Source organism: Bidens hawaiensis, unplaced genomic scaffold (genome assembly GCF_021521415.1).
Source record: "Bidens hawaiensis isolate Kalapana, Puna unplaced genomic scaffold, B.hawaiensis_p1.1 tig00026279_1, whole genome shotgun sequence".
Classification (NCBI taxonomy): Eukaryota; Viridiplantae; Streptophyta; class Magnoliopsida; order Asterales; family Asteraceae; genus Bidens; species Bidens hawaiensis.
Window position 1 is genome coordinate 92645 of NW_027505067.1, and position 71873 is coordinate 164517.

General features: G+C 39.5%; 5 protein-coding genes and 2 pseudogenes across 7 annotated transcripts; 3 read left to right on the forward strand and 4 right to left on the reverse strand.

Annotated features, from left to right (window-relative positions):
- Positions 1 to 2691: 2691 nt before the first annotated feature.
- LOC143610422 (putative pectinesterase/pectinesterase inhibitor 41) lies at positions 2692 to 5704 on the reverse strand. The gene is made up of 2 exons (XM_077084907.1): positions 4589 to 5704; positions 2692 to 3454 (listed from the first exon to the last, which is right to left on the reverse strand). The coding sequence occupies exons 1-2, from the start codon at positions 5502 to 5504 to the stop codon at positions 2760 to 2762; spliced, it is 1611 nt and encodes a 536-aa protein (XP_076941022.1). The 5' UTR covers positions 5505 to 5704; the 3' UTR covers positions 2692 to 2759.
- A 29673-nt stretch (positions 5705 to 35377) lies between these two features.
- On the forward strand, positions 35378 to 37867 carry LOC143610427 (putative WRKY transcription factor 26). Its single transcript, XM_077084912.1, has 4 exons — positions 35378 to 35795; positions 35882 to 35962; positions 36155 to 36705; positions 36941 to 37867. Exons 1-4 carry the CDS (start codon positions 35544 to 35546, stop codon positions 37512 to 37514), a joined length of 1458 nt encoding a protein of 485 aa, XP_076941027.1. The 5' UTR covers positions 35378 to 35543; the 3' UTR covers positions 37515 to 37867.
- Positions 37868 to 38709: 842 nt separating this feature from the next.
- Positions 38710 to 39953, forward strand: LOC143610431 (protein WHAT'S THIS FACTOR 1 homolog, chloroplastic-like). Its single transcript, XM_077084915.1, has one exon. It carries the CDS (start codon positions 38785 to 38787, stop codon positions 39607 to 39609), a length of 825 nt encoding a protein of 274 aa, XP_076941030.1. The 5' UTR covers positions 38710 to 38784; the 3' UTR covers positions 39610 to 39953.
- Positions 39954 to 40915: 962 nt separating this feature from the next.
- On the reverse strand, positions 40916 to 44588 carry LOC143610428 (aldose reductase-like; annotated as a pseudogene). Its single transcript, XR_013149585.1, has 5 exons — positions 44379 to 44588; positions 43356 to 43521; positions 41520 to 41726; positions 41360 to 41431; positions 40916 to 41277 (listed from the first exon to the last, which is right to left on the reverse strand). The product of XR_013149585.1 is annotated as an aldose reductase-like (transcript).
- Positions 44589 to 54408: 9820 nt separating this feature from the next.
- Positions 54409 to 58093, forward strand: LOC143610425 (patellin-6-like). The gene is made up of 5 exons (XM_077084909.1): positions 54409 to 54770; positions 55387 to 55675; positions 57202 to 57326; positions 57501 to 57642; positions 57723 to 58093. Exons 1-5 carry the CDS (start codon positions 54409 to 54411, stop codon positions 57984 to 57986), a joined length of 1182 nt encoding a protein of 393 aa, XP_076941024.1. The 3' UTR covers positions 57987 to 58093.
- Positions 58094 to 61425: 3332 nt separating this feature from the next.
- On the reverse strand, positions 61426 to 65865 carry LOC143610430 (protein trichome birefringence-like 34). The gene is made up of 5 exons (XM_077084914.1): positions 65525 to 65865; positions 62606 to 62780; positions 62317 to 62513; positions 62077 to 62235; positions 61426 to 61976 (listed from the first exon to the last, which is right to left on the reverse strand). Exons 1-5 carry the CDS (start codon positions 65863 to 65865, stop codon positions 61625 to 61627), a joined length of 1224 nt encoding a protein of 407 aa, XP_076941029.1. The 3' UTR covers positions 61426 to 61624.
- A 3379-nt stretch (positions 65866 to 69244) lies between these two features.
- On the reverse strand, positions 69245 to 71141 carry LOC143610433 (protein trichome birefringence-like 34; annotated as a pseudogene). The gene is made up of 6 exons (XR_013149586.1): positions 70975 to 71141; positions 70654 to 70936; positions 70386 to 70558; positions 69992 to 70190; positions 69694 to 69861; positions 69245 to 69611 (listed from the first exon to the last, which is right to left on the reverse strand). The product of XR_013149586.1 is annotated as a protein trichome birefringence-like 34 (transcript).
- Between the last annotated feature and the right edge of the window lie 732 nt (positions 71142 to 71873).

Genomic DNA, 71873 nt, shown 5'->3' on the forward strand with positions numbered 1-71873 from the left:
TGCCAAAAATCCAGAAGTGAAAGATGGATTATAAACTTATAAAATGGTGATTTTTAGTAAAGACAAATGCAGATGTGATTTGTGGTAAGGCGGCTAAAACTATTAGGGGGTGTTTGGTAGAGGGATTTGATTGGGGAGAAATGAAATTAGAAATATTTCTTTTGTTTGTTTTCCACTTTTCATTTCTATTTCTCTAAAACTAGAGAATTCCATTTCTCTTTAAAACAAAGAGAAATCCATTTCTCAGCAGCCTCCTCATAGCATGTCACCACCTCGTCTCCGGCCACCACCTCGTCTCCGACCACCACCTCGTCTCCAAGTCTGCAACCGCCACCTCGTCTCCAAGTCTGCAACCACCACCCCGTCTCCGCCGTTCGCAGTGGTGAACACAGAGATGGTAACCGGTTGTACGTTGCAGGTGGTACGGGTGAACGGAGATTAGGGTTTCAAGTGGTGGTTCGTGGTAGGTTAGGGTTTTCAGATGGTCGGGTGATTGTGGTCGCAGGTGGGTGACAGTGGTGGTGGAAATTGGCGGTGGTTGCAGGTGGCTTCTGATTATCATCATCATCATCGCCACCACAACCACCACAACAAAATCTCCAAAGAGGCAGTGATGACAGATCTGAGCCTCCTTTTTCTATATCTTATGTTCCAAAAATTTGAATCTTTTTAATTTCTTGTGTACTGTGGTTGAAGAAGGGGGTTTGGTGGCGGCAGCCGGTGGTGGTGGGCTGTGGTTGAAGAAAGGGCTGTGGTGGTGGTGCTGGTGGTGTGGGGCTGTGGTGGTGGTGGGGCTGTGGTGGTGGTGCTGGTGGTGGTGGGGCTGCGGTGGTGAGTGGTGTCAGGTTGGGTGGAGGTGGGGTTGGGTATGGTAGAGTTCTCTGTTTATTTTCTCGTGTACCAAACAAGAGAATGATTCTCATTTTCTATACCAATTCTCTTTCTCTACAATTCCATTTCCATTTATATTTTCTCTCCATTTCCATTCTCTGTACCAAACACCCCCTTAGGTTAAACCACACCTAATCTGATGCGGCCCGGCCCACAGTATAAGCCCAACGTTGGCTAGTATTACTATTTATTTATATTTTCATTTTTCTATAATTTTTATTTTGGTGAATGATTCTCGTTATTTACTAGGCTAATGATCCGTGTACGACACAGGTAAAATATTGAAATCGTCTAACAAGCACATGTAATTTGAAAGGACAACATCACTTGTAATATGATTTTTGGGATGACAACAAGATATTCAGTTGTAAAAAATATTGGTACCAAAACAAATGATTTTCAAAACATAGAGTTTGTAACATCTCGGATTTTTCGTACTTGAATTCGTGTTCGTTTACCTGACTCGGGAATGTAATTCGAATCTTTCTTATTTATAAAATCTTGAATTTATTAGCATTTAGCTTGGTTAAACTTAATTTATATTCTCTTAACTTTCAAACTTGTCAACAACTCTTAAAAACCCTTGAATTGTTTAAAACGGCTAAAATTCGTATTTATAAAAGTATAGGGACAAAAATCAAAGTTGGGAAACCCCCTCATCATGACGCGTCACGCGTGGAGAGAGTCAGATGTAGGAGTCAACATTGTTTAACTTGTGATGTAAAATGCGGTTTATATTTGTTAAAGTTGGTATATAGTGATGTAAAGAGCGGTTTATTTTTGTTAAAGTTGGTATACATAAAAATTTTGCAACGAATTTGAATTGTATAACTGATTTGAGTAAATTCAGGAAAGATAAGAGTCAACGTTGTTTAATTTTAGGAATAATATGCACAAATCAAGGAGAAAACGTATTATAATTTTAATTTTTTTTTTGTATCTTCAGTTATCTTAAATTCATTTATTTAATTTATATTAGTCAAATATGATTATACGTAAACAAATTTAATATATGGAATTATTTTGATTGTGTCACATACAAATGAAATTAACGTGCTAATTGTGAGAATCAAAATAAAGTAATTATGTAACTACATCGTAGAGTAATTACATAATCACTCTACAATGTAATTACATAATTACTCTACTTATGTATATAATTATTTTACTTAATTCTCACAATTAAGACGTTAATTTTATTTAAACGTTAAGCTTCCCCTAGTTTTGAATTATGTTAATACCAAGAATTATTTATTCATTCGTTTATATACATTTTTAGTTATTTCGGAGTTCGTCTTTTATTTTGCTATTTATAATAGGATGACTAGTTTTTTTTTTTTTTTTTGGTTTTAAAAGGACCACTATCATAGTACAAAGATGATTAAAACTAGGGATGAGTTCGGTATCGTACCGGTACCGAAAATCCCGATCCCGAAAATCGTAAAATTTTGGTACCGGTACCGGTACCGAAATATACGGTTCGGTACCAGTACCGGGACGCTATCAGTATTTAAGGTAAATTTTGAGAAATATCGGTATCGTATTGTACCGGTCCCGAAAACTCAAGACTTTGATACCGAACGGTACCAAATCAGTACCGGTACCAATCGGTACCGGTACCAATACTGATTTTGCCCCTCCCTAATTAAAACAACTAACAATCCAAAACATTATATTAAATTATTAATCAAAATATAAATAATCATTTATTGATCGAAAGTACATGTTAAGTCGTCTAAAGCCACTATTTTTTGCAACAATTAAACATAGTAACAAAAAAAAAAGAACATCTGAGGATACAAATAACGTATAAATTTCAAACAATCGAATGAAATATTTTGACATAATACATTTTTTATAAACGTTACTCAGTTTAATAGCCCGGCGTCATAAGTCACGCCCGTCTGAGGCAACCACGCGTCCCCAACTAAAAAAGCGGACACTGTAAAATTAACCGCGTCAGTCTCATTAATAATATGAAACCCAAGCCACGTGACTCTCTGGCTCGTGTTTGACCCGGGGCCCGAGTTATTAAACTCAGCATAATACGAAGTATTCAACGCAAAATCACCAGACCACATGGACCACCCCACGGGGGTAATCAACGAGTCCATAAAAGATTGCATATAAACCGTCCGAGAATATTCCTTCCACGGGCGACCTAAATAAGTTACGGTCGTGCCATTACTTCCCGCCAAATCGTCAGCCGCCCGAATATTACACTTTTGGATTGAGGTACCCGTGTTCTGCCCAGGATCAGTTCTACCTTGTGCGGTAATAGCGTTGAATTGACCGGACATCGGTAACCGAGGGTATAGATTGCAGTTTTGGAGGACTGCGGCCGCGTTACCAAATATGAAGTCTACGGTGCCATAAATGTCGCATTCGCGGTAGAATTGACGTAGGGAGTGCGCGTATAACGTGTCTTGGTAACCCTCAAAGCTGCATTTGTAGAATGTGGATAGATCTGCACCGTTTCGGAGCGCCACGGCTTGGTGCTTGATCGCACCCGCGGTGTTGCGGATAGTGAAGTTCATGCCAACGAAGTTAGGTGATGTCACAACTGCAAAGATTGGGTGAAAGAGAGTGTTAAGGTTAGATGTTGCTTTATTTGAATCAAACATGAATAAGTTAAATACTTAAATCAGGTAATTGAAATTAGTTGTTTTGGGATGTGAATAAAACTGAAAAACATCAGTTTTGAAACTGAAAAAATTAAAAAATCAAAAAAGAAAAAACAAAAAATCGAATTGAAACAAACACCGATGGTAAAACATAAAAACCCAAACTTATAGTTCAGTTTTGGTATTGGTTTTAATGTGATAAAAACCGAAAAAACAAAAAGAAAGAGAAGCGAACCAAATTTATATATTTAATTTTTTAGTTTAAATAATTTATAAAAATTTAATAAATATATAATTAAAATGTTTTAACCCAAATATATATCAAATCAATTAGTTTTTAATTAATAAAATAATCCAAATGAATGCATTATTTTAGGCCATTTTTTTTCACCCCACAATTTTCAAACTTCAATGGCAAATCCGAACTTAAACCAAAATAAAACGTTTTTCAAAAACTCAAAAGCTTAACTTTGGTTTTTGGTTAAGTCTTAGCCTAAAATCAACCCAAATCAAACCGTGCATACCCTTGATTTGTTTAACTTCCGCTTTTTTTCTTCTTTTTCTTTTTTGGATTCAAACATATATCAATTAATATATCTTATTAGACTCTTGGCGAAATGAAAGTTTCCGGTCAAAAAGAAAATCAACACGTTAATTTAATAATATTAATTTACAAATAAAAACAACGGCAGGTGACACGTTATTTGTGAAAATTTCAAATAACTTTTTCAACATACAATATTAAAATGAAAAAAAAAAAAACAAAAGAATGTTCTAAATGTCGGTTGGCTTATTTCAAATGTTTGTACTCATGTCACCATAATTCAACCATAAAAATTTGTTAAAGTTACCTTATATAGTTTCTTAATTTCTAGTTTGACTTTTATTTTATTATTTCATTTATAAATTTGACACTAATTCACTATAAAAATTTAGACTTAAAACCATTAAACCCGTATGTTTTTAAAAGTTTTATGTTTGACAATAAGCTGCCAACCCCATTGATAACATTAATTCATTTTAATTTGATTATTTTAACACCCATAAAATACAATCTAAATCAAAATACTTACTAAATGTAGCAGAATTGAACGTGGTCCAGCCATCAACAACGCTGCGATTTCCGGTGATCACCGTCTGATTAATACCTTCTCCGATTATCATCAAATACTTTTTATTTTTCGGAATATTAACATACTCCTCATAAACACCTGCCGCCACACGAATGGTAAAATATCCAGCCGAACCATCCGAATTATTCGGGGCAAAGTTAATCGCATCGGTGATGGTAGTAAAGTTACCCGAACCATCCTGACTTACCAGTATCTGTGTTCCGCTGCCACTAGCCTGTAAAAGCTTTCTTAGGCCAAGTGGACCACTTTTCACACCTTTATGTTTACCAGAAACCCCAAACTTGTTACTTTTTTTGCGGCCCCACCCTCTGTTAACCAGAGCTAGGGAAACGCTGTAAAGTTTGTTATCGTTTTTAATGGGGCCCACAACACCGTTTTTGGAGGTCCAAGAAGCGGCATTGGCTTGTAAACCGTCTATGCATGTTTCGGTATTGGTTAATATCGCGCTAACGATGGTTTGGATGTCTTCGGATTTGGAGTCGGATACGGTTTGGGTGGTGTTGATGGTTTGAAAAGCGGTTGAAAGGAACTCAAGATTTGTTTGGGCGAGGTAATGACAATCTTGGAGGGCACGGATGGCTCCCGTGGTTAAAATGGCGGAGGTGGAAAGGTATTTATCGATTAAGTTAGCGAATTTGGTGGCGGTGGAGATGGATTTGCGGATGGAGAGGCGGCCGTAGTCGTATATGGTGGCGGATGAGTTGGAGATGGGGAGGGAGGCTTGGCATACGGATGGGTAAGGGGTGTTTTGGCAAATGGTGGCCGAGGAGGGCGGTGGTTGGGCGGTGGCGGCGTATGTGAGGAAAACGAGGACGAAAACGAGAACAGGCGAGAAAAAGGTAGTAGTTGTAGCCATAGGTGTGGATGGTTGAGATGGTGGTGAAGTAAATGAGAAAGTTAAGGGTTTATATACACATAATATAAGGTGGAAGTCAACGTGTGCATGGGAGGTGTTTGGTCAGGATGAGAAGAGACAAAGTTGTCACCATGTTGGTGTTTTTATATTGTTACCTTAATTTTTATGTAGGAGTTAATGAATGATCCTAAAGTTGATGGTCTTAACCTTAATTGCTATTTTTGATTTCCTTGAAAGTATACACTATTACAAATTCACAACACTAAAAATAAAAGCTAGATGGGAAATAGAAGGTTTAGACCCGCCAAATCCAAGAGCAGCAACAATAATAATAGATCGTCACATAAGCTTTACATTATATGCCAAATTTAAAAAGACTCATGTACTTCTATAACAACAAAACTTTACAAACTATATTAAAAATTACTAATTTGTATATTTTAGTATATAAGTGTGAATGTGAGAGAGGGGATCCACCTCTCTCGTCCCCCACTTCCCACGCCCTCCATGTTTGCAGATCGGACACCCACCCACACCTACATAGTCTTGTCTGCCTTGTCTGCCTCGTCTGCCTCCTATCCATCTCGTCTAGACTCCATAGCGGACAATTTTCTGAACTAACTCAAAACATACAGTTATGTACATTTCAAGTGGATAGTCATGTTCATGTAGTTCAAATTGAAAAAAACTAGGCTCTCAAGATTTTTATAGGTACAAAAACTGCAGTCGTGTGATAAATTTATAAATTTTCCAAACTAAAGAACGCAATTACATGCATGATTTCTTCAGTTCTTCACACAATGTTACATTGTTAAATTTATATAAAAATAAACACATGTGATATGGAATCCTATTCACTAATTATTTAAGACAAGTTTGAAAATTTGTCATTCTTTGTTCTTTCTTCTTTTTTTTAGATTTATAGAGAAAAACTAAAGAAATGTATAAAAACAAGGTTTGAATTCAATGCACTAAAAAGTTTAATGTAATTCTTCTTATATATTCTATACACGTATTCTGCTAACTTTCTTCCACTAATGTTGATATATAAATATAGATACTTGAAGAGGTATGTACCCGCCTCAACACCAATCAAGGCGGGTCAACCCACAAGATAAAGACATTATCAAGGCACAAAGCCAAAACCTAGGCGCATGGCGCATACAAAACATGCTCAGGCATCATATGCTCGCGCATCACATATGCGCGCGGCGCATCAACGCGCGGCGCATATCACATGCTCTTGCACATCACATATGCTCGCGCGTCGCATATGCGCGCGGCGCACAATCGCGCGGCGCATATCACACGCTCGTGCATATCACACCTGCGCATGAAATATCTGCGCGTGAGAATAAAAAGAAGACTTCGCGCATCCTCAGGATGGGCGCATATCACACGTGCACATAATCAACCTCGTCCTTATTCAAGTCAGGATTAGGGCGACCTTGATTGTGCACGTCAGACAATCTTCTAGAAGGCATCTTTTTAAGGAGTAAGAATATGCTGATATTGACAGCTGCCAAATGAAAGGTCGACAACTCAGCATGACACATGTGCTACCACATAATTACAACCAACGAGAAAGCGCCAGGTGTCCCAGAGGACACATGGCGCAGTGCGGTTGGAGGAGGCCAACGAGGCTGAGCCCAACCAGTGGAAACCCTAGCACTATAAATACAGCATCAACTCCACTTTGATGGGACATTCATTCACACTCAATCATTGACAGTTACAAGCAGTGATATCACATTCAATCACATTGAATTATATTCACTCACAGTCAGTTACAGAGAAAACACACAGTCACACAAATCAAGAGTATTCAGCGATCAGCAATACTCTTGAGATTCACTTACATACAACATTATTATCTTCTCAAAAAGATACTGATTCTCACGCCGGAGGGTTACCCCAAAGAGGACCCCTCTGTCCCTTTCTGAGGGGTAAGTAACGGCGCTGTTCATTTTGTAGGTGGAAGAACTCGGATCCAGAAGAACCATCGGTGAAATAGTTTAATCACATCCGAGGAAAGTAGATCTGCTACCAGTGAGTAGATCCACGTTTCTTCATTGGCGCCATCCACTGTTACAAACGGCAATCAGATCTCATCCAGATCTAAAAAATTCAATCACCATGGTTTCTGGAGTTCGTAACGTTGATCAAGCTCTGGAGGATATTGAACGTGAGGGTGTTAACGACGGACAGCAGGTTCTGAGGGTTCCGCGTGATTCTACGCGTACCACCAGCAACCGTCCCTTCGTCACAACCCCTCACGGCCAGACTGAAACTCCTCCAGACGATCACACGTTACAAAATATGGCCGGCGCGAAGTTGAAAGGACCAATGGGTCCAGAAGATGAAGCAGACGATCCGAATGAATGGCTCATAAATGAGCAGCGGCGTCTGATGGATAAATACACTGAAATGATCAAACAGAAGAAGCTAGCCGACCAAACACAAAGGCAAGCGATGGAGAAGCAGCCCACAAAAAGGCCGCGCGCGCCGGAAGAAGGGCATTCTGTTCACACTGCACACACAGAGTTCAGTGATGAAGAGGTGCATAGCATGAGAAAGACAAGGGATACTCATGCAGGAGGCTCGCAGCTCCGCGCGCCTGTGAACATGGCGCCAGGAGCCAGAGCAGATCCGGATCTGCACATGCCATACAGCCCACCGGTCAGAGGGCAAGTGGACGTAACCACCCCCTACAGACCAGCCATCCTGGTAAAACACTCAAAGTTTACTGCGCGCATCGCGCAGGCTCCCATCCAGCACAAGACCAAGATGCCAAGTGGTCTGGGGAAATATGATGGCACGACAGATCCAGATGACTTTTTGCAAGGTTTCTATAACACGGGAAACCTAGAGAGCTGGACGATGCCAACATGGTGTCATATGTTTGCCCGCTGCCTCACGGGCGCAGCGCGAGTATGGTTCGAGAGCTTGCCGACAGGGCAAATTGATGGGTTCGAGGAACTGTTAGAAAAGTTCCAGGCCCACTTCGTACAGCAGCGCAGGCACACGCGCGATCCTGATGACATCATGCACTGCATCCGCAGGAATGATGAAACGATTGAAGATTACATCACTCGTTTCAATCAGGAGTCCCTGGCAATCGGGGGCATAACTGAGCAGCTCCTGCGCGTGGCCTTTATACAAGGCGCGCGCAGTGATCAGTTACGACGAGCTCTCGTAAGCAAGGATGGTATGCCCACCACGTGGGCCAAGTTAATGGAGGCATCGCGAGTTTTCGCGAGAAATGAGAAACAGATTGCCCAAGATAGGGCAAGAGAAAGAGCGCATCAGGCTGAATCACCGCGCAGCAAAGAGAAGAGGGCCAAACAGAACTCTGTATGGTCCAGGTTGCAGCCAACAAGTTTTTCTTCCGCGGAAAAACAAGCGCAACCAAGCTCACCCCAGCCCCAAAAGGATGCTCGTAAACACGGGGAGAGTGACAAGAGGGAGGGCGGCAGAGATCCTAGCAGACCTCTGCCAAGAATATGGACTCCCCTCACTAAAACACCTTCACAGGTGTTAAGTACTGAGAATGTCCAATTCAAGCCTCCCAAGCAACTACACTACAAGGGGCCGCAAAACAGTGGTAAATATTGTGAATTTCACAGGTCCCCGGGCCACAACACCGACGCATGCCATCATTTAAAGGATGCGATCGAGAAGGATGTAAAGTCTGGCAGGCTGGCTCACTTGGTAAAAAACCAAAGAATAGAAGATGAGCAACCGGAGGGAGCCTCTGCCAGCAAGAAGTACAAAAGAATCTGTGTGGCTGAGGGGGGACGACAAGGGCAGACGTCAAGAAAGAGAAGCGCGCAAATTCACGGAGATTGGCTGCGAGCAGCAAGTCATCTTCCCAAGAATCAGGGGAGGCCCTTCAATAAGCAGTCCTCTCGTTATTACCACACACATTGCTCATTACGAAGTGTCAAAGGTCCTGGTGGACACTGGAAGCGAATCTGACATTATGTATGAGCAGTGTTTCAGAAAGTTAGACCCGGCAGACCAAGCTCGGCTCGAAATTGTGAACGCACCAATCTGTGGTGTCTCAAATGAAATCATACATCCCCTAGGCCAGATTCAGTTTGAATTAACTATGGGGGATGATGAGCACAAGCGAGCCGAAGTGGTCAACTTCTTGGTCTTGCCCACCACGTCATGCCACAATATGATCCTGGGTAGGGGAACGATTGCCCAATTTAATGCTGTACCATCGCCAGCGCACGGCGCATTGGGGATCCCTACACCAACAGGCGTAGCATTTGTTTACCGCGATCATTTGTGCGCAGTGACAACCACGCCGCGGGAAGGGAGAATGAAACTTCCAACGGCGGACAATGCGCCAGAGAAGTGGATTTTAAACCCAAAATTCCCCGACCAAACGGTCACAATTGGCGCTACCATTTCAGACGACACGAGATTGAGAGTGAAAAGGTTGCTCACAAAATACATGTCGGTCTTCGCGTGGCAACACTCCGATATGACTGGGGTCCCGCGAGACTTGGCGCAACACTCTCTTAACACGTTCAAGTCGGTGGAGCCAATTGCTCAGAAGAAGAGAATCATGGGGGATGAAAAGGCGAAGGCCATGAATGAGCAAGTTGAGGACTTGTTGCGCGCAAACATTATCCGCCCGATCCGATACCAGACGTGGGTAGCCAATCCTGTGATGGTAAAGAAAAGCAACGGGTCATGGAGGATGTGTATTGACTTCAAGGACCTCAACAAAGCATGTCCGAAAGACTGTTACCCACTACCAAACATCGACGCAAAGGTGGACTCCGTGGCGCCATTCAAGCTCAAATGTTTCTTGGATGCCTACAAAGGCTATCACCAGATTCAAATGGCACCACAGGATGAAGACAAGACGGCCTTCAGAACCGACAAGGGTGTTTTTTGTTACACAAAAATGCCCTTTGGTTTAAAGAACGCGGGCGCCACCTATCAGAGACTTATGGATTCTGTTTTCAATGAACAAATCGGAAGGAATCTAGAAGTCTACGTTGATGATTTAGTGATCAAGAGCAGGGAGGAGAGACAAATGCTCAACGACATCGAGGAAACTCTTCAGCGCCTAACGGAAGTTAACATGAAGCTCAACCCGAGCAAATGTACTTTCGGCGCGGAAGAGGGGAAATTTCTTGGTGTAATGGTCACTAAGGATGGTTTCAAGGTGAATCCTGAGAAGGTGGAAGCCATCCTTGACATGCCTTCACCAGCCACCATGAAAGAGGTTCAGAAGCTGAATGGTAGATTGGTGTCAATCAACAGGTTCCTAGCTAACCACGCCAGCAAATCTACTCCATTCGTTAACACCTTGAGGAACTGTTTGAAGAAGAGCCAATTCAAGTGGACGCCTGAGGCTGAGCAAGCTTTCAATGAGATAAAAGAATGTCTCATAAAGCTGCCCGCGCTCACAGCTCCACTTCCTGGCGAAACCCTTACATTGTACTTGTCAGCTGGAGATCGCGCCATTGGCGCAGTATTATTGGTGGATCGCAAGGGGATCCAAACGCCAATATACTATGTGAGTCGAGTGCTCACAGACCCTGAGACGCGCTATTCCATCATGGAAAAGTTAGTTTTGTCGCTAACACACGCGTCGCGCAAACTCCATAGATACTTCAATGGTCATCCTATTGAAGTACTGACTGGTTACAACATCCAGCAAGTCTTGCGACGTCCCGCGCTCTCCGGAAGGCTGACAAAGTGGGCGCTGGAATTAGGTGAACACACGATCACTTATAAGCCCCGTCCAGCAATAAAGGGTCAAGTTTTGGCGGATTTCATCACGGAAATCCCAGAGGGAAAGATTGAAGAAGCTCAGCGCGAGGTAGACCCTCCGCGAGCAAATGATGAAGAAGATGTTTGGAGGCTATTCACTGATGGAGCCTCCAACAGCGAAGGGTCTGGCGCAGGTCTCAAACTGGTAGACCCTGATAATCATGAATATACTTATGCTATCAGGTTGGACTTCAAGAGTACCAACAATGAGGCTGAGTATGAAGCCCTGCTGGCTGGTCTGCGCATCGCGCGCAAGTTTGGGGTTAAAAGACTAGAGGCGCATGTTGATTCTTACTTGGTAGCTGCTCAGGTCAACGGCCTATATGACGCCAAGGAGAACACAATGCCTCTGTATCTAGAGCAGGCAAAAAAGCTCGTTGAGCAGTTTGACTTCTTCAGAATCATACACATCTCGCGAAGCGAAAACAAGTCCGCAGACGCGTTGAGTAAAATGGCATCAACTAATTTTGATCACTTTGGCAAAGATGTCAGGGTGGAAATAATGAGCAGCCCGTCAGTGCAAACGCAATCGGTCCTGGTAATTCATACAACTCCTTCATCCTGGATAACTCCAATAATGGAATTCCTGAAAGAGGGGAAGTTACCGGATGATCGCGCACAGGCGAGAAAGATAAGACACAAGGCGCAGAACTATGAACTACTTGATGGTACAGTGTATCGGCGCTCTTATCTTGGACCGCTCATGAAATGCCTGGATGCGGAAGAAGCAAGCTATGTGATTAGGGAGATTCATGAAGGAATCTGTGGAATTCACGCTGGTCCGCGCATGGTGGTTGCCAAGGCGATGAGCTCAGGCTACTATTGGCCAGGCATGTACTTGGATGCGCTAAAAGAAATCCAAAAATGCAAGGCATGTCAGAGCTACGCGCCAAACACCATGCGTCCAAAAAACAACTTGATTCCAGTCACCTCAGCATGGCCTTTCCACAAATGGGCCATTGATATTGTGGGGCCCCTGCCGCAAGCGCAAGGGCGTGTGAAATTTTTGGTAGTGGCGATAGACTATTTCACAAAATGGGTTGAAGCCAAGCCACTAGCAAAAATCACAGCTGAGGCGATGAAGCAATTTATCTGGAGCCACATCATTTGCCGTTTTGGCCTTCCTATGGAAATTGTGAGCGACAATGGCAAACAATTCACTGACAGGAAGATGTCAAGCTGGCTCAAAGAATTGCACATCAACCAAATCTTTACGTCCGTTTACCATCCTCAAGGGAATGGCCAAGTGGAGCGCGCGAATCAAAGTTTACTAAATGGGCTGAAGAAAAGATTGGAGGGAGAATCCCATTCTTGGGTCGAAGAGTTACCTAATGTCTTGTGGGCGCACAGGACATTAAGCAAAACTAGCAATGGCGAATCCCCGTTCAGCCTAACTTATGGGACAGAGGCTATGATCCCAGCGGAAATTGGATGCCCATCCCATAGGGTACTCATGATGAGCAAAACTGATAACGACCGCGAAAGAAGGTTGGACCTTAACTTGCTTGAAGGGCGCAGAGAAGCGGCTATCATTAATGAAGCCAGATACAAGAAAAAGCTGGAAAAATATTATAATCAGCGCGTTAAAGAGTGCCACTTCAAGAAAAATGATTTTGTCCTTCGAAACAATGAAGCTAGTCGCGCAATACCCCCAGGAAAAATGTCCCCCAATTGGGAGGGACCTTATCAAATTTCAGAAGACCTGGGGAAAGGCGCGTATGCTTTAAAAGATTTGAACGGAAAAAAGATACCGCGCGCGTGGAACGCGGCACAGCTTAGAAAATGCTTCATGTAAAAAGTTCAAATTTGTAATCAAGGCTTTTAAGCCATCATTAATGATGATTCGCGCTATCTTTCAATATTTGTCGCGCTATCTTTCAATATTGGTTCTATTACCTTTGCATACATGTTTCACACTTCCTTTATTAAATTGGAACAATATGACAACATTATATTGACTTCAAAACAAAATAAAGCGAAGTAAAACATACATGCGCGAGCCTTAGCTCAAACGCGTTAACGAGTCTTAACTCTAAAACGTCAGGGCCTTAGCCCAAAATTACGAGCCTTAGCTCAAACACGTTAATGAGTCTTAACTCTAAAATCCTCAGGGCCTTAGCCCAAAACAAAGAGCCTTAGCTCAAAACACTCACATACATCCATCTTACACCCCGCGCAGCCTGATCATAAAAATCCTTAAACAAAACTAAGGCAAACTACATGCCATATCATGTTAAGGTCTCAGGTCGAGGCCGCGCGCGGAACCATAGTGGATATCTGAGTAACACAAGCTGACATGTAATGGCTAAACTCATACTTCCATACCGCGTGACACCAACGCGCGAAAAGGAATTAACGAAAAATTAGCGCGCATGTCAGCATGAGCAAGATACTGTGAGAGCCACAAACAAAATAGAACAGAGGTTAAGTGAATAATTTCCTTACAACCTTGTTCTTATTTTAACGTTCAAGCATATCTTATATCTATACAACCAAACATGAAGAGATGAATGGAAATGCGCAACATACGAAAAGGAGAGAACAAGTTTCATTTCATTGGATCGAAATTTACAAGTATCATGAGTTACAAACTACAAGTATAAAAGATAAATATACAAAATTTGATGATGGGCTTCTCAAGTCTCCACGTCGACGTCAGCCGCTTCATCATCCTCATCATCTCGCGCAGCATCTGGCGCGGTCTGCTCTTCATCTCCGAACTGACCATAGTCAAGTTCTTCCTCCTCGTTGGAGTCTTCGATCACAACGGTGTCACGAGCAGATTCTTTCGCCGCGCCAGAGCCGCTGGCAGGGGCAACATCCCCCGCGCCACCATCATCGCCACCAGCCCTCTCGCAATCATCAAGCAACTTCTTTAGTGCGCCGAGGTCGGGCTGGTCAGCAAGCGCAGCTATCTGTAAATCATTAGAAAAGTAATGAGTACAAACACTTAGAAAAGTTAGTAAAGTAAAACTCATTAAGATCAAGGTACCTGCATAAGGATGGGGATGGGAGTATTCATATACTTTTCCCCCACCGCGGCCATGTCCGCGCAGGCCGCATCGAACTTGTAAGGGTACTCGGATGGGTTCTTCCTCAACATGCCATACTCATACCCATCCGTAAACCCTTCAGCTCGGCCCACCAAACGCGCGGCGGCATTGCAGTCCATCACAAGGGCTTGAAACTCGGCGGAATATTTCATCGCCAAAGCGCAGCGAGCCATGCCCTGTGACACCAGCCATTGGCGATCCTGCGCGAGGCCAGCAACAGACGTCTCGAGGGCAGGAACCTGAGAGTTTAATAACTCAACAGTTTCCTTAACCTTTTTTAGTTCCTCCTTGTCAGACGCTGCTGCCGCCAAAATTTTTTCTTTCTCCGCCTGCGCAGCACCAAGTGCTTCCTGGCTGGACGCCGCCGTGGCCAAGGCCTCATCTCTATCGGCCTGCGCGGCCGCCAAATCCCTTTTCAGGCGCGCGACCTCGCTCTCCAACGATGATTTCTCAGTAATACTCTTGATGATAGCTTGGTCACGCGCCTCGGCCTGCTGTTCCAAGACACGCACTCTGCGCGCGTACTTGGCAACTTCGGCCTCCGCCAACTGCTGCTTCTCCCGCACAGCCTGGAGCTCATGCCCGCGCTTGATGTATGCGGTGTTGGCACTTGCTCGGTTTTCACTGAGCTCCGCCTGGAGTTTCTCAGCTCGCGCGCGAGCATCAGACAGGTTCCAGGCGGCCACCTTAGCCTCTCGCTGGGCTTCCACAAGAGCGTCGCGTACTTTAATATAATCACGACGCAGCTCTTGGGAAGCAGCGAAAAAAGCCGACCCAGCGAAAACATGTTCGTTCAGCAAGTCCGCGCGAGTGCGCTCCTCTTGATACCTCCTTTCAGTAGGAGGCACGGCATGAGCCCAGAAGTCCTCGCATACGCCCAAGGATTGAAAGGAACTTTCTTCATTAATATTCCATCTCGGGCGGTAAACGTGGTCACCTTCCTGCAAAAATGTAAGAAAAATCCTAAGTCATAAAACATACTTATAGGGAGATACGCGCAGCGGACCAACAAATCAATACATACCTGCGGGGATGAAGCAGGAATGTCTGCGCCAGCCCCACCAGAGGTCTGCGCTGCAAACACTTGCGGCATCGCAGGGCTGGCGCGATCTCCTAAGGAGTCTTCACCTTGAACCCCCTCGTCCTCCTCGTCTTCTTCAACAGGCCTCTTCTGCTGCGACCTGGAAGGCTCCAAACCAGCCTCGCGGGGAGGGCTACGTGCAGGAGGAGGCGAAGGAGGTCTAGACGCCGCCAGTTCGGCGCGCAACACCGTCTCCTGCTCCTTGGTAATCCCAATAAGGGGAGACTCAGCACTAGCAGGAGCAGGACCAGAACCAGCGGCGCCGGCAGCTGCGCCAGGAGTATCATCAGCAACTGTTGTACCAGCTACAACTCCTATGAACAAATAAACAAGGAATGGTTTATGACTAACTCCAAAAGGGAAAATTCAGAAGACAAATGTGCAACACTTACCTTGGCGCAACTCTGTTCGCGCGTCGAACATCGCCATAAAGTTCATTCTACCCTTTTCAGAGGGTAGAACAGGGGACTTCGATGGAGTCCCCGGCGCAGCCGTAGCACCTTGTGGCGCCTGCGGCTGATCTGTTACCGACGCCGGCTCTGCAAACATTCAAATAACCAACGGTTTAATAATAACTCAATCAGATGAAGATAGGCAAAGTATACCTGTTGCAGGCGCGGCGCGGCTTATCTCTTCAGCAGCGCGAACGGAGGAGGCGACGGCACCATACCTCAAGTGGACAGGAGGTCTGCCCACTCTCACAGGCAGAGAACTTAAAGAAACCTTTGTGGTTTCCTTAGGTCTCTTCGTTTGAGCATGGGGATGAGCGACAGGGGTGTCCTCTTTCTTCTGTTTCTTACTGGCCCCTGCGCCAGATTTCCCCTTAGCTTTGCGCTTTAGTAGAGGCGCCTCCTCTTCCTCCTCCTCCTCCTCTTCCGCGAGCTCTAGCTCGTAGTTTTCAAGCGCATCTACAAAAACAAGCGACAGAAGTGTCAATAAGCTTGGGTCTTCTAAAGGAATGAGCAAGAGTGCGAAGGCTTACCAGGCGCGTCACCGTCAAAGTCAAAATCCAGATCCACTGGGATGAACATGTCATCGAAGCGATCCGGGAAACCAACCTCCCCAATGCCAAGTTCGACGGAGCCGCCCTCCACATGTTCATCATAAGCGGCAAGGATGTAATCCTTGGTGACTGCGCAAAGACGAGTTAAATGATATCAGCAAAAGAAGGATGTTAGCGCAAAAAAAAAAAAAAAAAAAAAAAAAAAAAAAAAAAAAAAAAAAAAAAAAAAAAAAAAAAAAAAAAAAAAAAAAAAACTTACACAACCCGTCGACTTGGATAACGGGCTCAAGCGCGCTGTCGGCCCAGAGCCTGCTCATGCCGACCCCAACCAGCGCCTCCTCGCAAATCTTCTTCGCGGGGGATGGTTCGGCGGTCAGTTTCTTAACCCATGCGCCAGTTGGGTTCTTGAGGACATCCTCATCCGCAGGCGCAGAAGTGATAGAGCGCATGGTCATACGGATGGGGATCACACCGGCCTTAATGTAAAAAAACCTCTCTGACCAGTCATGAAGGCTCTTGAATGAAACAGTGGAGCACTTCACCTTCTGACTGCGAGGAATAAAAGATATCCAATTGTCTTGGATCTTGGCCTTATAAAAATATTGAAAGCGCCGAGGAGTGGGTTCCTCGCGCTGGGATTTGCACATGAACTCAAAGTGAGTCACGCGCACGAGTCCAAACGGATGGATTTGGGATATGTGAATCCCATAGAACTTCAACAGTGCACCCACAAACCTTGTCATCGGGAGACGAAGGTTGCAGTGGCTGAAAAAGTGGCTATATAGGGATATATAGCCGGCAGGCGGGTTCGCCGCCGTTTGCCCGGACCTAGGCAACATGCAGCCAAACAGGGTGGGAAACCCCTGAGAGGTGATGAGGTTGTCGAGATCCGCCTGCTTCAATTTGCAGGGGATTTCATTCCACCTTTTGGTCGCCTTGGTCCTCCCTACTTCCTCCGATGTGGTTTCAACAACCTTCTTCCCCTTTCCTTTTTGCTTCAATGTCGACATCACCACAGACTTCACACGGCGTCTTCGAGAGGCAACGGAGGTGATTGAAGGGCTAGACGAGTATGAACTATCAGACATACAACTGTAATAGCCGATAATCGAGGATTCGAATCGATGTAAACACTCAAATCAGAATGTGAAAGCAGGAATTCGAATTTGAATAACAATAAAGATGAGGATAAAAATTACCTAAGGGCCTGCTTTTATAGGACCAGGAGAGAGAAAAGTGGCAGCTGATCGGATTCCACGCGCCCCCACTCGCAGGGGCAACCCAACGAAGGCGCGACACGTGTCCCTAACAGCTGTGTGAGGTGACAAACCGACCTGCCACGGAACAGACACGCGCCCCCACTCGCAGGTACTAACCAATGCGAGCGCGACACGTGTTCAAGACAGCTGTGAGAGGACGTGAAAGGCAACTGTAGCACCTCGAGCACACGAAACGTCTGACACGTTTACGGCGCACGTCACAACCAACCAACCACGTGTTTGGACCTTTGGTTTTCAACAAAGTGGATAGAACTTCGCGCGATGATGGAAACAACCAGGAAAACGACAAAACCCCCTATAATAGGACAATTCAGTGAGTCTAATATCTATCTTACCACGCTCGCGCGAGATAAGACACACATTAGACTGGGGGGGCTTGAAGAGGTATGTACCCGCCTCAACACCAATCAAGGCGGGTCAACCCACAAGATAAAGACATTATCAAGGCACAAAGCCAAAACCTAGGCGCATGGCGCATACAAAACATGCTCAGGCATCATATGCTCGCGCATCACATATGCGCGCGGCGCATCAACGCGCGGCGCATATCACATGCTCTTGCACATCACATATGCTCGCGCGTCGCATATGCGCGCGGCGCACAATCGCGCGGCGCATATCACACGCTCGTGCATATCACACCTGCGCATGAAATATCTGCGCGTGAGAATAAAAAGAAGACTTCGCGCATCCTCAGGATGGGCGCATATCACACGTGCACATAACCAACCTCGTCCTTATTCAAGTCAGGATTAGGGCGACCTTGATTGTGCACGTCAGACAATCTTCTAGAAGGCATCTTTTTAAGGAGTAAGAATATGCTGATATTGACAGCTGCCAAATGAAAGGTCGACAACTCAGCATGACACATGTGCTACCACATAATTACAACCAACGAGAAAGCGCCAGGTGTCCCAGAGGACACATGGCGCAGTGCGGTTGGAGGAGGCCAACGAGGCTGAGCCCAACCAGTGGAAACCCTAGCACTATAAATACAGCATCAACTCCACTTTGATGACACATTCATTCACACTCAATCATTGACAGTTACAAGCAGTGATATCACATTCAATCATATTGAATTATATTCACTCACAGTCAGTTACAGAGAAAACACACAGTCACACAAATCAAGAGTATTCAGCGATCAGCAATACTCTTGAGATTCACTTACATACAACATTATTATCTTCTCAAAAAGATACTGATTCTCACGCCGGAGGGTTACCCCAAAGAGGACCCCTCTGTCCCTTTCTGAGGGGTAAGTAACGGCGCTGTTCTTTTTTGTAGGTGGAAGAACTCGGATCCAGAAGAACCATCGGTGAAATAGTTTAATCACACCCGAGGAAAGTAGATCTGCTACCAGTGAGTAGATCCACGTTTCTTCAGGGTAATTAATCAATAGGGTCGAGATACTGTACAATAATGCCTTAACGTATAATAGGTACGCGAGACGCTCAAAGGCAAAACCTAAAAACGCTCAACCAAAAACCTAAAACGCTCAGCGAAAACCTAAAACGCTCAAAAACGATTTTCGTGAAAAAAAGTAAAAAAATGATCGATTAACGATCCAAAACTGTTTTTTTCGGTGAACCAATGATTGATTGGATATGTATTGACGATTCCGAGATGTTAGGATGTGATTTCATGGATCGATTTCGTGAAAAAAAGGGGATTCGTGTACCTATTGTACGATAAGCTATTACGTGACATGTTGCTTTTGATTCATTTACTTCAGCATGTTCATAAACAGTTTTATTACTTTTATCCTGAATCATGAACATAAACTCTAAGCAGTCTAAACACTACTCCTTAAGTGAATATTTAATTTTCTTAAGATTTGATCAAAACTACTAAATAAAAAGCAAGTAAAACTAATAGACTGACCAAATACGGTATTAGCAGGGTTCATGGCCACTTGGTTCTTGGCACCATCGCCAATGAGACGTTCAGCATCAAGGAAAGCAACAATAGACGGTGTGGTTCTGTAGCCTTGCTCATTCGGTATGATTTCGATTCGACCACGGTTCGAAACCGCAACACAAGAGTACGTTGTTCCAAGGTCGATGCCGATCGCTGGCGCTTCGTTTACTTTGCTCTCCATTGTATGATTAATTCTAGCTTCCTTGGCTCGCCTTTTATCTCAACATAAAACGTAAACTACCTGCTATTAATTCCTATAAATGCTCAACAAAATATATCCTTATTATTTTGTTTTAAATTTTATGTTTTGATCTTTAGATTTGCGTAATCTTTACTGGTCATTAAATTTTTTTTTTTAAATCCTTAAAAGTTTGTTGATTTAGTTACTAGATAAACTTTGTGACTGTGTTCAGTTTTTTCTTTTTTTTTTTTTTTTTTTTTTGTATTAACAATATTATGTGACCTGAAATGAAATTTAATGATATTATTTATATTTATAATGTTTTTATGTTTGACTCTTTTATGTTTAGTTTAAGTTGAGGTTGAGTGTTGTATAGTTTTTGGTTTTTGAGTTTTGATTATTGTAAAGAACAAATTATGCTTTTATGTTTAATCACCAAGTTATTGAATCATTAATTTGATAGCGCTTCCGTAACTGCATAATATCATATTAGAGCTATTAGGTTTTTGAAATGACCGTAGACACGCCTATGTATGCGTTTCTTCCTTGTATAAAGTATCGAGATCGGGAAGAATATATGGTGGCTATTGGTGATGATATGATGGTAGATGGTGGTGCTACAGTTCCTACAATGGCCACAGGTTACCGGTGGCGATGGAATGGCTACCTAATGGCTAATGGTGGTGATGAATTGATTGGAGGTGCTGACTTGGCTTCGGAAGTTCCAATCATACCTCTCCGCTGGAAACCGGTTAATAATAAATACGAGACCCAAGAACCGACCCTAATGTTAATAATTAATCAGTTCGGGTCCTAGACGGGTTTCTCAGGTCCTAGAACTGATTGTTAGTATTGGACCATTGTTTGATATGAGATCATTTTTATTAGGAAACTACTAAGCTTGCATTACAATTTGTAGAAAACAACACAAACATAACTAACAAAATAAGGTTTATAACCCTTGTTAATTACTATCAATCAACATATATTATGTGCAAATCAAAGATTTTTTCATCATAGGTATACAATGGTATGTCACACATGATAATTTCTTATAAAACAAAAAAACAATTTAAACTACTAAAATAAATCAGTTCATAAAGAAAATAACAAAATCAAACAATAAATCAACTAGGTTGTATAATTAATTGAAATACAAAGCGGTTCGCACGTCTGCCTTCAATCCCGGGATCCGATTAACTCCATATTCTATATGCGGTGAACCGGCTCTGTTGAACTATAAACAAGTTTTGCGTGTTCAGGTGTGATGAGTCTCATGGGTCTTACCTGGTTAATGTTCACCCCTGGTGATGCACAAAGTATGCATGTGATCAATTATGCATTTGAAAATTTCTAAATATAGAGAATTAAAATTGGGGTGTTGATACTTGCCAATGATATTGGTAAATATTAGAGAATATTGTAGAATAATGAAAATCCCGTAACATGTAACAATGAGATATGTACAAGGAAACATAATCAAATACAATCTTCTAATTATGATAACACTATAATATGGAACTCTGATAACATATTCGATAATATTCTCTAATAGTAAACCTTCCCGTAGTACTAATATTAACCCATGTGGCGAGTCATCAAGTTCGTTATTAAGTGGGATTGATCCAATAGGGGAAACCCCTGTCAAATCTACACGCGTGTGTTTTCCTCTTATCGTCATGAGATCATTGTTATTATTGATATTATAATATGTGATAAAGAAAGTAAGAAACTTCCATGAAATTTGCAGGTAACTTCTACACGTCGAAGGTTGAATTAGTCAATTCTTCTAACTGATCTATAAGTTAAATAAGCAATATATGTACCTGTCTATCTTATCCCTTTTGAATCAACAAAAGAACAAAAAAGACTATTTAAATATGGTTACGTATTTGCATCATAAAGAAAGTTCAAAAAATAGAAATTAGTAAAAATCAATTGAAAACACTTATTAGTTGTATAGTTTTAGTCAAATTGGCTCATGTTAGCTAAATGAATATATAGACTCCCAGCTAGGGTCAATACTCAATATTCTTGACACTAGAGGTCTTGACTTAAATCATTAGATGCCCTATATATGATAATGAATTAACTAGAAATTGGAGTGTCGTCTATTGTATATATCATGTCGAGTGCAAAGGCTATCTAGAAATATATCTGAGAAAACAGCTTCATATGCTTATGTTTGCTATTTGCACAGGTAAACAACTAAGCAAAGTTAATGTTGATAATTCCGATTATCGTAAAGAGTTTATAGATAAATAGGTTTCACTTGTAAGAATATGCACCAAGAAGATTGAAGAAACGTGGATCTACTCACTGGTAGCAGATCTACTTTCCTCGGGTATGATTAAACTGTTTCACCGATGGTTCCTCTGAATCCGTGTTCTTCCACCTACAAAATGAACAACGCCGTTACTTACCCCTCAGAAAGGGACAGAGGGGTCCTCCTTGGGGTAACCCTCCGGCGTGAGAATCAGTATCTTTGTGGAGAAGATAATAATGTGTGAGTCAGTGAATCTCAAGAGTATTGCTGAATCGCTGAATACTCTTGATTGTGTGACTGTGTGTTTTCTGTAACTGACTGTGAGTGAATATAATTCAATATGATTGAATGTGATATCACTGCTTGTAACTGTCAATGATTGAGTGTGAATGTGTCATCAAAGTGGAGTTGATGCTGTATTTATAGTGCTAGGGTTACCACCGGTTGGGCTCAACCTCGTTGGCTTCCTCCAATCGCACTGCGCCACGTGTCCTCTGGGACACCTGGCGCTTTCTCGTTGGTTGTAATCACGTGGTAACACATGTGTCATGCTGAGTTGTCGACCTTTCATTCGGCAGCTATCAACATCAGCATATTTTTTCTCCTTAAAAAGATACCTTCTGGAAGGTTGTCTGATGTGCACAATCAAGGTTGCCCTAATCCTGATTTGGATAAGGACGAGGTTGATTATGTGCACGTATGATATGCGCTCACCCTGAGGATGCGCGGGGTCTTCTCTTTATTCTCACGCGCAGATATTTCATGCGCAGATGTGATATGCACGAGCATGTGATATGCGCCGCGCGCTGATGCGCTGCGCGCATATGTGATGCGCGAGCATATGTGTGCTTGGGCATATGATGCCTGAGCATGTTTTGTATGCGCCATGCGCATAGGTTTTGGCTTTGTGCCTTCATAATGTCTTTATCTTGTGGGTTGACCCGCCTTGCTTGGTGTTGAGGCGGGTACATACCTCTTCAAGCCCCCCCAGTCTAATGTGTGTCTTATCTCGCGCGAGCGCGGTAAGATGGATATTAGACTTACTGATTTTTGTCTTTTAATGGGGTTTTGTCGTTTTCCTGGTTGCTTCCATCGTTGCGCGAAGTTCTATCCATTTGGTTGAAAACGAAGGGTCCAAACACGTGGTTAGTTGGTGGTGACGTGCGCCGTAAACATGTCAGACGTTTCGTGTGCTCGAGGTGCTACAGTTGCCTTTCACGTCCCCTCACACAGCTGTCTTGAACACGTGTCGCGCTCGCATTGGTTAGCACCTGCGAGTGGGGGCGCGTCTCTGCTCCGTGGCAGGTCGGTTACAATTTTATGTCCCCTCAACAGTGTTAGGGACACGTGTCGCGCCCTCGTTGGCTTGGACCCGCGAGTGGGGGCGCGTGAAATCCGATCAGCTGCCACATTTCTCTCTCCTGGGCCTATAAAAGGAGGCCCTTAGGAAATTTTTATCTTCATCTTCATTGTTGATAATTTTCTTGTTTCTGCCTTTCATATTCTGAATTGAGTGTTTTCATCTTTTCGATTTCTTGATTATCTGCTGCTGCAGTTGTATGTCTGATAGTTCAGACTCGTCTAGCCCCTCAATCACCTCTGTTGCCTCTCGAAGACGCCTTGTGAAATCTGTGGTGATGTCGACATTGAAGCAAAAGGGGAAGGGGAAGAAGGTTGTTGAGACCACATCGGAGGAAGTAGGGAGGACCAAGGCCACCAAAAGGTGGAATGAAATCCCCTGCAAATTGAAGCAGGCAGATCTCGACAACCTCATCACCTCTCAGGCCTTTCCCACCCTGTTTGGCTGCATGTTGCCTAGGTCCGGGCAAACGGCGGCGGACCCGCCTGCCGGCTATATATCCCTATATAGCCACTTTTTCACCCACTGCAACCTTCGTCTCCCGATGACAAGGTTTGTGGGTGCACTGCTGAAGTTCTATGGGATTCATATATCCCAAGTCCATCCGTTTGGACTCGTGCGCGTGACTCACTTTGAGTTCATGTGCAAATCCCAGCGCGAGGAACCCACTCCTCGGCGCTTTCAGTATTTTTATAAGGCCAAGATCCAAGACAATTGGATCTCTTTTATTCCTCGCAGTCAGAAGGTGAAGTGCTCCACTGTTTCATTCAAGAGCCTTCATGACTGGTCTGAGAGGTTTTTTTACATTAGGGCCGGTGTGATCCCCATCCGTATGACCATGCGCTCTATCACTTCTGCGCCTGCGGATGAGGGTGTCCTCAAGAACCCAACTGGCGCCTGGGTTAAGAAACTGACCGCCGAACCATCCCCCGCGAAGAAAATTTGCGAGGAGGCGCTGGTTGGGGTCGGCATGAGTAAGCTTTGGGCCGATAGCGCGCTTGAGCCCGTTATCCAAGTCGACGGGTTGTGTAAGTTAATTTCATTGGTTTATTTATTTTTTCTGCGCGAACATAATTCTTTTGCTGATATCACTTGATTTGTTTTTGCGCAGTCACCAAGGATTATGTCCTTGCCGCTTATGATGAACAAGTGGAGGGTGGCTCCGTCGCGCTTGGCGCTGGGGAAGTTGGTTTCCCAGATCGCTTCGATAACATGTTCATCCCAGTGGATCTGGAATTTGACTTTGACAGTGACGCGCCTGGTAAGCCTTCGCACTTATGCTCATTCCTATAGAATATCCAAGTTTATTAACAGTTCTGTTGGTTGTTTTTGTAGATGCGCTTGAAAACTACGAGCTAGAGCTCGCGGAAGAGGAGGAGGAGGAAGAGGAGGCGCCCCTACTAAAGCGCAAAGCTAAGGGGAAATCTGGCGCAGGGGCCAGTAAGAAACAGAAGAAAGATGACACCCCTGTCGCTCATCCCCATGCTCAAACGAAGGGACCTAAGGAAACCCAGGTGTTTACCACAAAGGTTTCTTTAGCTTCTCTGCCTGTGAGAGTGGGCAGACCTCCTGTCCACTTGAGGTATGGTGGCGTCGCCTCCTCCTTTCGCGCGGCTGAAGAGAGAAGCAGTGCCGCGCCTGCAACAGGTATACTTTATTTATCTTCATCTGGCTGAATTGTTATTAAACCTTTGCTCCTTTAAATGTTTGCAGAGGCAGCGACGGTAACAGATCAGCCGCAGGCGCCACAAGGTGCCACGGCTGCGCCGGGGACTCCATCGAAGTCCCCTGTTCTACCCTCTGAAAAGGGTAGAATGGATTTTATGGCGATGTTCGATGCGCGAACAGAATTGCGCCAAGGTAAGTTTTGCACATATGTCTTCTGAATTTTTCCCTTTGGAGTCAGTCATAAACCATTTTTCCTTGTTTATTTGTTCATAGGAGTTGTAGCTGGCGCAACAGTTGCTGGTGATACTCCTGGCGCCGCTGCCGGCGCCGCTGGTTCTGGTCCTGCTCCTGCTAGTGCTGAGTCTCCCCTTATTGGGATTACCAAGGAGCAGGAAACCGTATTGCGCGCCGAACTGGCGGCGTCGAGACCTCCCTCGCCTCCTCCTGCACGCAGCCCTCCCCGCGAGGCTGGTTTGGAGCCTTCCAGGTCGCAGGAGAAGAGGCCTGTTGAAGAAGATGAGGAGGACGAGGGGGTTCAAGTTGAAGACTCCTTGGGAGACCGCGCCAGCCCTGCGATGCCGCAAGTGTTCGCAGCGCAGACTTCTGGTGGGGCTGGCGCTGACTTTCCTGCTTCATCCCCGCAGGTATGTATTGATTTGTTGGTCCGCTGCGCGTACCTCCATATAAGTATGTTTTATGACTTAGAACTTTTCTTGTGTTTTGCAGGAAGGTGACCACGTTTACCGCCCGAGATGGAATATTAATGAAGAGAGTTCCTTTCAATCCATGGGCGTATGCGAGGACTTCTGGGCTCATGCCGTGCCTCCTACTGAAAGGAGGTATCAGGAGGAGCGCACCCGCGCGGACTTGCTGAACGACCATGTTTTCGCTGGGTCGGCTTTCTTCGCTGCTTCCCAAGAGCTTCGTCGTGATTATATTAAAGTACGAGACGCTCTTGTGGAAGCCCAGCGAGAGGCTAAGGTGGCCGCCTGGAACCTGTCTGATGCTCGCGCGCGATCTGAGAAACTCCAGGCGGAGCTCAGTGAAAACCGAGCAAGTGCCAACACCGCATACATCAAGCGCGGGCATGAGCTCCAAGCTGCGCGGGAGAAGCAGCAGTTGGCGGAGGCCGAAGTTGCCAAGTACGCGCGCAGAGTGCGTGTCTTGGAACAGCAGGCCGAGGCGCGTGACCAAGCTATCGTCCAGAGTATCACTGAGAAATCATCACTGGAGAGCGAGGTTGCGCGCCTGAAAAGGGATTTGGCGGCCGCGCAGGCCGATAGAGATGAGGCCTTGGCGACGGCGGCGTCTAGCCAGGAAGCACTTGGTGCTGCGCAGGCGGAGAAAGAAAAAATTTTGGCGGCAGCAGCGTCTGATAAGGAGGAACTAAAAAAGACTAAGGAAACTGTTGAGTTATTAAACTCTCAGGTTCCTGCCCTCGAGACGTCTGTTGCTGGCCTCGCGCAGGATCGCCAATGGCTGGTGTCACAGGGCATGGCTCGCTGCGCTTTGGCGATGAAATATTCCGCCGAGTTTCAAGCCCTTGTGATGGACTGCAATGCCGCCGCGCGTTTGGTGGGCCGAGCTGAAGGGTTTACGGATGGGTATGAGTATGGCATGTTGAGGAAGAACCCATCCGAGTACCCTTACAAGAGCGATGCGGCCTGCGCGGACATGGCCGCGGTGGGGGAAAAGTATATGAATACTCCCATCCCCATCCTTATGCAGGTACCTTGTTCTTAATGAGTTTTACTTGACTAACTTTTCTAAGTGTTTTGTACTCATTACTTTTCTAATGATTTACAGATAGCTGCGCTTGCTGACCAGCCCGACCTCGGCGCGCTAAAGAAGTTGCTTGATGATTGCGAGAGGGCTGGTGGCGATGATGGTGGCGCGGGGGATGTTGCCCCTGCCAGCGGCTCTGGCGCGGCGAAAGAATCTGCTCCTGACACCGTTGTGATCGAAGACTCCAATGAGGAGGAAGAACTTGACTATGGTCAGTTCGGGGATGAGGAGCAGACCGCGCCAGATGCTGCGGGAGATGATGAGGGTGATGAAGCGGCTGACGTCGACGTGGAGACTTGAGAAGCCCTTCATCAAATTTTGTATATTTATTTTTTTTTATTTTTTTTGTACTTGTAATTTGTAACTCATCATACTTGTAAATTTCAATGCAATGGAATGAAACTTGTTTTCTCCTTCTTTCATCTTGTGCATTTCCATTCATCTCTTCATGTTTGCTTGTATAGATATAAGATATGGTTGCACGTTAAAATAAGAACAAGGTTGTAAGGAAATTATTCACTTAACCATAGTCCTATTTTGTAAGTGGTTTCGCAGTATCTCGTTTATGCTGACATGCGCGATAACTTTTCACAATTCCTTTTTCGCGCGTCATAGTCGCGCTGTTTTGACATGGAAGTATGAGTTTTAGCCATTACATGTCAGCATGTGTTAGTCAGATATCCACTTTGATTCCTCGCGCGATCTCGACCTGAGACCTTAACAACTATGTTATGGCATGTACTTTGCCTTAGTCGTTTAAGGAGTTTTATGATCAAGCTGCGCGGGATGTAAGATGGATGTTTGTGAGTGTTTTGAGCTAAGGCTCTTTGTTTTGGGCTAAGGCCCTGACGTGTTTAGAGTTAAGACTCATTAACGTGTTTGAGCTAAGGCTCGTAGGTTTGGGCTAAGGCCCTGATGTTTTAGAGTTAAGACTCGTTAACGCGTTTGAGCTAAGGCTCGCGCATGTATGTTTTTCTTCGTTTTATTTTGTTTTGAAGTCAATATAGTGTTGTCATATTGCTCCAAATTAATAAAGGAAGCGTGAAACATGTATGCAAAGGTTTATAGAACAAATATTGAAAGATAGCGCGACAAATATTGAAAGATAGCGCGAATCATCATTCATGATGGCTTAAAAGCCTTGATTACAAATTTGAACTTTTTACATGAAGCATTTTCTAAGTTGTGCCGCGTTCCACGCGCGCGATATCTTTTTTCCATTCAAATCTTTTAAAGTGTACGCGCCTTTCCCCAAATCTTCTGAAATTTGGTAAGGTCCCTCCCAATTGGGGGACATTTTTCCTGGGGGTATTGCGCGACTAGCTTCATTGTTTCGAAGGACAAAATCATTTTTCTTGAAGTGGCACTCTTTAACGCGCTGATTATAATATTTTTCCAGCTTTTTCTTGTATCTGGCTTCATTAATGATAGCCGCTTCTCTGCGCCCTTCAAGCAAGTTAAGGTCCAATCTTCTTTCGCGCTCGTTATCAGTTTTGCTCATCATGAGTACCCTATGGGATGGGCATCCAATTTCTGCTGGGATCATAGCCTCTGTCCCATAGGTTAGGCTGAACGGGGATTCGCCATTGCTAGTTTTGCTTAATGTCCTGTGCGCCCACAGGACATTAGGTAACTCTTCGACCCAAGAATGGGATTCTCCCTCCAACCTTTTCTTCAGCCCATTTAGCAAACTTTGATTCGCGCGCTCCACTTGGCCATTCCCCTGAGGGTGGTAGACGGACGTGAAGATTTGGTTGATGTGCAATTCTTTGAGCCAGCTTGATATCTTCCTGTCAGTGAATTGTTTGCCATTGTCGCTCACAATTTCCATAGGAAGGCCAAAACGGCAAATGATGTGGCTCCAGATAAATTGCTTCATCGCCTCAGCTGTGATTTTTGCTAGTGGCTTGGCCTCAACCCATTTTGTGAAATAGTCTATCGCCACTACCAAAAATTTCACTCGCCCTTGCGCTTGCGGCAGGGGCCCCACAATATCAATGGCCCATTTGTGGAAAGGCCATGCGGAGGTGACTGGAATCAAGTTGTTCTTTGGACGCATGGTGTTTGGCGCGTAGCTCTGACATGCCTTGCATTTTTGGATTTCTTTTAGCGCATCCAAGTACATGCCTGGCCAATAGTAGCCTGAGCTCATCGCCTTGGCAACCACCATGCGCGGACCAGCGTGAATTCCACAGATTCCTTCATGAATCTCCCTAATCACATAGGTTGCTTCTTCAGCATCCAGGCACTTCATGAGCGGTCCAAGATAAGAGCGCCGATATAATGTACCATCAAGTAATTCATAGTTCTGTGCCTTGTGTCTTATCTTTCTCGCCTGTGCGCGATCGTCCGGTAACTTCCCCTCCTTCAGGAATTCCATTATTGGAGTTATCCAGGATGAAGGGGTTGTATGAATTACAAGGACCGATTGCGTTTGCACTGACGGGCTGCTCATTACCTCCACCCTGACATCTTTGCCAAAGTGATCAAAATTAGTTGATGCCATTTTACTCAACGCGTCAGCGGACTTGTTTTCGCTGCGCGAGATGTGTATGATTCTGAAGAAGTCAAACTGCTCAACGAGCTTTTTTGCCTGCTCTAGATACAGAGGCATTGTGTTCTCCTTGGCGTCATATAGGCCGTTGACCTGAGCAGCTACCAAGTAAGAATCAACATGCGCCTCTAGTCTTTTAACCCCAAACTTGCGCGCGATGCGCAGACCAGCCAGCAGGGCTTCATACTCAGCCTCATTGTTGGTACTCTTGAAGTCCAACCTGATAGCATAAGTATATTCATGATTATCAGGGTCCACCAGTTTGAGGCCTGCGCCAGACCCTTCGCTGTTGGAGGCTCCATCAGTGAATAGCCTCCAAACATCTTCTTCATCATTTGCTCGCGGAGGGTCTACCTCGCGCTGAGCTTCTTCAATCTTTCCGTCTGGGATTTCCGTGATGAAATCCGCCAAAACTTGACCCTTTATCGCTGGACGGGGCTTATAAGTGATCGTGTGTTCACCTAATTCCAGCGCCCACTTTGTCAGCCTTCCGGAGAGCGCGGGGCGTCGCAAGACTTGCTGGATGTTGTAACCAGTCAGAACTTCAATAGGATGACCATTGAAGTATCTATGGAGCTTGCGCGACGCGTGTGTTAGTGACAAAACTAACTTTTCCATGATGGAATAGCGCGTCTCAGGGTCTGTGAGCACCCGACTCACATAGTATATTGGCGTTTGTATCCCCTTGCGATCCACCAATAATACTGCGCCGATCGCGCGGTCTCCAGCTGACAGGTACAATGTAAGGGTTTCGCCAGGAAGTGGAGCTGTGAGCGCTGGCAACTTTATGAGACATTCTTTTATCTCAGTGAAAGCTTGCTCAGCCTCAGGCGTCCACTTGAATTGGCTCTTCTTCAAACAGTTCCTCAAGGTGTTAACGAATGGAGTAGATTTGCTGGCGTGGTTCGCTAGGAACCTGTTGATTGACACCAATCTACCATTCAGCTTCTGAACCTCTTTCATGGTGGATGGTGAAGGCATGTCAAGGATGGCTTCCACCTTTTCAGGGTTCACCTTGAAACCATCCTTAGTGACCATTACACCAAGAAATTTCCCCTCTTCTGCGCCGAAAGTACATTTGCTCGGGTTGAGCTTCATGTTAACTTCCGTTAGGCGCTGAAGAGTTTCCTCGATGTCTTTGAGCATTTGTCTCTCCTCCCTGCTCTTGATCACCGAATCATCAACGTAGACTTCTAGATTTCTTCCGATTTGTTCACTGAAAACCGAATCCATAAGTCTCTGATAGGTTGCGCCCGCATTCTTTAAACCAAAGGGCATTTTTGTGTAACAAAAAACACCCTTGTCGGTTCTGAAGGCAGTCTTGTCTTCATCCTGTGGTGCCATTTGAATCTGGTGATAGCCTTTGTAGGCATCCAGGAAACATTTGAGCTTGAATGGAGCCACGGAGTCCACCTTTGCGTCGATGTTTGGGAGGGGGTAACAGTCTTTCGGACATGCTTTGTTGAGGTCCTTGAAGTCAATACACATTCTCCATGACCCGTTGCTTTTCTTTACCATCACAGGATTGGCTACCCATGTCTGGTATCGGATCGGGCGGATGATGTTTGCGCGCAACAGGTCCTCCACTTGCTCATTCATGGCCTTCGCCTTTTCATCCCCCATGATTCTCTTTTTCTGAGCAATTGGCTCCACCGACTTGAACGTGTTAAGAGAATGTTGCGCCAAGTCTCGCGGGACTCCCGTCATATCGGAGTGTTGCCACGCGAAAACCGACGTGTATTTTGTGAGCAACTTTTTCATTCTCAATCTCGTTTCGTCTGAAATGGTAGCGCCAATTGTGACCGTTTGCTCTGGGAATTTTGGGTTTAAAATCCACTTCTCTGGCGCATTGTCAGCCATTGGAAGTTTCATTCTCCCTTCCCGCGGCGTGCTTGTCACTGCGCACAAATGATCGCGGTAAACAAATGTTACGCCTGTTGGTGTAGGGATCCCCAATGCGCCGTGCGCTGGCGACGGTACAGCATTAAATTGGGCAATCGTTCCCCTACCCAGGATCATATTGTGGCATGACGTGGTGGGCAAGACCAAGAAGTTGACAACTTCGGCTCGCTTGTGCTCATCATCCCCCATAGTTAGTTCAAACTGAATCTGGCCTAGGGGATGTATGATTTCATTTGAGACACCACAGATTGGTGCGTTCACAATTTCGAGCCGCGCTTGGTCTGCCGGGTCTAACTTTCTGAAACACTGCTCATACATAATGTCAGATTCGCTTCCAGTGTCCACCAGGACCTTTGACACTTCGTAATGAGCAATGTGTGTGGTGATGACGAGAGGACTGCTTATTGAAGGGCCTCCCCTGATTCTTGGGAAGATGACTTGCTCCTCGCGCCAATCTCCGTGGATTTGCGCGCTTCTTTTTTTTGACGTCTGCCCTTGTCGTCCCCCCTCAGCCACACAGATTCTTTTATATTTCTTGTTGGCAGAGGCTCCTTCCGGTTGCTCATCCTCTATTCTTTGGTTTTTTACCAAGTGAGCCAGCCTGCCTGACTTTACATCATTCTCGATCGCATCCTTTAAATGATGGCATGCATCGGTGTTGTGGCCCGGGGACCTGTGAAATTCACAATATTTGCCACTGTTTTGCGGTCCCTTGTAGTGTAGTTGTTTGGGGGGCTTGAATTGGACATTCTCAGTACTTAACACCTGTGAAGGTGTTTTAGTGAGGGGCGTCCATATTCTTGGCAGAGGTCTGCTAGGATCTCTGCCGCCCTCCCTCTTGTCACCCTCCCCGCGATTACGAACTTCTTTTTGGGGCTGTGGTGAGGTTGGTTGCGCTTGTTTTTCCGCGGAAGAAAAACTTGTTGGCTGCAACCTGGACCATACAGAGTTCTGTTTGGCCCTCTTATCTTTGCTGCGCGGTGATTCTGCCTGATGCGCTCTTTCTCTTGCCCTATCTTGGGCAATCTGTTTCTCATTTCTCGCAAAAACTCGCGATGCCTCCATTAACTTGGCCCACGTGGTGGGCATACCATCTTTGCTTACGAGAGCCCGGCGCAGTTGATCACTGCGCGTGCCTTGTATAAAGGCCACGCGCAGGAGCTGCTCAGTTATACCCCCGATTGCCAGGGATTCCTGATTGAAACGAGTGATGTAATCTTCAATCGTTTCATCATTCCTGCGTATGCAGTGCATGATGTCATCAGGATCGCGCGTGTGCATGCGCTGCTGTACGAAGTGGGCTTGGAACTTTTCTAATAGTTCCTCGAACCCATCAATTTGCCCTGTCGGCAAGCTTTCGAACCATACCCGCGCGGCGCCCGTGAGGCAGCGAGCAAACATATGACACCATGTTGGCATCGTCCAGCTCTCTAGGTTTCCCGTGTTATAGAAACCTTGCAAAAAGTCTTCTGGATCTGTTGTGCCATCATATTTGCCCAGACCACTTGGCATCTTTGTCTTGTGCTGGATGGGAGCCTGCGCGATGCGCGCAGTAAACTTTGAGTGTTTTACCAGGATGGCTGGTCTGTAGGGCGTGGTTACGTCCACTTGCCCTCTGATCGGTGGGCTGTACGGCATGTGCAGATCCAGATCTGCTCTGGCTCCAGGCGCCATGTTCACAGGCGCGCGGAGCTGTGAGCCTCCTGCATGAGTATCCCGTGTCTTCCTCATGCTATGCACTTCTTCATCACTGAACTCAGTGTGTGCAGTGTGAACAGAATGTCCCTCTTCCGGCGCGCGCGGCCTCTTTGTAGTCTGCTTATCAAAAGCTTGCCTTTGTGTTTGGTCGGCTAGCTTCTTCTGCTTGACCATTTCGTTGTACTTTTCAATCAGACGCCGCTGCTCGTTTATGAGCCATTCATTCGGATCATTTGCTTCATCTTCTGGACCCATTGGTCCTTTCAGCTTCGCGCCGGCCATATTTTGTAACGTGTGATCGTCTGGAGGAGTTTCAGTCTGGCCGTGAGGGGTTGTGACGAAGGGACGGTTGCTGGTGGTACGCGTAGAATCACGCGGAACCCTCAGAACCTGCTGTCCGTCGTTAACACCCTCACGTTCAATATCCTCCAGAGCTTGATCAACGTTACGAACTCCAGAAACCATGGTGATTGATTTTTTTGTAGATCTGGATGAGATCTGATTGCCGTTTGTAACAGTGGATGGCGCCAATGAAGAAACGTGGATCTACTCACTGGTAGCAGATCTACTTTCCTCGGGTATGATTAAACTGTTTCACCGATGGTTCCTCTGAATCCGTGTTCTTCCACCTACAAAATGAACAACGCCGTTACTTACCCCTCAGAAAGGGACAGAGGGGTCCTCCTTGGGGTAACCCTCCGGCGTGAGAATCAGTATCTTTGTGGAGAAGATAATAATGTGTGAGTCAGTGAATCTCAAGAGTATTGCTGAATCGCTGAATACTCTTGATTGTGTGACTGTGTGTTTTCTGTAACTGACTGTGAGTGAATATAATTCAATATGATTGAATGTGATATCACTGCTTGTAACTGTCAATGATTGAGTGTGAATGTGTCATCAAAGTGGAGTTGATGCTGTATTTATAGTGCTAGGGTTACCACCGGTTGGGCTCAACCTCGTTGGCTTCCTCCAATCGCACTGCGCCACGTGTCCTCTGGGACACCTGGCGCTTTCTCGTTGGTTGTAATCACGTGGTAACACATGTGTCATGCTGAGTTGTCGACCTTTCATTCGGCAGCTATCAACATCAGCATATTCTTTCTCCTTAAAAAGATACCTTCTGGAAGGTTGTCTGATGTGCACAATCAAGGTTGCCCTAATCCTGATTTGGATAAGGACGAGGTTGATTATGTGCACGTATGATATGCGCTCACCCTGAGGATGCGCGGGGTCTTCTCTTTATTCTCACGCGCAGATATTTCATGCGCAGATGTGATATGCACGAGCATGTGATATGCGCCGCGCGCTGATGCGCTGCGCGCATATGTGATGCGCGAGCATATGTGTGCCTGGGCATATGATGCCTGAGCATGTTTTGTATGCGCCATGCGCATAGGTTTTGGCTTTGTGCCTTCATAATGTCTTTATCTTGTGGGTTGACCCGCCTTGCTTGGTGTTGAGGCGGGTACATACCTCTTCAAAGATAAACTAGAGATAAAATTCATTCATTCATTACTAGAAAACTGGGTATTTACGATCACATTTTGTGGTCACAAAATTGTAGCAAGTGACGTGTTACAACCGTGACACCACCAAAAACTCGGTGAGAAAAAACATAGAAACGGTAACATTGTGATCGTTTTGCAACTGACTCTCTTTGCAAATATATTATGACTTATTTACAACTTGTGACGTTTTTGCAACCGCTTACCTTGTTATAAGTTGCTACCATTTTGCGACCACAATGTATTTTTAATTAGGAGGATTTGTTAAAAATTATTTTAATTAGTTAAGAGTTAGCTTAGTTTTTTTCTAAAATAAATTGTTGCTTCTAAAGCTTAAAAAATGTATAAATGAATTGTTCAGTTTTGAGATTGGTGATCCAATGACAGAAACAAAAGTCTTTTCAAATGAGAAGAAATTTGTCGTATAAAAAAAATAAAAAGATGGTGCAATAATGTTCCATTTATTAGGATGTATAACCGAAAATAAAGTCCTTGAAAAATAATTATGACAGAACATCAAATAATTGCTTACATCATTAATGCTTGCACTTGATGATGGCTTGAAAAGTTCTCTATATATTTCACTCCAACTGTCACTATCTTTAAAACCAAACCAATGATGCACGAACTGGTCCAGATACGAGGGTTCAGTCTTTCTTGAACTCACCCATTCTAGCTAAACACCAAGTCAAAGGTTTTCCTAAAGAAATAGTCAACCGTCAAACTTCTTGTTCTTGTTTCACATAAAGTCAACACAAAATCCAACCTTCCCAGAAGCCAACAAAATAGCTAAATTCAAATCATTTATAAACAACTTCATAGACCTTCAAATCCAAAAACAAACAAGCACACACACACAATCTCAATCTAGAGATCTTTCTTTGTGATCTTTGTCTTTCTAAACTTTTGACTATATATCATTTTTTTCATACAAGAAATATTAGATAAAGAAAGTTAAAACTTGCATTAATACTAAACATCATGGATGCTTCAGGTGCAAGATTGAACACTTCTGCTTCGGTTTCTCGACACGAAATATTGAATTATTATAACTCTTTTAGCAATCTTGTTGCAAATGATAACATGAATGAAGAACCGAATTCTTCGGGTTTGTTTGATTTCAACGATGGAATTGAAAGTTCAAATCAGTTTCTTGCACCCTTTCCTCCTTCTTTCACCCCTACATATACAAATCAGTTCTTTGATTCTCCTTCTTTCCTATTCAATTCCAATGTAAGTTTTTGTGTTCAAAGATTCTAACTTTTTTTATTTTAATAGGGTTTCGATTTTTAATGTGATTGGCTTAATATTTGTTGTAGATTATTTCATCTCCATCAACAGGAAGTTATTTTGGTTATGATCTTGAAGAGGGAAAAACAAATGTTTCAAGACACAACATGGTATGCAATTTCCTTATATTATGAAAACTTTATATAAATTTTTTAGTTGACTTTTCGGTTAATGAAACTTTGAGTATAGTCAAAGAGACAATAACATTGATTCTTGTTTTTCATTTCTAATAATTATAAGTGTGTGATCTAATGGATCTATGTTAGAGATTGAAGATCCTTATCTTTCTTATATTGGTGTAGGAGGAATCAATGAAAAGTCAAGTTCTAGAGTGGGATGACAATAGTCAACCCAAACAATTTGGCATCTCCGTTGAAATCAACAAGATAAAATCAGAACCAGAACCAGAATCGGCACAATCTCCACATAAAGGTGAAAAACTAGACTCAATTCAAGCTAGTAAGAAACATGGCAAATTTGAAGATGGTTATAACTGGAGAAAATACGGACAAAAACAAGTCAAAGGAAGCAAAAAACCGCGTAGTTACTACAAGTGTAGTTATCCTAATTGTCCAACCAAGAAGAAAGTTGAGAAGGATTTAAATGGGTATATCACTGAAATTATTTACAAAGGGAAGCATAATCATCCAATGCCACAAAATATGAAGAAGTCATTGTTAAACTCATTCCAAAACTCATTGCTTGATTACTCGAATGATAAAAATCATTTTGAGTCCACCTCTCAAAATTCATTTGCTTCCTTTGGAGAAGACGAGTACGATCAAGACTCTTCGGTCAGTAAATCAGGCACCGACCTTGAAAATGAGTCCGACCTGCCCAACGCTAAGAGATGGTATAGTTGCATTCTTTTATATACACATCCATTTTTGTTTTGTGGACTTTGTCATAAATGAGACAAAAAAAACTATTTTTGGTCTTGCTAAGTGAATAAATGATGTTTTTGTTTCTATTTGAGACAAAAGTGACAATACATAATTGCTTTGAGACAAAATGAATAATTATTTGAGACAAAATAACCTTAAAAGTGAATACATAATCTAAAGACTTTTTTTACTTCTCTACTACAGGAAAATAGATGAGGATGAGAGTGAAGCGATGTCGCATGTTGGGAGTAAAGCTGTTCAAGAACCGAAGGTTGTTATAGAAACGAAAAGCGAGATTGATATTCTTGATGATGGATACAAATGGAGGAAATATGGACAAAAAGTAGTTAAAGGGAATCCGAATCCAAGAAGCTACTACAAATGTACAAATATAGGTTGCCCAGTGCGAAAGCTTGTGGAACGAGCCTCGCATGATTTACAATCCGTGATCACAACCTATGAATCCAAACACAACCATGGTGTACCTTCACGTGGCGGCAGATGTTACACCACCTACCAACCACCTAAGTCTAACACCACAACAACTAGCAACAACTACATGCCCATGACATCTAAGTCTTTCCAAGTCTACTCGTATAACATTCATGGTATGAGCGGTCTGGCCAATAACAATGGTCAAACATACGTTGGTCGAAAGTTAGAGAAATCAAACAGGTTTGGTTTCATGGAAAATTCGTACCCGACTCAAGATTGGAAGGTTCTATCAAAAGCTAAGGAAGAACCAGAAAATGACTTTATCTACAAGTACTCATTTTAGACAAAACTCATAATGATTCTTGAATTTGTTGTAAAATTATGTACGTAGAAAACAGACATTCATTTTTTAATTTAATGATAAATACAAGTCAAAAGTACCGCTTAACACAATATGCATGAAAATCCCATTTGAGAAAATCGATTAACTTAAGTATTAATTTTGTGCAAATTGTTAGAATAGTGGATTGATTTGAGGATGGTTTTGTGGTTCATTTTGTGAGGGTTCGGTTGATTTTTGTGAGGGTTTCCACTAGACCAATTTTAGAAAACTTAGAGCTTGGACATCATCGATATCACATGACACTAGTGACCAATTTTACTACGTTAAGTGACATTAAATATTTTAAACTATGAGGTATATAATTTGAGAAAACAGCAGTTTTTGTCATTGTGGTTTGATTAAATATGCGGTTTTAGTTCAATAATTTTAAATTTACGGTTTTCGTCTCTAATAGTTTTTTTTTCACTTACATTTAAACCCGACCCAACTAACCCTGTTAACTCTGGTCGTTAAATCCATCGGCATGCCCCTCACGTTTTGTCCTTAATTGGTTCTGTAAACGTTTGGCCCGTTTATCTACCAAATGTGTCATGATCGAAGCCACTAGAGATGAATCGTAATTCTCGTTTGTTCGTATAGGGTTTGTGGAACACGAAGGAAAGAACGACGAAGATGAAAATGGGATTTGAGAATTAGGCATGGGTTTATTTTGAGAGAAAAAAGGACAAAATTGCCCCTCACGCTGATGAATATGATGACGAGAGTTAACGAGCTGGGTCGGGTTTAATTACAATTGATAGTAAAAACAAAACTATTTGATGAAAACCACAAATTTAACACTACTGAACTAAAATCGCAAATTTGATCAAACAGTAAGAACAAAAACCAAAATTCACTATAAATATTTTGACACTTAGGCTTGAATAAACTTCTTTTAATGTTCTACTTATTAAAAATCAAATCTACAAATTAATTTACAATTAATATAAAAATATATATATAAATAGCCCACTAGAATTAATTCAATAATATATAACATAAAAGTCAAAACAGAAAGGGCTTATTTCAATTCAAATTAGGAGCACAAATTGAAACAAAAAAAAGCCCTAAACTAAACTTTTACCAATTGGTTCTTAACCTTGCTGAAATTAGTTCTTTCTGCCAATTGGTATACATCAAAAACATTCTTCAACAATTTTGAGTATTGATTCTATTTGACTGAAGCTACAAATCTTATTTCTGCATCTGTGCACACCAACTGTTCGACGAAATGCTTCAAAGAGTTTTTCCACCAAAAATAAAATCTTTATCACATTGGTACCACAACCCATTTGGGAAATCAAGCTATATGTTACTTCAAATCATGCACAAAACCAGTGTTGGAAGAAGGCCTATGAAGAAAGTATACCATAGAGTACATGAACTAGACAAAGCCATGGACCTCCGAAAGAAACCGACCGCAATCTTGAAACTGAAATCGATTATCCAATCACAAAAGAATCAGTCTTTGTTACTTAGGGACCTTGAGAAAGAAGTTGGCATTATTCAAAAATGGAACTTTATTAATGTTATCAAAAAGAATCCGTCGATTTTTTATGTTAGTAGCGGTTATAAGACGCCGCCTGCGGTCATGCTCACTGCGAAAGCTAAAAAAATTGCTGATGAGGAAGTGTTGGCTAATGAGCTAATGGAGCCTGTTTTGGTTAAGAATTTGAGAAAGTTGTTAATGTTGTCGGTTGAGTGTCGGCTGCCGCTTGAAAGTATTGATTTTGTGCAGCCTGATTTCGGTTTGCCGGTTGATTACAAGGAGTCGTTAATTCCGAAATACCCCGAGTTTTTTTCGGTTAAGGATCTGCACGGGAGACGTTATCTTGAACTGGGAATTTGGGATTCGTCACTAGCGGTTACAGCCCGTGAAGAAAAATTCATGCTTTCAAGAATGTTGGACACTGGGAGCTCGAAACGGGCCCGGATATCAAAAGATGGAAACTTTCCGGGCCCGTTTGCGTTTCGTTTGAATTTCCCGGTTGGGTTTAGACCGAACGCGGGGTATCTTGAACAACTTGAAAAATGGCAGAAAATGGAGTTCCCGTAGCCTTATTTGAATGCGAAAAGGTTTGAAGTGTCGGACCCGAAAGCTAGAAAGAGGGTGGTTGCAGTGCTTCATGAGGTACTTAGTTTGACTATGGAGAAGCGGTTGACTTCGGGTCAGTTCGATGCATTTCATTCGGAGCTGAGGTTACCGGCCCGGTTGTTGCTTTGTTTAATTAAGCATCATGGTATGTTTTACATTACTAATAAGGGTGCAAGAAGTAGTGTTTTTCTTAAAGAAGGTTATGATGGGTCAAAATTGGTTGATAAATGCCCTATTTTGACTTTTAGGGATAAGTTTATGGAACTCACTGGTAGGAGAGATATTGAACCAACTTCATGTACTACATGTCCATGAAATGAATTTAAAACCCTTTTTTTATATTTATTTTTGAATCATATGGTAGTTGGAATCCAAATTCTGTGAATATTGGTACTGTAAATATTGATGTTGATCATCTCCTTTTGAAGTTGCACAACACTAGTCTAGCAGCTCAATCCAAAATTTGCAGCTGCTTTACTTGTTTGAACTCTAGTAATTCCACGCCTTTTAACCCACGCCAATAAACAACACGAACCCTCTTTCCCACAAAAGGTTACTAAACCAAATCATTCTTTTGATAAACGTTCCATCAACAATAACATTAGGGCATTTAGCAACCTGATTTGCAGCATTTATATTAGCCATATCAGCTGTTCCTTGATTTGTTTTGGTTGAAGAGAAAATGTACGCCCCACTACGACGTCTATATGGCCGCTCTCCTAGATTAGGATTACTGAACACAAGGTTATCGCGGTTCTGGTCTTTAACATCTTCATTGTTATTCTTACTTGCTTTGTGGTTGTAATAAATGAACCATGTTGCCAACCCGGTCATTCAAAAGCCGTCTTTGAGACTGTTAACGACAACCGCGCTGCAATTCCCATCTTGCTTTGAGACTGTTCCCATCTTGCTTTGAGACTGTTAACAACCGCACCTCCGGCTGCAATTCGCAGTTGAATGCATGGATTGCATTTGCATATGAACTAATACTATTAATTCTATAACTTCCAAATCCTGAATCATCATGTATAAAAAAACCCAAAAATAGATGTTTAGAGCTATAAATAAAACTTGACATAAAGCTATAAAACAGGTACACCACAGTACATTACTTTTATTCATGAACATACAACCAAAATAACCAACATTTCTACAACATATCACATACAAGTTCGATTTATATCATCCGTCCGGTTCGTGTTCATACTTATTCTAACTAAAAGTGAGTTATTTTTTCAGTCTTCATGATCTCATACATCAGTTACATACTTATTCTAACTAGAGGTGATGGTCATTTCAGTCCTCGTGATCCCAAACATCCGCCACGCTGCGGTACGGTCCATCGTTCTTGTTCACAAACAATTCTTCACCGTCCAATACTCTTTCCTGACCCAGGATGTTACTTAAAACATCAAAATCCTGTTCTGGTATCACCCAATGGAAGACGTCCATGTTCTCTTTGATTCTATCAGGGTTCGTCGATTTGGGTATTACACTCGTCCCTCGTTGGATAGCCCACCTCACAAGCACCTGCCCGGGACTCTTGTTTATCTTCTTTGCTATCTTCTCCACCGTCGGTTCATGGATCAGATCTCGTCCATTAGCTTGGGATCCCAGTGGCGAGTACGCCTATAACATCAATACAACCAAAGAGGTTAACTTTAGCTAAAGCAATATATGTTAATGTCGATCGGTTTGCAAGTTATGTTACCGTGACATGGATTCCGTGTTTTTGGCATGCTTCTAGCATTTTGTCATTTCGCCATCCCGGATGCATTTCCATCTAAAAATCCAAACGAAATGCGAAACACGAAATTATGAAATGTATAATATGATGTGAATGGAATTAGATTTGAAGTGTCTGGTGTTACTTGGCAAACAGATGGCATGGTTTTAGCAAAACTTGTGAGCTTATTGAGCTTCTTTAATGTGAAGTTGCTTATCCCGATGTCTCGAACGAGGTTTTGTGCTACAAGTTTCTCCATTTCTCTCCATACGCCTTCCATGTCGAAATCCAAAACCTCCCCTGCCTTTGGAGGTCTGCTGGCTCCGTCTTTAAGACGGAATGGCCAGTGGATCTGTAAATTTAGAATGAGGTTCATATAAAGATTATGATAAAATAGTTTATAAAGCTAGTTTGGCTAAAGAAAGACGACCAACACACTATCCAAACACCACTCAATGTGTGGCATAACCCGTGCAAGGTTGTGTTTTATATTTCATATGGCTCATATGATATCCGTATTGTATGTTTAACTGTTTGGCTAAGAACCACGATCGACATATCAAACACCACTTGATTTACGTTATAGCCCGTATATATAAGGTTGTGTTGCACGTATCAAATGGCCCAAGTGATATCCGTAACTGGACATGGCCACTATGACATATTTGACTAACACATATATAACTGACGTGACAACTGAGAAAGCCGTGACTCGTATGACAATTCTTCGCTCACAAGGCGAATATGATGTCATGGCCCATATGATGTGACAAACATGCTGGAGTACATATCTAATGTGGTGTCTTTTTAGTATCATCATGATAAAAACTCTTGTAACATTTATCCTAATATTATTCAAACTAAAGAAGATAAGAGTAATATACTAGCATACAAATTTAAAAACAAATATAAAATAAATCAAAGAGAAATAAATAAAACATATAAAAAGCTCAACCAACATACTTAAATTAAACCTTAAAACACAAGCACAAAGTTTAGCATTCAAAAATCATCAAGTTTAAAGATATCTTGATTCTCTCCAATTGGTTGGACCATAGGTGCGATGATTTACTTCACGGGCGAGGTCTCTGGTTCAAGTCCAGGATGGCCCAGCTGCGCCAGGGAAAAGAATAGAAGAAGCGTCTGACTCCTTCATGCATGCTACACTTGGCTCGGGGGATATAGCTCAGTTGGTAGAGCTCCGCTCTTGCAATTGGGTCGTTGCGATTACGGGTTGGATGTCTAATTGCCCAGGCGGTAATGATAGTATCTTGTACCTGAACCGGTGGCTCACTTTTTCTACAAAAATAGAATACTTTTCATTTGATTTCTTCAACTATTGATAAGAATTCAGAAGTCAAGTTTCATTTAAAGTAATTAATCATTTTGACTGGCTGTTTTTACGTAAATTATAAGTAGAAAAGCAGTAGGAATTAAAATGAACAGTGCAGTAGCAATAAATGCAAGAATATTTACTTCCATAATCTCATCGTTTTTTTTTTCAAAATAACTCGGGATTTAATCCCATAAAGATGATAAATCTTTCACCTGTCAATTCAATGAATGCATTACCTATCGATGATCTTGAATCGGATCAATATCATGAATAACAATATCTGAGCTATTAAATTAATTCGTCGTCGAGAATTGAATAGTATAACATACGAACATCTTTTATCCATACTGAATCCAAAATGGGATTCCCGGACCAATCAAAAACCCCTTTACTTTATTTATCCTTCTTTTCTTTATTTTCTATAACCTACCTTCCTTAGGTCTTCCTTATAGAACCATCAAACGAACTCTAACCACCCGCCCCAACTACAAAAACCCAACAAACAATACAAGCGAAGTGGAATGGAATGGAGGATGGTAATATTTAGGATTCATTAAAAAATCAAGAATACATTCCTGGGAGAAAGCCTTCGCGTATTGGGCACTAATATTTTTTTAACGTCAAATTAGATCGGGTAATCATTACCAGATAAAGATCAAGATAGATAGTCAAGCTCAAGCTCTTGAAGGGTGTTTAAGAGTGCCGGACGAACGCGTTCTGGGGACAGGTCACTGCACCATAACTTGGATGTAACAAAGAGATCCTTCCTTTCTACTCCAGCATCCATGGCTTCCTTAAGCCCTTTCCCTACCTAATAAATAAATAAACAAATAAGTTGTTTTGGCACATATATATCATCAATTATAGGTCATGCTATGGCTACACAACCCCTGATTTAATTCACACCATTACACTCATTCACAAAACACTCAGACGGCCTTTGTGAAAATGTCAACCTTTAAAAATTATTGATGAAAACGGCCGTAAAATAATATGTTGACAATAGTTTTGACTCTAAAGTCAAAACCATTAAAAAAATGGTCATAATGGCCATTTGAGCAATATCTAGACGATCGTTCTGACTCAAAACACTGTCAAAACAATATCGTCATGACTCAAAATATTGAAAACACTGCCAAAACAATATTGTCCTGACTCAAAATGCTGAAAACTCAAAATACTAACAATACTGTCACAACTACATCGTCCTGACTCAAAATACAAAATACTGGACTCAAAATACTGTCTGATTAATATCGTCCTGACTCAAAATACTGAAAACTTCTTGTCAAAACAATATTGTCCTGACTCAAAATATTGAAAACACTATCAAAACAATATTGTCCCGACTCAAAATGCTGAAAACTCAAAATTCTGACAATATTGTCACAACAATATCGTCCTGACTCAAAATACTGTCTGACTCAAAATACTGTCGGATTAATATCGTCCTGACTCAAAATACTGAAAACTTCTTGTCAAAACAACCTTTGAAAACTTTATGTCAAAGGACCGTCTAACCTCTATACTCTATTTAAAGAGGCCGTTTAAACCTGACTCAAAATACTGAAAACTACTTTTTGAAAACAGCCGTCTAACCTCTATCCAAACAGCCATTTAAAGCAGTAAAAGATTAGATATCAAAGGATACGTGTATACATAGCATACCTCTTCATGAACACCATACTCCCATGCAGTATCAATATGTCTATAACCCGCTTCTACAACAGCCGTAGCAGCCGAGTTCGAAGCTTCTGAACCCAACTTCCACGTCCCCAATCCAACGGCCGGAATTCGGTGTCCGCTCAACAACACAAACGAGTACTGTTCTTCTTCCTTTGCTCTTAATGTTGACTGAGCCATAATAATAATATTATTGTTATTCGGTTAATACCTCAAAACTTCTTGTGTTGATATCTTTGTTTCATATAGTAACCGAAGAGCTTGTGGCTGATGAAATCAATATGAAGGTGTACTCTAACCATGGCTAACGCGTAGCTCATAAGTTTCAGTGTGGATTGTGTTCTTGCCACGTTAGGGTTTTTGATCATCGATTTCATTGCATGGATTGTTATTGCTGGCACACACGTGGCTAGCTTGTGTAAATCAACATGCATGTACATATATATTTTATGAACATATGTATCTATATTCTGTCCAGTATCCTTCCTACACATATAACAAATAAATGTGTAGATACACTTTTAAAGATAAAAAGAGAAAACATATGAAAAAAATATTATTTTTTTCTGAAAGCCCAATAATATTAAAGCAGGAAAAGGGGCTTAACAACGTACAAGAAAAGAAAATATAAATCTTATAAGACGGAAACATACACCAAACTATAACGGGAAACTCACACAACTAAACATGTATCATTTCTTCAATTTCAAGTTCAAGCGTTTACTTTTGTTCTTTATCCACCAATTTGATGTTAATTTTTGTTATTTACCGTCTTTGACACCGAAAGAGAAACACCATTAAATATAAAATCATTTCTTGATTTCTAAATCATCAAGAACTATCGTAACACATTTTCTAGGGGCGGCAGCCCTTAGCAGGGTCTAAGGGGCAGAGCCCCTGGCTGGGGTCGAGCTGCCAGGTCAGCTTGGAAAAATTTTATTTCCATTAACTATCGTAACACATTTTCCATTATAATTTCGAATCATTAATTAATTTGCTAACTCAAAAGTTCAAGGGATGAATTGTAATTAATTCATTCTTTTTCTAAGTCGGGACTGTTCTGTCATTTTATTAAACTTTCTAGTTCGTTATTCAGTCTTTAACGAATTGACTTATCTTAGCGAACTGGTCATTTGTAACGAACTGAATCCTCTAATGAACTGGATCTTTGACGAATCCGTCCTTGTACGAACCAGTCCACATAGCGAATCAGTTCAAGTAACGAATTGGACCTTCTAATTCGTTATCTCCTTTAACGAATGGCTATAATGAAATGGGGGGGTTAATTCATTATCTTTTCCTTAACGAATCAGGACACGAACTAAGGCTAGTTCGTTATCTTTCCTCAGCGAATCTACTTAACGAATCACCCTTAATTCGCTAAATTCTCGTTAGAGAAGTAGGGTTAGGTCAGGGAATGTCAGAACATTCCCTGACATACCCTTAACCTCGTATTACTTTCCCGGCGCTGTCATTGCTGGAAAGCCGCCGGAAAAACGCGAACTCACCGGAAAAAAACGATTTTTAACTCGTTTTTCACCGTTTTTCGCCCCATTCGATCCGAATCTGAGCTAGGGTGATCCCTAAGCTCATCATAGGTTCGGTTTATACCCGATTCCACCCGGATCTCGTGATTTAAACGGTTTAACGGTGTCATCTCTTCGTTTCGCAACTTTATCTAATGGGTTAAGCTCATACAATATTAAACTATCGTTACCTCGGGTCGGTGCTCGGGTTTCCTTCTTGATTTCGGCTAGAGATAAGGAAGAACTAGAGAGAAATCTTAAGTGTGTGTTTTGGGTGGTGTATGGAATATGTGTGAATGAGGATTAAATGGATATTAAGGGTTTATATATTTATGGATCATGGGCTTAAGCCCATGGTCTTTCCTTCTTTCTTTCCTAACCCAAGTCCATAACCCATATTCATTTACCCAGCACTGGCCCAACTCGTATTCTATTTATCTAAACCGATAACGACCCACTATGAAATAACGAAATTTATTTTTATTATAATAATCGAAAGTAGGATGTTACAAACATGTGACCGTCGATATAGATTGAATAGCTAGACATTTCTCATTGTTTTTATGCTTACTTGGAAGATCGAGGATATCTTTGACCGAATCAAAATATACAAGATTTGATCATTTAACCTAATCATGAATAATCAACCAAACCCATTTGACGACCTTGCAATTTACGAATAGATGTGAAGTTCCATCATTAAGACCTATAACACGCATGTGTATTAAAGAAGTAAAAAGTTTTTAAAAGTGTTTTAACTATTATGTTATGAACCCACCTATGCCCAATCAAATAGCCCGTTACAGGTTCAAGTAGCCCAATTAAATGTTCCAACAAACCCTTGATGCATGCCATAAGTCTGATAAACGAGAGAACAAGGGCATGACGAGTTCGAATTGTTTTTTTAGTTGTAAAATAGCCATCGGATGGTGGATTATTCGTGGGAGTTTGTCGTACAATCACTAAGGCGGTAAATCGACAACAAAATATGGATTTAAACAAGATCAAATGGCCACCATTTAAAACTAACTTTGTTTATTTGAAGGGTGGAAATGAATTAAACACCGACATTGGAGGCATTATCAATTAGAAGAGTGAGTATTCCTTCATCGACGTGCATGTGTGATGTGTGAAAGTGAATAGGAATAAGTAGCTCACTCGTATCTATCTTGCGACTTGGCAAAATTCAAATGGCCATTCTCACTTTATGGTGCAAATCACCGTCCTTTTCTTACAACACAGTAGTCGATCTCTTGGATCTCAAGGTGCACTAACAACATCCACAATTTACAATGAGGTTTCAAGGGCGGGCAGTATTCATGACAACTCTTAAGTGCATTTGACGTGCTAGCAATGATAAGGTTTTCAATATCAAAGCGGTATACGCTTTCAAGATAATGAAAGAGATCAAAATGAACGGTTTCAAGAACAAGGCTAAGATTAAAAACCTATATATGTCCATTTGATGTAAGTTTAATGCAAATTGTAACCTCGGATGGGTCTAGTTACTTGGTAGAATCAAGTCGTTTTTTTTATATTATTTTTCGTCATTAAAAAATAATTATTTGATATTGTAAGTCCCCCCGGGGCGTCGCCGATCGATACGAGATCCGCACGAGGTCTATGAGTGTGGAATCCTCCTAGACTCGTTTAATGGTGTAGAAGACGAAGAACACGATTACACACAAACAAACACACGAACGGGATAAACGAATCTGCAGATCCTATAATAACCAAACTATGTTACAAACCGAACAAAAACAAAGACACGGCCGACCCGAGGTGAGCTCTACCTCGGGCCGTCCCACACGAACCTCCCTCTCTGTTTCTCTCTAAACAATTGAACTGAAACACAAAAAACTCTAACTTTCTGGATACTAAACCCTAAACAAGACACACATATATATAGAAAACCAACTTCGCGAGCTTGGGCTTGGGCCAGTAGGCGAAGTTGTTACAACTTCGCTATTAAACAAAAGATCATCTGTTACAAACACAAAAGATTATATGTTACAAAACATGCACCAACAGATATTATTAGTTTAATTTATTAAAAGTTTTAAAAATGGTGTAATGATTAAAGTGGTAAATGTTTTTAACAAAGTCAAAAGTACCAGGGTGATTAAAAAGTTAAAGTTATATTAAAGTTAGTGTCTATTTTAAGTTTTAACTCTCAAATTTTATTTTATTCTTTTAGCGGCTGTGAACTTTTATTAAACAACAAAAGAAAAATAATCTAGCACGCTTTAAACTTATCTCAAGTGTGGTTAAAATTTTAAACGTAGTAAATCAAACCTAGATAGCCTTTTGCTAAAACCTTTTGTTTTTATAGAAGTCTATAACGTGTTGTGTTTTAAGTTTTTTTAACAGAATAAAGTTGTCTTGGGTTAAATAAAATATTAACCACGTTGCAAAACCGAAAACAATTATTAAGTCAATTATTTTAATGAGACAAACAAAGTTTAAAAACTTTAACTGCTACCAACAAAAAAACAAGAAGAAAGTACAATGGGATATATCAATATCAACCCTATACGTTATATAATAAAATAAGTTATCATGATTTTGATCGTATTATTGTCAACTCGTCCATCATGTTTACTTGATCGTATTATGTCTTGATTTATGACCAAAACAAATACATTTTTCATAGTCGCTTTGCATAACTTTGGATTAAACCTAAAACCAAAACATTACTAATGACTAATTACTTGTTCTTTATGAATGTGTGTGATCCATTTTCACTATCTGCTATAAGAGATTAGATATAATCCATAATAAAATATAGGATTTGTTAAATGTGTCTCATTTTCCTAAATTTTTATGATACTTGAAAACTAATCAATGAGGTTTTCCTTTTTTTTTCCATTGAAGAGAAATGAACCTAATTAATCACAAATTTGGTTAGGTCGTTACTAGCAAATGGAGACCGATAAACGTAATCCATGACATCAGTCCCACTCTCCTCTCTTATAAATACCAATAAAGAGCTCAGACTGCTTTCTCATTCAATAATACTTTACTCTCGTACTTATTTTACTTAAGAGAAGCCAATATTGATTCTCACGTCAAATGATGTTTACATGAAGAATCACCATCCTGTAATGAGACCGATGGTGATTTGTTTTCCAGGATTGACCATTGTAGCTTGTCAGTGTTTTCATAAAAAATGTGAGTTTATAGAATATATTCGGATATTGCATTATCCACTCTACGTTGCAAAGTTACATGTATCCATAAATCATGTGATTTGTTTGATGACATTGCATTGTGCATCGAAACTTTTGTTTAAGAAAAGTAGTAATTTGCAAACATTAAATTCCTTCTAGAATACTACTCATGCTACAAACTATTTGAGCTTTAACAAGTAAAATTGAAACAATAGGATGCTTTTAGCACAACACAATAATATATTCATACGGAAGTAGAGTAATGTTGTTTAAATAACTGGAAATTAGAAGAGAAGCAGAAATATAAAGGAAGAGACAAAGTGATGAGGGGTACAAGTGATAGTGCATGGGGACAAAAGTGTATTGTTGGATTCAGATTTCAATGTTGTAAGAAATTCTGGTCTGAAAAAGTAATGGGAATGGACAAATTTTCAAACTTAGAACATGTGTAGTGGCAATGTTGCCACCAACATTTTGACCGAAAACGCGGGGTACACCGCCCCCCTGCGTTATGGGATATGTTATTTTGGCTGCGTTGTATACAAAACGCAAGAAATGGCACACAAATCCAAAAAAATAGCTGTTGGGGCCATTTGGAGCCGTTGGGTTTTAAAAAAAATAAAATTATATTAATTATCCGTTGAAGATATATCCGGTGTGTGTGTGTATATATATATACCGGTTGGTGGAGGATCGGAGTTCGTTGAACAGATGAGGATGAACAGATGAAGATGAGGATCTGGAAGCTGATGAGGATCGGAGTTCGTTGGTGGAGGTCCGGTGGTGGGGATCTGATTGGAGGTCCGGTGGTGGAGATCTGATTGAGTGTTTGTGTTTGTGGTTCATATTTGATATAGGTGGGTGGATATGGGTTGAGATAGAATAGTATTATTTATGTTTTTTTATTTTTAATTTGATGTATTTTTTTTAATTTAGTTTAATGTATTTTTTATTTGGAAGTTTAATGTAATTTTTTATTTTATGTTAATTTATTTAAATGATTTAGTATTTAAAAAAACAAATAAAATTGATAATGACTGGGCGCCACGTGGGCGCATAACCTCTGGTAGTGGAGAGTTATGACTACAACCTGTTTTGTACAAAACCATAACTCTGACTGGGCGCCACGTGACGTATAACCCCTAATAGTGGAGTTTTATGACTACACATGGTAAGAGGCCAGGACTTGGTGTTATGATGGGATTTTAAAGGAATGACATATGCCCCACTTCACAAATTATTTCCTATACTAAATTTCTGATTTATATTTTATATTATATATTAAAAAAGGTTTTTTTTAACGATTAACAAATTCGAGTCAGTTATGGAGTCTATGAAATACACGTGATGATAAAGTCTTCAACGGTATTAGTTCAAACCCTCTAGGATTATGGAAGAAATAAAAATTGTAAGCTTTCTTTAGGTAACTTCTAGATCAAAGAGGTTGGGTGTTAATTAAGACAATTGGTGTAAATTAGACATAGCAAATATGTAAGTTACTTTCTTTTGTCTTTGTTGTTTTCCGACGTTTTGTTGATCCCTTATGATTTATTATATCGATATTCAAAAAAAAAAGTTTGTACACGTACGCCCATTGATAAAAGGGAATTCATGCCTGCCTGAAGTCGCAGAAAGAATTGATGACCTGGTCTATCATCAATTTCTAGTGAAATTCGTCGTCTGAAGGTTTACCATGATAAAACCCTTAAACCGCATGTGACATTGTGTCACGAACGAAATTCGAACCGATAACCTTTACTATTTTTTAGAAAGTCAATGGGGTTCAACTTTTTTTGCTTTATGAGATAAATAAAAATTCCTGTATTGTCAAATTTCGATTCTATTGGTTTTTTTGCTTTATGAGATTGCCTCAAATTTGCAACTGTGCTTATAATTCAAAAGTTGCTCTTTAATTTTACAAACTTTATTCATTCTTATTAGAAACATTTTTAACTTTCGGTTGACAATAATATATTTACAATTAACGGTTAACTTTTACAATAAACTACACGTTAATTTGAAGACAAAATATTGTTTAAAGCTGAAAATATTTACAACAAACTTTATTTAATATTACAATTTATTAAAGGTAGTCAATCATTTTGTATAGCAGCATCTCTAACGGGTGGTCCTTCTTCTTTATTTTTTTTTCTTTTTGTTTCTTCTTTTTATCTATTTTTGTATTAGATCGTGATCGACAAATAGTTTTGTTTCAGAAGAAAAATGAGGGTGGTGGGGAAATGGGGTAGTTTGGAATAAGATGAACTATGTTATGAATATTGATACCTTACATGATTCTCTATTATTTAAATTTAATATATTAATTAAGTTTATCTATTATTTGGTTTCTTTAACATATTATAACTAGGTTTCTTTAGAGTTAGGCTAAATGTACATCCCTTGGTTGCTTGTCATACCCTCCCCCCTTGGAAAAATCAACTTTCATATTAACCCTTAAAATCATATAATTACCAGATTAGCACAAAAGTAAGGATGTAATATTATTTTTTTTACAAGTTGCGTTTTCTTTTTATGATTTCGAGTTTAAGGATTTGGGTTTCGGTTTTAAGGTTTAGGGTTTCGGTTTTAGGGTTTAGGGTTCGGTTTCGGGTTTAGGTTTCGGTTTCGGGTTTCGGTTTTAGAGTTTCGGTTTTAGGGTTTAGGGTTCGGTTTCGGGTTTCGGGTTTAGGGTTCGGTTTCGGGTTTAGGGTTTAGGGTTCGGTTTCGGGTTTCGGGTTTCGGGAATAGGGTTCGGTTTCGGGTTTAGGGTTTTGGGTTTAAGGTTTCGGGTTTTTGGTTTATTTTGTAAAAGATAAAGTGGTAACATAAGGTATATTATAAATATATATACTATTAAAATTAAAAAAAGATATTATAAATATTTGTAATATTAATATTAAAAAAATAAATTAATAGTAATACTTGATAATTTTTAATTTGATATATGTAGTGGAGGTTATCAAATGAATAAAATGTTGTAGGGACTAATATGTATATAAATAATGTCAAGAGCTAATTGTAATTTATGTAATAAGTTCAGGGGGGTACATTTAGTAAAAATGGAGTAAGGGGGGGTACGTTTAGCAGCACCCTTTCTTTATTGTTTATCTTATACTATTTTATGTGTTTCCTTTTCCTAAAAATTGTAATCGTTTAAAGAAGAAAAATAATAAGAAAATTGTCTCAAGTTTGGTTTCTCATATTCTCTTTTGTTCTTGAAGCCTAACCCACTCTACAGGTATATCGGGAGATTGACTATCTCGAATCGGTCTCTATCAAATACCCTTTTACTTTGGTTTATACTTTTGGCTTATTATAATCATGGATAATTGAGATAATTTATGAAGTTAAGAAATTGCTAATTTATTATAATAAATATTTTGATGATGGAAAAAAGGTATAGATGACAGTGATTATCCACAAATATAAAATGCCCGTGAATGATGATTTACTACGGAGAACATAAAAATGTGGTATGGTGTTACAAAAATGATAAGTTTTTTCGATGCGTTTTTTTTTTGTTTTGTTTTTGAATTTGTTAAATATTATTGGGACTTTTCATTGGATTTTTAGAATATTTTCAATGAACTCTACTACACGGGTATAATCAACAAAGGTGTTAACTCTTCCTTTATCACTTTTATCTCAAAAGTCTTAGATTCGACTTCTTTTGATGATTATTGTTGTTGAATCTTATTAGATGCATTTACAATGTCATGTCCAAGACGCTTGCAAATCGTTTAAAAGCAATGTTGCCCTTAGTTGTTAATGATGTGCAAAGTGCATACATTAAGCGTAAATGTATTCTTTATGGTCTATTGATTTTTTAACGAATTGCTCATGTTTATTAAATTAAAGGAAAAAAAGAACAAAAAAAACTATGTTTTTCGAATTTAATTTGAAAGGCATTTGACACAATCAATTGGAAAATTTTGGTTTCTGTTTGCCATATATGGAATTCCCAGCTATTGCAATAATAGATTGGAGGATACCTTAATTATAAAAATCAAATTGAAGTTCCTCAAGGAGATCAAAAATCAAACCAAAATTCGTCTGGGAGATCCATTAGCAGCGTTCCTATCCATTATATGTATGGAAGCGTTGCATGTATGTCTACAATCGGTTTGTGAAGAAGGTTGTCTCCATAATATATAAGGTTGGCGATGATGAAGCGATGATCTTGCACATGAATAATGCATATGGGTATAAGAGCATTAAAGTGTTGAGTTTGACACTTATGGCGATTTTAATAGCCCCGTAAACCACATGCGCCCACTCTTATGCCAATTTCACGCCCATGTAGTGTGCAATGCTCAATGCCCCAGGTCCCCAACAAGCCAATGTGGCTGTTCGACACCCTTCTCTAACGTCCACTCAATGGAGATGTTCAGTGCCCCAACAAGATGATGTGCTATTCCGCGCCCCTCTCTAATATCCCATACACATAACCATACATCCAACATTTCCTCGTCTCTCTCATATTCATTTTTGTTCAGTTTTTTTATTAAGATACATAAACTAACATTTAAATATTTTTCCGACCCGCTAAACAACACATTCTCTAAACCTAATATTAAAATAACTCTTGTATATATATATACTTTTGTTATCCCTACACACAAAAGATATTTAAAAGCTAATTAGTTGTCCTTTTTAATGTGATGCAATGATAGGAAGTTTGGATTTTTCAATGGAGACCCATTTCGATTCCCACTTAACATATTAGGAGGGCATGAGTGACTCAATGAAAGAAAACCGGGATCTTTGTGATCTCCTATTCGATCTTGATAGCGTATAGGTTTTACCATCAATGAGTCTTTAGACTAGACGATCCTCGAAATTAAAAATAGTTGGAGACACTTAAAAGCTTTGTATAGCTGGTTGGGCCAGCTGACGATAGTCTTTTGCAATTAATTCGCTTCATACAAAATACCTAGAGAATTTTGATCATTAAAAAACAAGCTACTCTATAATTAATTAAATAAAACTAATTCAAAACAAAACAAAAGCCATATTAAGATATTTATCAAATGATAGTAATATTTGTTTGAACTTTGAACCAATAGTTACAGAATATTACATGGACCCACTCAAAAATATAAAAAAAGAAAAAAGAAATCACCGGCAAACATTAATCAGGTCACCTCAATTATACAGTGAGCTCTAACCCCTTTACTCCACCCATCACATTCATAGCCCTGTCTCTTTCTTTTTCCCTTTATTCACGCCACTTCAAATCTTTATATATCTTCATAATATTAATATTATCATCTGGCTAATCTTCAAATCTTCTAAACATTCAAAAACTTAATAATAATAATGGAACCTTTACTCAACTCCGCCACCACACCCCGCCGTACGCCGTCGTTTAAGGAAGACACCTACCACCTACACAACCTTAAACCCTCCGAGAAGAAGGCCCTTCAGGAGCTCAAAGACAAGCTCACTGCCACGTCGGACGCCACCGACGCGTCCATGTGGGGCATACCGTTGTTTCCGACGTCCGAGAAGGCTGACGTCATACTTTTGAAGTTTCTAAGAGCAAGAGACTTCAGGGTCCAAGATTCTCTCAACATGCTGGTCAAGTGTCTGACGTGGCGGAAGGAGTTCGGAGCTGACAACATTGTGGATGAGGATCTTGGGTTTAAGGAACTTGAAGGTGTCGTGGCTTACATGAACGGGTATACTTACATCTCTTAAATGTAATCTATGTATTATGTATATAATTAAATTAAAAATTTGGGTTGTTTTAAATTAACATAAAAATTATGTTTTATGCATTAAAGGCTTGTACGGTACAACTACTTAATGCATACCTTTTTTAAAAGGTTATCCGGAATTGTTGCTAAAAATGTGCTTCAATTGTTGCTAAAACTTTTAAAAAAGGTTGTGGGGGTGTCATTTGTAAATATAAATTGCAGTGTGGGGCCCATTGTTTTGATTTGTTTACGACGACGAATTTCTTGTGTTTAGAATACCGTGTTTTGTAAATTAGACTATTTAGACTATCGTATTTCTCAAATTTATGTTGTATTAACCGGGCCCACTTTGATTTCATAGTTTGACTTGAGTGTTCCGGTTTATTGTGCATATGAATCTAGTGAATGTAAATATGTATTGGTTCACGGTTTTTAGAACTAAAATTTAAATTTTAATATACATTATAAATTATAAATGTATTCTTAATCCACATTATAAAATTTAAATTTATAACTTTTATAATGGCTTTTATTCTTAGCCCACATTTTGCATATAATGCTACGTTTATCATTTGTCTAATTACGTTGTGTCTAATAGGTACGATAAAGAGGGTCATCCGGTGTGTTACAATGCTTATGGTGTGTTTAAGGATAAAGAAATGTACGAGAAGATTTTCGGAGATAATGAGAAATTAAAAAAGTTTTTAAAATGGAGGGTTCAAGTTCTCGAAAGAGGGATTAAAATGCTTCATTTTAAACCTGGTGGGATTAATTCAATCATTCAAGTTACCGATCTTAAAGATATGCCTAAAAGAGAGCTTAGAGTTGCTTCTAATCATATTTTGTCTCTCTTTCAAGATAATTACCCGGAAATGGTTGCTCGCAAGGTAATATTATTTATTTATTATTATTTCTTTTATATAAAAGCAAGTTTTGTGCTTTAGTGACTTGTACGGTACAACTCTCTGAGGCATATACTGTTTTCATAAATCAAAACTGTTAACGGAAGATTTTGCTTGAAATGTGCTTCCAATTTGCTAAAACAGTAAAATTTTAAAAAAGTTGTTTGCATTAAAGAATTGTACGGTACAAGTGTGAAGTGTACAACTCAATGATGCGTAGATAATGGGCTCAGTTTGTTGCAAGAGGGTTACCATTTACCAAGTTAGTGGTGTTTGAAAGTAATTGAATTGTGGAGTTTGTAACTTGTACAGTACAACTCATTGAAGCTTACTAATTATTGGAAACTTAAATATTTTTATATTATTTTGTTCCATGATGATTACTCAGAAATTGTAACCCCACTAGTAAAAGCTAGTGTGTGAAAATGGTTACGATAATATTGTGTTTAAACAAGTTTGTGCATTGGTAGGTTGTACTTACGACTTATTGACGCATGCTGATTTTTGGAAAGTTAAATGCTTTTAGTTTATCTTCCAAGACATTTAGTCAGAATTATGAATATTTTATAAATTTTATAAATTTATAAATACTAAATCTCCTTCCACCTAGAAAAGTTTATTGGTACAGTACAACCAATGATGCACATTGTAGTAATGTTAAAAAAAATGTTTGTGCATTGGTGGGTTGTATGGTTAAGTCCAATTGGTTGGTTACTTGGTTGTTTATTATCATTTATTTTTTCACTTTAAAGTATAAACCCAATTGCAAAATTTATCTTCAAAAAGTTTTTTGGTGGGTAGTACGACCAAAACAAGTTATAGCGAACTTCGAGAGCCGAATAATACGTTTGTACTCAATGAGTTAATTAGAAATGGGTAGGCGGTTACGTAACCGCCTTCGACAGAATCTTCCAAGCAAAAGGTACAAATGTATTATACGGTTCTCTCGCGACTCTAAGCATTTCATGATTTCTCATTTGAATGCCTACCTACAAGGCTACAACCATGCCTAAAGTTGTGTTGTGCATCATGATTTGTACCGTACAACTTATCAATGCACAACCGTGTGTGTATACACTTTAAAGTCTTTACTAGATTTTTTAAATTTGAAACAAAACCATGCAATGATTGGAATTTTGTTGGTATACGTTGAAATTTTAAAACAATACAAGTCTATGCATTGTGGTCTTGTACAGTCCAAACAAATAATGCACATTGGAGACTTGTACTGTACAAACGAATCTTGAACATTTCAGAACCGGATAATATGTTAAGTTGGATAAATAAATTTGAAAAGTGTAACACAGTGCATCAGTGTCTTGTACCCATCAGTTTTCCGAATAAAACACAAAAGTTGACCCAGCAGGCTTTTGTTGTGTAGCCAGTTGTTTAACATGCATTGATAGTTGTACCTTGTTATGAACTTTGGTTTATACATTATAATATTATATTGTTATATGTTAGTATGTAACAATATAACATTGTAACATATTATTAATTTTGGTGTGTAGATCTTCATCAATGTCCCATGGTACTTCAGCATGTTGTATTCTATGTTTAGTCCATTTTTAACTCAAAGAACCAAAAGCAAGTTTGTGCTTTCTAAGGAAGGAAATGCTGCTGAAACTCTTTACAAGTGAGTATGTTTTATTTTTTTTTTTAAATGTACAAGTCTTGTTGCACAAAGTACAACACATGTATTTGGTAGAATTATGGTTGTGTTTTTGTGCAAATTGAATTATTGTACCCACATGTTTTGTTTATTGTTTACATATTGATAGTGTACTATAATGTACTCTCATAACTTTAGGTACATTAGTCCAGAGGATGTACCCGTACAATACGGTGGACTGAGTCGACCCAGCGATATGAACACCGGTCCACCCAAACCCGCTTCCGAGTTCCCGGTCAAAGGTGGAGAAAAAGTCAACATTCAAATCGAGGGCATTGAGGTAAGTCAAACCAAATTTATTTGCACAATATATTGACTTGTACGTTATGCATTGAATGTAACATTGCTCGTGTTATGTAGGCGGGTGCGATGATAACTTGGGATATTGTGGTTGGTGGGTGGGATTTGGAATATAGTGCCGAGTACGTCCCGAACGCGAGCGGAAGCTACACGATCGCGGTGGAGAAGCCACGGAAAATGGACCCCACGGAAGAAGCGGTGCATAACTCTTATACTACAAAAGAAGCGGGAAAGCTCGTGTTGTCTGTAGATAATTCGGCTTCAAGGAAACGAAAAGTGGCGTCGTATCGGTACCTAGTAAGGAAATCTTCGGTTGTGATGTGAGTTTGTTTTGAGATATGTTGTTGTGGTCTAATTTAGTAGTTTTGGCCTGACAAGGTTGTAATATGAAGTTATGTGTCTTTGTAATATGTGACTTGTAAGTTTAACAAAAAAAAAAAATGGTTGTATTACATTTCCCTATTTAGAATAAGAATAGGTTTATCTAGTATCTAGTCAAAATGCAATACAAGTTAAAGATATAATTTTTACAAATAATTTTTTTTTCCAAGATTTGAAATATTTTTGAGTCTAAAAAACGTGTAACAGTATTTTTACACCTTTTTAAGGGCGTGTTAACTTCATGGTAAGCCATTAGGCCTTCCAGTCATAAATACCCGAGTTAGGGTCGTGTGAAGAAACTTCAATCGTCCATTATTAGTTGACGCTTCAGCTTTAGGGATTCGAACCCAGGAGGCCAGATGTAGTAACCCATGAAACTTTAACCATTCATTATTAGTCTGACGTTTTAGAGATTCGAACCCAGGAGAAAAGCCATTGACTTTGTGGTAAACCATTAAGTTACAAATCACAATTATTCGAGTTTGAGGCCTGAGATGAAACATCGATGTGAATTTCGGCTTTGATGTGGCTCTGACGTGGGTGCCGGGTGAGGCCTTGGACGTTAGTCCAATACGCCCGACATACGAGAAAACCTCCTGAACCACCAAACCAAACACATGTGATGACACATAACATGTAACAACAATGTTATGATTGTAGGGGTGGGTACCCCGTGAAGGTATGTCACATGTATGTATGATGGCATATGATGATGTTCACATGCTCCCAATGAGGCCAGGCTTTCACTTTTAAAGCACACTTCTACTGGTACTATATGTTATTGTTATTATTATTATTATTATTATTACTCCCCATGTAACAAAAGAATGGAATCATTTTTACTTTTGGTTGTGAATTCAGTAATTACCCTTTTGAGCTATGTAGTTATTATGTCACATGGAAGCCTTGACATCATGAATGCTTTAAGACCACGTTATATGTCAACTTACGAAACAATTGTAGGATTGGAAAAATTAATAATATGAAAAGTCAAATTTCCTTGCAACAATCCTAGTCTTACATATAAAAAATGTTTGTAAAATATAATAACACATTATACGGTAAAGTTTAATATGAAGAAAGGAAGCATAAGACCTGTCTTATATTTCTATCAGAAATAAGAAATATTATATAGAAGGTTAACACATGTGAATCCATGTGGTGGCTAACCAAATACATGTATTGAAATGTTAATAATATTTTCAATCATTTTATTTTTAATTGTTAGTTAATAATTTAATAACATAATTTATGTAATTGTATTTATAAATTAACAAATAACAATTAAGTACCAACAAAATAAAAAAGTAATAAGATACAGATATTATACACAATGATAATGTAGGCCTGCTAGGTGGGTTGAGGGCTTGAGTTGAGCTATGAGAACTTGGGCTGGGCCTATTATAGTATGCGGCTGAAGTATTTGAATCACAAGGGGGCTCATAAGGCCCCACTTACTCACTTAGGGTCTTTAGAACCAACTACTATTCGGTCGGTTTTGACAAAAATTATCGCCAAAAGTACTAACTACGGTTTTGAAAAACAACAAATCAAACCCGCTAAGTTGGGTGGGTCGGTCGGACTGGCCGGTTCTTAACAGTTTGGTTGTTTGACGGATTAGTAGAGTTTGAATCGTTTATTTTTAAATCGGTTTAGATTGTATTAATTTTTTTAAAAAGATATAAATATTCATAAAAGTTATAAATATTCATAAGTTGTATTTCACTGCTTTTTTAAACATATATATTTTTATTTTACAACTTAAAAATTCTATTATTACCATTTATAGTTAACTCAGTAACTAATAGCATGTTTTTATTAACTAGAAACTTTAGATGAAAAATATATATAACGACCACGAAAATTTGACCATTTAACTTAATAGAATAACACTTGAACCATTAGACAAATTTTTTTAGAAGTTGGGTTGAGAATAAAATTATTTTAATCTAGTTTTATAAAATTAAGAAAACAATAACTATCTATTGAAATGTTTCACTTTTTCACCAAAGGAGTAGTGCTCTACCGGCAATCCGATGACTTTTTTTAAGGAAGTTCATCAGTTCAAGTGTCATTCGTGAAAAAATATCGTACCCGAGCCCGGGGCTTTACCAATTATCACAGTGGGACTTTTGCCGGTGGATCTCCCTTGAATTGGTGAACCGGGTTGCCTATACTGTTTGCGATCGCGACGTGGGTGGCGTTTTGCAATGGATGTACCCAAATAACCGGGATTTGTTGGTTTTTCAAAAAAAAAAAAAAACTTTTCAAAACCAAAATGCATAATGGCTAGGAACATGATGGATGACCCGGATATCCTGTGTTCGAATCCTGATTCTGACCGGATTTTACCAGAGCATTAAAACCTGTCGTGCCTTCGGGCGGGGTGAGCCAACTGGGTTTTACCGGGAACGCTAAGCCAAACTCTGATGCCAGCGTGGATCCCGATCATGTCAACATAGTTGGCCTGAGTGGGGTGGCGGGGCGCGACGTGTTTGCACAGTGAGATAACTTAACTGTGAAAGTCACCGTTCGAAAAAAAACCAAAATGCATAAATTACGGGAATTATTGTCGTCTCGTGTGTTCATGTCGGTCAGATTTTTGGTGCTATTAAACCCATAAAACATGGAGAAGAGATTTGTAGGTTGAAAAATAAACATTAGCCAAAAAGAGACAACAAAAGGTGAAAAATAAATAAATTGTGATAATAATAAACCACATTTCTTTGACTTATATGATTTGAAACTTTGAAAAAAAAAGGCAGATACAAAATTAATGAGAAAATGATACCTTCAATGAAGCATGTTTCTTTATGAATGCCTTTAATGATATACAATAATCACAATTTAAAAATAAATATATTTATATAGAATATCTCTACTTAAACGAATATATAGATGATAGTAATATCCTTATTGTTACCAAACATTTGCTCTAATGGAAAATATGGTGTTTTTGGATTTGGTTCGGTTTTGTTTAATGATAACATTACACTTGTATCATCAACCTTGTCTTCAGAGGGAGTTGTAGATCGACCGAAAATGATACAAAAGTGAATAGTGGATCTCGTCCACGCACTAAATAAAAAATAAATTAATTTAAAAATTATAATTTATAAAAGTATATTTTAAAAGGGATGAGAAAAAGTGAGCATGTTGCATTTGTGTGTGAGATCAACCAATGGAGTATATTACTAATTAACAAGTAATTCAATGAAATAATTAAAAGTTGTTGGAAGTTGAATAGCCTAGTGAAAACATGACACAAAAATTCACTTTATTAATCCATAATCATATACATTTATATTTATATTTATATGGTGTAAAAAAATAAAATTCAAAGTAGTGAATAAACCTTTTGACTTGGTAATGTTTTACACAACTAAACAACAAAGGTGTTGGTATAGCAAAACCACCAAACAAGACTTTGGTGTAGTAGCTTTCAACTTTTAACTAGTTGTTTGAATATTGTACATGCCATCATCACCAATCACCTACCTAAATTTTCTCTTGTCAAAACCTATTGTATGACATGCAATTAAATGTTGTAATTTAGATTGCAACTATCCGATGACAAAATTTCATATTTTATAAAGGATGTAAGCATATAGTATCTCATTCCAAACGTCCGGGACACCGGGAAGACACCAATGTATACAATCTGCATACCAGATAGGGTTGGCCAATTCTACCTTTGTTGGAGGAACCCAATGTCTTTTGTAAATAGATGGATGTCCGTCTTTTCTATATTGTGAAAGTTGTGTTATATTTAAAAGTTCAATGTTTAAGCCTGCCTTTGCAAGATCTTGTACCACCGACTGTGCTGTTCTCATCAGATTAGTATCCGATCCTTTTGCCCAATACCCATATTCCATTATCGGTTGAGTTTCGTTAAAACAGTTTTCTCCCATTGTTTTTCCCCAATCTCCACCTCTAAAATTTGTAATAACAAAATAATTGAAAGGTGATGAGTGTAAAAATATAAAAGGTCATAACTAGTTTGTGAAAATATAGCTAGTTAGATAATGCATACTCTTTGTGATCCGGCGAGAGACTTATGAAAAACATTCTAGTTTTCTTGCGATCAAGGTGAGCCTCCAACCAATTTGACCATGTTCTTAGAGCCATTTCGTAACGAGTGACCCTACTAGATTCGATAGAAGTTCTATTAGGCTTTTCAAACGATCCCCACCTAAAATAGATAAACTTTTAGTGTGTTTAAATATGTACCCGAGTAAACATTCTAAAAACCATACAATAAATAAATACTTACACGAGTGTCATATTAGGCTCTAGCCACCACGTATATGAGTCAAAAATTAATATGTCAGCATTAATCCATTGCTTCGCATGCCTCTCTATGCTCTCAATTTTCATGATCCGGTCATGTACACGGTGGTGTACCGGATCATCACAATTTGATTCTACCAACAATGGTTCCCAATAAAAATCAATGGAAACATTGTATTCCTAAGATGTCACATATAACAATAGTTAAGCACATGTCACATTTGTACAATACAAGTATATAACGCGTTGAAGATATCACGAAATAGACTTACAGATGCCTTAAAAGTGATCAACGAGCCATGCCATTCCGCAACCTTATGTGATGGTTCAACGATCCATGTGTCGATGAGACAAAGAAGTGAAACCCAATGGTTCTTACCTAATGAGTCCCCAACAAAAACAACCCTCTTGTTCCTTAGCTTTTCCAATAATGCCGTTCCATTAAACCTACACCAGTCATACAAAAAAAATGATTAATTGTAAATACTTAAAATTTAATAAAAATTGGTATTGCTTTTGTCCGATACATGTCTTATAACAATTTAGGATGTCAAACAGACTCGAAACCCGAAATTTTAACGATGTGTATGAGATTAGTTTAAAATTTTTCATAAGTACAAACAAATATTGTATTAGATGATACCCTACCTGATTGCCTTTATGGTACACATTTATATCATAACCATACATGTAAACATTTTCTATACACTTATCTTTGCTAATAGTTTAATTCACTAGTTTTTAGTTTATATATCTAATTCTTTTTGTAATAAAGTTATATAAAAATTAAAACAGTAAAAAATGTGTGTGCGAATCGAAACGGGTAATTTCTAACAAACTAACTTGTATACTCGATACTCATTGGTTGTATAAGATTCGTGGCGAATATCTGACTAGGAATGAAACACTCTTTTACAACTAGCTATGAAACTAGAATTATCATATGGCTATTTGTTGTGGAATAACGCCACAGGTGTTTTGCATGCCACATAAAAATGATAACATTCAAAGTGCTAGATAATCTTTCATTATTTATTTATTTTCTGTAATTCATAACTAGCGAGTTAAAGCTAGTTAACCTAGAACACTCAAGTTAATAAGTGGACTAATTAAAACCTCATTGTTTACAATAATATGACGTGTTAACTAGCACATACTACTTAGACCATAACATATACCATAGTGGTCTTGTGTTGCCATCCCTAGTAAATATCATGTGGGGTAAATGTACAAGTTGAAATAATGTTTGTCTACTTTCTTGAGCTCCCTGAACACTGACATGGTACACACTACACACATACACAAGTTACAGCCCCACAATGCTCTGCATGCAACTTCTTTCTCAAATTTCTAGGTAAGCATGGCGTTATGTATGAGTATGAGTGTGATCAGTCTATTATCATATTACATAATGCATACTTGTCAACTTTCTTCAGGTCATGCCAGAGACAATGACACATGGGCTCTATTTATTATGTTACAGTGTCACACTAATGCATATATGCCAACTTTTTATATTAAACAATCTTTCAGCACCTCATACATACATACATACAAGAAAAGTTAAGAAGGTTATCCAAAGTGACAAAATTACCAAAACTTAAATATACTACTAACTATCCGAGTAGAGTTATGGTGCCCATAAGTAATAAATAGGTTATGACGAGCTAGATCATATGACAAATCCGTAGATGGTAATTTGACCCAACTATCAGACCCGAACTCCATCATTCAGATCTATGATTATATTATCTTATACTTTCCCCAAGTTTTAGCGATTTTTATTCTTTCATTTAGTCAAAAATTCGTAAATCACTTATTGTGTGTGTTTATAGGTCCTTAGGTTGTCTGTTACGGAGAAAGGAAAAAGACGTTAAAGGCCTAGTCAACATACTATGGCGTCGAACAACCACAATGACAACACACTATTAACCAGGATGGCTCCCAACACATTTTTGCCCTCTAGCGCCGTTACCATGGTGGCGTTATCCCTTTTTAGTGGACGAAGTCCACTTCAAACTCACTAATCATATTTAAACATACACACACATTTATTTACTTTTTATTTTTTTTCTTTTATTTTAAATCTTATTTAAACCAAGTTAAATCACAACATGCTAATTAAGTTATAACCTCTCTGCCTACCTGATAGTGACATGAAACGAAAACTAGCTCTTGCTAGTTATCCTACAACACACAATCTAAATATCAATCTTCAATCGTAAATTTATAATTTCAAATATTAGCAATATCTAACAAAAAATTTAGAAATCTTAAAAAATATTATAAGGCTATACATAATGGTTAATGCCCCTTAAAAGGGCATTTTTCGTTACATCATCAACTTTTTCAGTCAAACACTTGTGCAATGGATAATGCTTCTTCAATTATTACCACTTTAACACACCTATTTGCTTTATCATATAAACGCCTATAATGCCTCATATGTCCCATGTATAGGGTTGTTCAAAGAACCAAACCGAACCGAACGCGGGCATGCTCATACTTGGTTTTGGTTTGAAAGCGAGCCGAACCGAGCGGATTGAATTTAAAGAAACGAGCGAAATCTTTATGCTTGAACTTGGTTTGGTTTTGAAACCGAGCGGCTTGGTTCTGTTTGGTTTTGCTTGATTTCGTACAAAGTTTCCAATTTTAAATTTCTAAAACTTCAAAATATCATTAATTCAAGACTTTTAACTCTAAATTGTCTAAACTTTCACGTTTAAAATATATAAAACTCATACTTAACAATAAAACATATATAAAACGAGTGACTATGGTTTAAATTTGAACTTTGAATTCAACACAAAAGAGGGAAATTTTAAAAACTTTAAAAAATAGTATACTTTTATATATATACATAAAGTTTATATATAAAACTAATATATAAAAATTAATTCGAGCAAAACGAACCGAACCAAACCGAGCGAGGCTTTGCTCGTGCTTGGATTACTTTTAAACCGAACCGAGCCGAACGGCTCACTTGCAAACCGAGCCAAAATCAAACGAGCATTTTTCAAGCAAAATTCGAGCGGCGGGCAGTTTGGACAGCCCTACCCAAGTATAGGGGCTTTATCCGCCCTTATAAATGCCCCATTACACATGACTTATATCAAAATTTAATATATTTAATATATATATTACTGCACATTTCGTGTTTCCGCCTTATATCAACTAGAAAGAGGACGTACCGTGGAAGGTGACAGCCATGAGGCTGCCATTTCCAGAACTGATACTCAAAATCTTTCCTTCCAAACTTCTCACAAGAATAATCATCTGCCATGAAAGAACACTGTCTCTCTTTATACAAAGGTCTTGACTTATTATCATACACCCAACTTCCATTAAACAAATCACAACCTTCAAAAGAATAATCCTCCATTTCCTTTTCTCCAATAATATCAAAACTAATTAATCCACCATTATCTCCATAAAAGTAAACAACTACCATCATCACCACCATTAGAACCATGAATGTTCCTACAGAATGATATCCAGGAACCAGTTTCTGTAGTCTTTCAGTTCCCTTCATGTTATTGTTTTCAAGAAAATGGTGTATTAAGGAAATGGAAAGTGGAAGAAGAAGAAGATATAATGAAGGGTGTTACATATATATTTGTTTATGTTTTGGTATTTATGTAACTTTGGTAGTTGGTTCATCTAAAAGATATTCATATCATTTGACTGTTTAAATAATTATTTTGTTTGATAAAATATGCATATGATTATTATTGACCTCTGTCAAAAATCAATTTAATAATAGTCTTGTAACGCTTTTCAAGAAAAGTTGTAATTCGAATAAACTTTAATAAGATAAGAATCGGGAAGTATTTATTTTTATCGAATATTGTAACTTTAATACTACCTTGTAACTCGAATAATTATTTGTTTTTTTTTCATGTATTTTTCTTGTATTTTTTGGGCCTTTTGTTTCTCGTAAATGATCATTTTTTTTCGTTCAATGATATTGGCATTTCAAAATACATTTATTTATATATATTAATAAATAAATAACACTAACACTCAAAGATTCAGTACTCATGAAATTAATACGAATAAGTGGGATAGTAACATATCAGTGATTTAAATTACCGTTTGAAAGGAAAAAACACTATAAAAAATGGCTAGTTTTTTAGGCATCCGTGGAGCGAGCGATTTGATAAAAATAAATTAACATGCTAAACATACAAATAACTTTTTTTATAAGGTCAATTTTTACAAAGAAGATTGAAAAAGGGTACATCGAGCCAGAAGCAAGAAGATCATAAAGTATAAAGAAAAAACAAATACGAATTACAAACCAACAGCTAAACATACAAATAATTAGATTAATTATTATTACTTTAGATTTTTTTAAATAATAATAGTTATTATTGGTATTTTTGACCTTTGAAATATATAACCAAGTAAACACGTAGCAGGTTATATTATGGAGCAAGTCAATCTCCCTAACAACTCTCATAACTCATAAGTTGTTTTCTTTTTATTTCTGTATGGGCGTCCTCTCTACTAAATAAACAATAAAAAATGTGAATAAAATAATAGTGAGCAGTTTATTAAATTATAAAGTATGGACATTAATTGACTTGTTTTTCTTTTTATGAGAGGTTGCTAAACTAACTAATAAATAAAATAACAAACACACACTTTTGAATCTTGAGAACCGACAAGTTGCTAAACCAAATACACACGTTGACTTTAAAATTATAATCACTAAATTATGAAAATGGTAATCACATAATCATCAGGAGCCAGAAATTTTAAGTTTTTTATAGTGATCATGAGTTGTTAATCATGGTTTCAAAGTCCCATACATGTACTTGTAAGGAAAATTTTGTAGATTGAATTAAACAAAACCAGGTCGTGTAGCGATCACATACTATACAATATAAGAAAGATTTCTAATAATATTTAGAGTTAAGGTAACTTTTGGTATGCATAAATAATAGACTAAGACGAAATGAAATGGATAATTATATTTTAGGCATTTAAAATACATTCTATTCACCTTGGTTTCGTGTATTCTTTGGCCCACTTGTTGAATGGGCCCCGTTTGACATGAGTCTTAGCCCATGAATTACACTTTGGGCTAAGATTTTGCCTTCTAAGTGTACTTTAGTTTTCGGGCCCAAAATGGAGGTTGCATCTAGAGGTACACAAAAAACCCGAACCTGGAACCGGACCCGAAATGAAAACCCAGAACCGGTTTTTTTAATACCCGAACCCATACCCGACCCTACCCGTAGGGTATGCATTTCGGCACTAGAACCCGAACCCGAACCCGAACCGGACCCGATTTGTACCCGGTAATACCCGAAAACCGAACCGGTTTTTTCCCATACCCGGAACCGGGTTTTTCCAATACCCGATGTATACCCGAAAAATACCTTAAAAATACCCGAAAAATACCCCTAAAAAGTGCAACCTATTAAAAAATCCAATATATACTCGAAAAAAACCCAGAAAAAAGCCCGAAAAACCCACAAATAGGGTTTTTTCAATATCCGAAAATGGAGTATTCAAATACCCGGTTTAGAATACCCGGTTCTGTACCCTACCCGAACCCGATGCATAGGGTATGGTTTTTGGAGGCAATACCCGGACCCGAACCCTACCCGGTTATTACCAATACCCGATTTTCTAATACCCGGTCATACCCGAACCCGGTTCCATACCCAAACCCGGGTATTTAAAAAACCCGATTTGTGCACCTCTAGTTGCATCTATAGACTACAGTTATACTTCTATTTTTATTTGTGGTTTGTAGTACACGCACACAAACCGGGTATTTTGTAGGAATCGGAACGGGATAGGAACCTGTTCCGGGTGGTAAATAAAAGTCAAAACCGGGTCGGAGAGGAACTGATTCTGGGTATAGTCGAGTTTCGACCGGGGTTTTCGGGTTGGGTTGGGTTTTGATCGGCTAAAGGTAGAATAAGTGTATATGTTCGGGGAGAAACCCAATACTAGGTCGGGTTCGGAACTGGGTATTTTGTGCACATGTAGTCTGTAGGAAAAACCTCATTTAATCAGTCTTTGAACCTGAGCCATCAAGGATCCCAAATCTTAATCTTCACCATAATGTAACTAGACTAGAAGGTCAGTTGCATACTTTACTACTATGACGTATCAACCACCTCTCGGCTACCACCACTTCTTAATTACCACCTCAATTAGGGATGAGTTTGTCATCGATTGAAAATCCTGATCCCAATTATTCCAAAAACTTGGTGTCGGAATCGTACGCAAAACAAATTTGATAAATACCGATCCCGATCCCGATTTTTCCAAAAACGTGGGTACCAATATTAAAATGTCCATTCGTTTCGATACCGATACCAACATGATTCCAGTACCTGATACAATTTACTTATCCCTAATTTCAATGTTTTTTTACCCTTATGATGTTCTCTTTTGAATATATTTATAAATTATAATACATTTTTAAAACAATTTCACATATCTAAGATAGGTATTATATTTTCATGATTTCCAAGCAAGAGCGAAAGAAGGAGCACGTTTAAATGAAGGCCTTATGCAGGGCGTCCCTTGTTATCTACGTTTTCCAATAGTCGATGATAAATAAATAAATTAATAAATAAATAATAACATATGCTCGAAGCACATAAGATAAATAAGAAATCATAATTACTTGTGTGTTCACTAACAACTTTTCAACTATCAAAAGTAAAGGCATTAACCCTTAACCCATAATACATAAATATCAACAAAATAAAACATGCTTGAATTGTTCTATAATGGCAATAACCTAAAAGAATCACACTAGATCACTTTGGGGGTAGTAGATTTCAACATAACACGACATATTTCCGTCTCGAGCCATTTTCTTAATTAACAAAAGAAAGTAAAATGATATTTGATCGAAAAGACTATTTTAGTAGTTTTCTCTTTTATTGGCTAGCGGTTTCTGTTGTTGGAAAAATGTAAGCTAAGAGAAGTTCATTCCAAATATCGGGAACCCCGGGAAGACACCAATGTGTACAATCAGAAGCACGTTGTGGGTTAGCCTTTTGTTCAGCGGTTAAGGGACGCCATAGTCTCCTATGGACCGTAGGGTGTGCATCTTTTCTATATTGTGTTAGTTGTGTTATGTTTATTAGTTGCACGTTTACCCCTTTGGCTTTCAATTTGCTCAATGATGATTCCAATATTCTTAGCATTTTCGGATCTGTTCCGCTTTCCCAGAAACCGTCAATCGTCACCGGCTCTTTCTCTTTGTAACAAGTTGTTTGCTTCTTGCCTCCCCAATCTTTAGCACTACAAATTATAAAAAGTTAATTGACATACTAAAACAACTAAAAGAGAATAACAAAAGGGCTTTTGTTTTTTTGTTTGGTACTTTGAATGAGTTGCTGTAAGGCCCATAAAGAACATCTTGGTCTTTGCAGGATCAATATTGTTATGTACCCATTTGGACCATGTTTCCAAAACCATCTTATACGCACGAACGTTATCAATCTCATCGTACACTTGATTCGGACCACCCAATAATGATCCCGGACCCTTCCTGATTTGGAAACAAGAAGAGACCTAACTTGTTACTTTGGCAAATATATAAGGTAAACTATTCTCTATAGCCTATAGACTCTATATCACTTAGTCACTTACAAGTTAAAAAACATGTTACTTGAACTAACAAGAGCTTTATTATAGGTAATCTCCACCAAAGATAAGTATTAAAGACGAGTATATCCGCATCAACCCAATGCCTTGCATGTTTCTCTATGGATTTGACACGAATAGTTCGATGGTCAAGGCGATGGTTTGATGGATCATCACCGTTAGATTCGACCAGCATTGGAGCCCAATAATAATCAACCGATATATTGTACTCCAGTATTGTTTTATTCAATTGTCACTTTCATCATCTAAACAACACACACTTGTAAACACAAACATTGTGTTCTATATATTAACATATAACAATTCAAGAGAAACATTTATATATTTGATTAACAGAAGTTTACACTTTTACGTCCGAATGGAAAATATAAATATTTATGGGAATGGATCGAAAGGTATGACTTACATTGGACCTAAAGGTGTACAAGGTACGATTGAGCTCCTGGCCGAACTTCTTTACCCCTGGAATTGATGAATAGAGCACGCACATCATCGAATCCCATTGGTTTCGGTTTACCGAATCACCAACGAACAATAACCTTTTACCCTTTAGTCTCTCCACAATTGCTTTGCCATCAAATCTATTCATTCAAAAGAAATATAATATTAGACACTAATAGTACTAAGAGTTTGTTAATTGATTAGTTCATGCAAAAACTTTAGAAGATAATATTACAAATTTACATCCCTAGGGAAGTCACAGCCATGAGGTTGCCATCTCCATCTTTGATACTTGGAATCCTTTCTGCATAAGTTTGGCAAGCTAAATCGCCATGTAGAAAAGGACACTCGTGTTCTTTGTACAAAGGGTAATGACTCTTGTTATCGTAAACCATTTGCCGGAGAACAAATCACAAGTTTCTGTTAAGGATGGTGGTGCAATTTTAAGTCTTCTTTGATGTTCAAAAACTTGTGCACCTTTATCAACGTTCATGTTCATGTTCGTGTTCATGCCTGTGTCTGGATTTGACTGATCTGTAGTAATAGTGGTAGTGTAGTGGTAGTGGTGGTAGTAAGAGTAACCTTAATGTTGTTACTCACTGCTTCTTGATTAGAGTTGCTATAAAAGCTTAAAGTTGCTAATCCTCCAAGGAAGAACATGATTATGCTACAATGGAACATGGTCTTCATGTCCCATACCATTGAACATTGCTTCTTCACCATCTATATATCTCTCTCTAGATCTCTCTCTCCCACACACAAAGAGAATAGAAGGAGAGAGACTACAATTTTGAGTGATAGAGATACCAATAGCTTTAACTCTATTTATGGTTAATTATCCTTGTACACAAGGAGTTAAAAGGCTTAACTATTTTCTACGCATGCTTGGAGTTCACTTAATTAATTAGGATTGAGATTGAGATTGAGATTTGTGATCACAATGAACTGTTTTATGATGGATATATAAAGGTGGGAAATGATATACTCTATCTTCAATATACTAAAATATGTATATATAGAGGCTTTCTTTTTAAGTTATATTTAAGGGCATAAATTTGGAGGATATTTTAATCTTTTATTTGAATTCTTGTTTTACATTTACCGATAGATTATTAAGGAATTGTCGATAGGAAAATATATAGTTCCCATGCATGGCTTAATGCATCGCGATCCATAATTTCTTAATTAAAACCTTTTTCCTACATGTTAGGTTATGTAACATCTTGCTGGCTAGGCTGACATGTCACATATACAGTAGATCAGAATTTAATGCTTATTTATAATTGATGAAAAACAATTAATTAATATTATAATTTATCAAAAACATGGTAGACAATATTATTTATTTCTTCTTTTATAAAACCCTTTGATCTTTAAATATTTCCCAAGCCTCCAATCGATTCTTCGCGGATAAGCTTGAATACCTAACGTAAAAGAAACAACAAAACAAAATTG

Excerpts from the sequence above, each read along its gene's own strand:
- LOC143610425 (XM_077084909.1), top strand. The coding sequence starts at position 54,409 with ATGGAACCTTTACTCAACTCCGCCACCACACCCCGCCGTACGCCGTCG. Across the intron at positions 55,676-57,201 it reads CGGAAATGGTTGCTCGCAAG|ATCTTCATCAATGTCCCATG; the intron begins GTAATATTATTT and ends TTTGGTGTGTAG. Across the intron at positions 57,327-57,500 it reads GCTGCTGAAACTCTTTACAA|GTACATTAGTCCAGAGGATG; the intron begins GTGAGTATGTTT and ends TCATAACTTTAG.
- LOC143610431 (XM_077084915.1), top strand. The coding sequence starts at position 38,785 with ATGCTTCAAAGAGTTTTTCCACCAAAAATAAAATCTTTATCACATTGG.
- LOC143610427 (XM_077084912.1), top strand. The coding sequence starts at position 35,544 with ATGGATGCTTCAGGTGCAAGATTGAACACTTCTGCTTCGGTTTCTCGA. Across the intron at positions 35,963-36,154 it reads ATGTTTCAAGACACAACATG|GAGGAATCAATGAAAAGTCA; the intron begins GTATGCAATTTC and ends ATATTGGTGTAG. Across the intron at positions 36,706-36,940 it reads CTGCCCAACGCTAAGAGATG|GAAAATAGATGAGGATGAGA; the intron begins GTATAGTTGCAT and ends TCTCTACTACAG.
- LOC143610430 (XM_077084914.1), bottom strand. The coding sequence starts at position 65,865 with ATGAAGGGAACTGAAAGACTACAGAAACTGGTTCCTGGATATCATTCT. Across the intron at positions 62,781-65,524 it reads CATGGCTGTCACCTTCCACG|GTTTAATGGAACGGCATTAT; the intron begins GTACGTCCTCTT and ends TGACTGGTGTAG. Across the intron at positions 62,514-62,605 it reads TGATCACTTTTAAGGCATCT|GAATACAATGTTTCCATTGA; the intron begins GTAAGTCTATTT and ends GTGACATCTTAG.
- LOC143610422 (XM_077084907.1), bottom strand. The coding sequence starts at position 5,504 with ATGGCTACAACTACTACCTTTTTCTCGCCTGTTCTCGTTTTCGTCCTC. Across the intron at positions 3,455-4,588 it reads GTTCAATTCTGCTACATTTA|TTGTGACATCACCTAACTTC; the intron begins GTAAGTATTTTG and ends CAATCTTTGCAG.